Source organism: Leuciscus leuciscus (assembly GCF_965113295.1).
Source record: "Leuciscus leuciscus genome assembly, chromosome: 14".
Taxonomy (NCBI): domain Eukaryota; kingdom Metazoa; phylum Chordata; class Actinopteri; order Cypriniformes; family Leuciscidae; genus Leuciscus; species Leuciscus leuciscus.
Genome location: NC_138738.1, coordinates 34,499,659 through 34,557,845, shown reverse-complemented (window position 1 = coordinate 34,557,845; position 58,187 = coordinate 34,499,659). Strand labels below are relative to the sequence as shown.

Genomic DNA, 58,187 nt, shown 5'->3' with positions numbered 1-58,187 from the left:
ACATAAAGACATTAGGTGTGGCTTAAGTTTCCCAGTACTTTCAGGAGTAGTTTATCATGTTGTTTTGTCTTATATGTGCCATTTCCTTATGAACAGAACAAAAGAACTAAAGTTAATTCTTCTAAACAAAACACTTTCTGACAGAAATTGCTTTTCTGGAGCAAATTGCTTAAAGGAGCAGGGAGAGAAGCATTTGTTACGCTACCACCTCCATTCTGTGTCTTATGGCACGGTCTTAATATCAGTTGTAAAGTTGCACAATGGGCTGATGAAGGTTAGAAATCAGTGTGACATGGAAAGCAGCTGTTCGCTTCTCCTTTGGACCGCTGCAGTCTGCGGTGACAAAGTAGATTGATAACTGATTACACTCGACACGCTTAAATGATTTTCCCAGTTCAAACCAGATGAAGTTCTACTGACAGCATCTGGGATTTTCTGTCGTTTACCTCTGAAAATAGTTTCGACTCATCCCTCAAGATTGTAAAAACAAGCCTGAATTGCATTTACAGTAATGCTCTTACAATAGGATGTCAGTGGGGCAAGTTAAAATACAATACGTTGACCGTAAAGAACTGAACATATTGCGAGATTCATATGACATTCAGCTCGGCTCCTGTCATGATGGCAGCTTTTTCATGAACGCATTAAAATACACAAACACAGGAATTATGTCAGCAATGTGCAAGTTTACTCTCCTAAAGCTTTTAAAAATACAATTCAGAAAAAACTCTTAACATGCATTTTTTACGTAAGAATTAATATTAGCGCTTGAAAAATGAAACCCTTCCATTGTGTGTGTGTGTATTAATGTTGAACATAACTTAGAAATGAGAATTTTCTATTAAAAAGAAGCTATACATCATACATTCAGTATAGAGAGATTGTGATTTATCAGTAATGACAAGTTAGATTTATTTAGGAAAATATGGAAATCACTTGGGAATATGATCACCTTATGTTATGTTTTTTTTACTCTTCACTATACCCCTCTAGTATTTTACCAATCAAGGATATTCATCTTTTACATCTTTGCATTATACATTATTTTGTTTCCACTTTATTCATTTAAATATTCCATGCTGTTGTTTCCCTTTTTAGACCTCACGTTTGTTAAAGTGCCTTATCAGAAAACTAAATTCTTTATTTTCTCTGACAACTAAAAAGTGTTGTTATGTATATTTAAGAGCTTGAATTATGTAATTACAAAGCAAATTATAAAAGAGTTTGTCATCAATTGTATAAACTTAACCTCCAAATTTTTATTTTTTTTCAAGGTTTCATAGTCCCATTAACAAAGAACTTCAACAACAACTCAAGCCGTTCTCATGCACGTGATGGTCGAGCATGTCTGATGACTTTTTGAGAGAATAAACGTTGGCTTTTCTCTCCAATCCTCTCCATTCATCCCGTGTTTTCTTTGGACCCAAATCCCTGTCTTAAAGTCCGGCTGTCATGGTGATAGATGAGGATTCTTCCCCTTTCTGTCCTTTTGTTCACGGGCCCGAACTCTCAGCAGTTTCTGTTTCGAACAAAACCTTCAAATGACTCTGAGTGAATGTGATTAGGTTGAAGGACCTCAGACAAATTGAGTGGACAAAAACACTGGTCATTGTCCTGCCATTTGCTTCCATTGTTAGCATTCTCCACAGTGAAACCCTTCAGAACATTAGCCACACAGTGTGACCATCCTTCACTCTCACTGGAGCTGTCCTTTTATCTCCTTTCACATTCACTGGATTCATTACGGCCTACAAAGGACAGCCAACAAAACAGCTTGTGATGTCAGCTGGATTCTGGGTTCGTCATGGGAGGGCTGTGTGCTCGACGCTGGAGCGGGTGAAAAGACTCAGGACCCCTGTAATGGCGGGCCGAAAGCACGTCAAGCACTGGGTGGCCGTACGTCGTGGTGGATACTGCATGTCGTAGGACACTGTATGTTCTAGACATTTCATGCACGGTGTGACTCGATACTTTTTTAAGGTTTCATGATTGGTTATTGAACCCGGCGGTTGTGTGCCATTCAGAATTGAGAATTTCAATTCCATTCCTGACAGGACGCAGAGTTGCAATATGAATTTGAATATAAGCAGTGTTAGGGAAAGTAACAAGTTACTTTTAAAAGTAATGAGTTACAATATCGTGTTATTTCCTATAAAAGTAACTAATTGCATTACTTTGTTACTTTTTATGGAAAATAATGTGTTATGTTGCTTTTGTGTTACATTTTCTCATCTGGGCTCGGCTTGCTTTGTTTTTAAATAACAAAAAAAAAAATATTTTTTGGCAAATGTAAAGGCCCTTTCACACTGTTTGAGCTTTCCTGTAGCTCAAACAGTAGAGTGTTGGTGATTGCAATGCCAAGGTTATGGGTTCGATTCCCAGGGAAAGCAAGAACTGATAAGAATGTAAAATGTGTACCCTGAAATACAATGTATATCGCTTTGGATAAAAGTGTCTGCCAAATGCATACATGTAAATGATGCCAGTTAAAAGTGAAATGATTAAGCCTCAGGGTGAAGCCTCAGCAAATTCACACCTGTACCTTCGAGGGTGCCGCTCAAACCTTTCAGCTGTGCTGGATTGCAGAAGAATAGGACGCAAGAGAAGAAAGTTCAACACTCTTTAGCAATAAAAACAAAAAAATGAAACAAATATGGGGCCCTATTTTAACGATCTGAAACGCAAGTAACTTTGTGGGTGGGTCTTGTTGCTATTATACCGGCGGGATAAATGACTCTTGCGCCCGACGCAAATCTAAAATGGGTTGGTCTGAAGTAGCTTCATTATTCATAGGTGTGGTTTGGGCGTGACGTGAAATAAACCAATCAGAGCGACATCTCACATTCCCTTTAAGAGCAGGCGCGCTTGTTCCATGGCGGCTTGCTATTATAACGGCAGATTTGCCAGGCGCGCGCCAGGAGCGGTTCACAGCCGAGGAGACAGACGTTCTCGTCAGGGCCGTAAAAGACAGAGAAGTGACATTGGGGATGGAGAAACCCACCCAAATTAGCTTCGGTTAAACAGGCGTATAATAATTTGGGTAAATGTGTAAGCTAGATTTATGCCTATTTTTTCACATCTTCATGGACACCACAATGATTTCCCTCGTGTGGAATATTTTTCCTTGTAATTATGTATGGTTTGCAAAAATATCAACTGCTGCGTCTGTGTAGATGAGAGAAGCAAAGTGTATAAGCGTTGTGCACATAACGTGCACGCTACATTATGGCCAAGCATGCGCCCTGAATAATGCGCCACTGACTTTCCTGGTCTGTGGCGGAATTGTTTTCTGGAACTGCAAAATAGCACCAGGGAACGTTTGCGCTGGAACACGCCTCCTCTTTTCGCTGAACCGCCCCGGTGTGGAATCCACGTGTACAAAGATGTGGGCCAGATCTGGGCTGACACTATGTTGCTGTCTGGGAACTTTCATTACTCATTTAAAAAAGTAACTCAGATATTTTGTTGTTAATTGAAAAGTAATGCATTACTTTATTCATTACTTTAAAAAAGTAATCAGATTAAGTAACTCACGTTACCCCCAACACTGAATATAAGGAAGAATCACAATGAATTAAACTGAAATTCAAAGTTTAATTAGAAGAGCAAAGAATAGCAAACACATTTTGAATACTGGCTTCACAAAACCTTGTTTGAACCTTCTTGTAAAGCCAATAGCCTCGTGGGCAGCTCACCGACATATAGCAGACCCGAGTTTGACGATCAAGTTCCCCTCTCTCCACCCATGCTTTCATATCTGATCCAATAAAGCCATTATATGGTCAAAATATAACTTAAAAAAGGCCTTATGGACTGAAAGAATGATACATTTTCCCATGAATGCATTGAATTTCTTCGAAATACTATTCAGCAAATTCCTATTCCTGTCATAAAATTTCAAATTCCAATTCAGTTTCCTGTGGGTTGTTGCCAATTCATTTGAAATTTACACTTTTTTTTTTTTTTTTTGTAAACCTGAGCACCACATGCATTTTCTTCAGGAAATGTGTCACTATTGTCATTTCTTCAGTCTGGTTAAACGTCTTCTGCACAGTTATATAAGTGATTTTTTCATGTTCTTTAGAACACAAATGTTTAGAGTCCTATGGTGGTTCTGTCAAAGTACTGTGGAGATGAAGAACTGAAGGCAGGGCAAAGCTGGATATACAATGGTTCTTCTTCTAGCTGAAAATTAAAGGATTTCTCCTTTTAACGCATTGTTCTTTTCTTCCGCTCTCTCCAAAGGACCTTCTTTTCCTTTCTGCTAAATAAGCTTCTCTTTGAGAGATAACCGAGAGCACTCATGCAGTTCCAAGATGCGTTCCGAGATGTTTTCAGGAGAATAAAAGGAGGCTAAACACAGAGCCGGTTTTAAGAGTCATTTGTTCCTTTAATTACCCCGGAGCATATTGTTCTGGTGTGGTCCTGACTCATGACAGACACCTCCTAGTTCTCAGGGTATGATCGCTCCAATTACAAAAGGATCTTATCACTTCCTGTTGATGAAAACATGGTTTGATTTCTTGTTCATTTGTGTATGCAATAATGAAATACAATGAAAACACATTGACTTGTGTCAATGTTTATTGCGCTTAAGTGAAAAAAGAGATTGCAGGGCTATGTTTGTAGATAGTTTATGGAATACATACATGCACAATAAACATTTTCAACAGTAGTATTCTACATTGTCACATGACCTCATCACGTTGCATGTAAATGCCATCCAGTTATTATTTAATATACTTTTTTAAGAGGCACAATTAAGCTGTTATGCTTTATTGCTGCCAATTGTAATTTGGGCTTGAGTAGTTTATATTACAAGGATGTGAGGTGGATAAATTGTCTGCAAATAGTACATCCATGGTTACAAGAAGATTATGAAGATTTAAGCGTATACAAAGAGACATCATTAAGAGAAATGACGACAGTGTCGAATTTCCACGCTTGACTTAATAATAAGCACTTCCCTTCTCTAATATTGAAAGCCATTCAACAAAATGCATCATAATCACATAGTGATGGAAAAACGCATATGCCCTGCAGTTATGGACACAATGTTAACTGAACTTCAATGGGTGTCTTTTAATGACACTGTATCTGTGATGAAATAGCAGCCTATTGGTTAAGCACTGAGTTGCCAAAACAAAGATGACAACTGAGTATTTATGTATTCATTAATTTAGCCTTGGAGAGCGTATTTATATATTCGTATATTAAATATGTCAAAAAATAAGACCCAGGAAATGAACTGAAAAAATGCACTACTTGAATGCGATGCAAGAAAATAATTGTAAATGTGTATTTTTACTTTGTTAAACAACATTAAAAGATGTAACATAATATATTGAGTTTCTGTTGATTAAACTTATATCCTTCATTGAATTATATTGTAACTCAATATTTTAAATTTCAATTAACTTAACTTTGAAGAAGCAACCAGGTTAGGCCTACTTACTCTTTTAAGTTAAACCAACAATGTTTTGTTTTTGTTTTTTTATGTGTAAAAAATTTACAACAGTGTAGTTTTGATTTCTATAACATCTTTGCAAACACTACATAATTTCTACAATACTACAATTTACATTATTTGAGTTTTGATGACAAAACTAACAACCGTTCAATATTTCACATTTTGAATAAACATTGAACTAATTATCTGTTAAAGATTTAATAATGTAATATTGTCATCGGAGTGCTACCAGTGGAAGTAAACTGCCCCCCCACACACACAGTGCTCCTAGATTTCACAGGACACACACGCAGTGACGTCATTTATCTCAGGACGAAGTGACACGCCCACTTCATTCAAAACTCAGCGCAGGAGGTACAAATCTAAGCAGTGTGTGATGCTCTTTCAAACCCAGGTCACTTAAGAAACTCACCGTGCGTCCATGGATAACACAGCTACAACTATTGCCACTTGTTTGAAGAGATAAATAGCCCTATCTGATGGTATTTTTGTAAGTCAATGATACTTGGCAAATAGTAAAACTTATTTCAAGGCGGAGACTCAGATTTTGGTGCCATGTTACAAAAGGTAACATAGGCAGGTCTGACTGAACTGTGCGTGAAAGGAACTTTGGGCTGCTTTCCGCTGGACTGAATTGAAAAAGGAGCACCATTTCAGAAATGGCAAAGCCTATGGACCATGTTAAGCGTCCTATGAACGCTTTTATGGTGTGGTCGAGAGCTCAGAGACGCAAGATGGCACTGGACAACCCGAAGATGCACAACTCCGAGATCAGCAAACGCCTCGGAGGCGAATGGAAGCTCTTGTCAGACTCTGAAAAAAGACCTTTTATCGACGAGGCCAAACGCCTGAGAGCCGTTCACATGAAAGAACACCCGGATTACAAATACAGACCGCGGCGAAAGCCCAAAACCTTGGTCAAAAAAGATAGGTATCATTTTAATGTGACGTATAATCTGGGTGACAGTGACCCGTTGAAAAGTGCGCGGTTACCCGGTGACGCGCTCGCGGACTCGCTGAGCGCGGAAAAGACGTCTGCCGCTGCTGGTACTCGAGTGTTTTTCAGTCACCACCACCTGTCCGCCAACCCCTATCAGTTTCTTGACCTGAATTCCAAAATTACGGAATTACACCCTGCTCCTTTCCCACATTACTCTTTGCTCGGGTATCCCGGTGGAGTCTCCGCGTTCCCCGGTATGGGGGTTCTGGCCGGTGCGCCACACGCTCACCCGTCTCCGGGGAACCCGGGCCACATGATGCCCTATAACTGCCTGGGCTGGCCGGGTTCTGGACCTGCTGTTCCTTCTTCTTACGTGCTTTTACCAGGAATGACCAAAGCTCAGCACGAACATTACCTGACATACGCCGCGACGATGTGATTGGATGTTCTTGTGGTATATGGTCACGTGCACTTGTTTAAAGTTTTGCATTTGTAAAAAGAAATAAATTTGTAAAATATTATTTGTGCAAAGGAGTTCGCTTTTAATCTTTTTTTTCGGAAACGCTTTATTTTACAGTGTCTTTGTTACATGTTACATGCACTCACTGTAGTAATAACATAATGCATAATTAACATGCAATTAAACCAAACTAACCATAGCCCTGTTTATATAGTAAAATTTTGTTAATTAATATGACTCAGTACTTAAATGTGTATAGTTACACTGTAACAAGCACCTTAAAATAAAGTGTAATCTTTTTTTCGTATTTTATGAAATTTACGATTTAAAAAAATTGCAGCTGATATGGTTGCCAGAACTTTGCTAATGTAAAAAAAAAAATATATATATATATATATATATTATGTTACCAGCATTATGGGCATGTTGTTGGCTATATTTTTTGTTGGCTGTATATGTCATTAAAAACATAATGTTAATACAACAGCCAAATATAGAGCTATTACAATCTGTTACTGTAAAATGTGCTGATAATAACAAAGACCTAAAGTTTTACACACACAAACACACTGCATGATTAAATAATGCTATCAACATTAACTAATCGACATAAAACACTCAAATAACTGAAAACAATAATTACAAATAAATGTTAAATAGGCTACTTACAATAAATGGTTCACAGAATGAATTTTGGGAATACCTATTGGCAAAAATTGTGAGACTATTCATACTTTAAACTTTCATACATAAAAAAAAAATATATTTTTTAACTATATTGTAGTTTGGCAGTAGGCTATGCATATATGTGTGTAGTTTTCTTCATATATTTTAAAGTACATCATACTTTTGCAATATATTGTCTTGTAAAATGTTATTTTATACCATGTATGATTTAGTAACGTAGTTAACCAATTAAAAGTTTTTTAGTGTAGCATTTACATTCTTCTGTTAAAATTACTTTGTAAGAAATGACAAAACAGTGGAGAAAATTTACAGAAGGAATCATCTTCCGATCACATTATAACATCTGTTTGTCATTGTCAAAATAATGTTGTTAAAAAAAACAAAAAAAACTTGTTTATAGACCTGATAATTCTACAATATGCTGAGAAAACCAGACGACAAGTGACATAATGGCAAACGAACGGGGAAACAATCTGTTGAGAGGAAAGCCATCAAATGCAGAGTCAGTGATGTAACAGCAACTAGCTTATAAAATCAGCTGCTTCTAAAGCCTAAACAGATGAAAGAAAGAACAGACTCTGAGCAGTGATGACGAGAAACAACAAGAGTCTCCAGGAAGCTCTTAAGAGGGAAGTGAAGGAAAAGGCCAGAAAATACATTACAAAGGAACTCAGACACAACTAGCTCCTCTTTTCACCAGCTCATGTGATCAGTTAACTTGCACTTCTCATCCTTCTGTTGGCTAAACTCAAGACAAAGAAGAAAGGAATAAGTGTATTGATGAATAAATCAAATGAATTATTTGAGTTTATACAGAATTTTTCAGAACAATTAATCATTTAAGCACATACCATCAGTGACAGAGTAATAAATACCTTTAACATGTGCATCCTGATATTATTTACTTCTTTAGGTCAAGCAATACAAATGAAACATGTTTTGCATGTCAGTCAACTCAAAACACCCTATAAAACCAGTGGTAGGCCTATAGCCTATTGTATATAATCAGCCATGAAAACTGTTTACAAAGATCATGAGTAATTATCTGCAGCTTGTGTTTTATATAAATCATTAATAGCAGAATGATTACGCTGCAGCTGTTCTATTATGTTTATAAAACATTATCATAGGACCAAAATACTAGGGTGAAACAGGTTGATTGGGACACTTTTTCCCAGTCATCTCAATGGCAAAAAGTGTCCAATCAACCTGAATTCACCCCTGCAACAAAATTACAAGTGTCATCGTGTATCAATTAAATAAAAATAAATAAAAACACCCCCATAACAAAGTTTAAAGAAAACCTTTTACTGCTAAAAACATCTCTCGAATAAGACAACATGTTAATAGGCTATACTGAATTAGAGCATTTCCAACCTAATTTGCGTTTGTTGTGCTCATAGGGTTGTGCTGCTGCAGCTCATCTTTTTATTTCCGAATAAGAACACACGCATATTTAAAGGCATAGCTCCCTCTGCTGCTAACAACTGGTATCTCACACACACACACACACACACACACACACACACACACACACACACAAATAAATGCAATAATTCTATTGTATGGCAAGCCGTTTTAACATTTAATCATTTAAACCGACTAGTCTCTATTTTCATGCTACTAGTACTTATTTTTTAGATACTAGTATCTATTCCATTAAGTACTAGTACTTATTCATTAGCTACTAGTGTTTATTCTTTAGGTACTAGTGCCTATTCTTTAGATACTAGTGCTTATTCTTTAGGTACTAGTACTTATTCAATAGATACTAGTACTTATTCATTAGATACTAGTACTTATTCATTAGATACTAGTACTTATTCATTAGATACTAGTACTTATTCATTAGATACTAGTACTTATTCATTAGATACTAGTGCCTATTAATTAGATACTAGTAGCCTACTTATAAATTAGCTACTAGTACTTATTCAATAGATACTAGTAACTATTTATTAGATACTAGTATTTATTCCAAATGTTACTAGTAAGATTTTTTATTTTACTAGTAAGATTTTTAATTGAACTATCCAGTGGCCGTTCTGACTAGTCATAACATAAGATGAGTAAAAAAGCAGTTGTGACTAGTAAAATAAAAAATCTTACTAGTAACATTTGGAATAAATACTAGTATCTAATAAATAGTTACTAGTATCTATTGAATAAGTACTAGTAGCTAATTTATAAGTACTAGTATCTATTGAATAAGTACTAGTATCTAATGAATAAGTACTAGTATCTATTTAATAGGTACTAGTATCTATTTAATAGGTACTAGTATCTAATGACTTAGTACTAGTGTTTATTGAATACATACTAGTATCTAGTAATAGTTACTAGTATCTAAAAAATAAGTACTAGTACCTAATAAATAACTACTAGTATCTAATATATATGTACTAGTCACAATTGGAATACATACTAGTCAGAACTGAATAGTTGATATCTGAATGACTGATCCCCATAGAAGTCAATGGCAAAAAAATTTTTATTTGTTACTAGTAACAAAAGAATAGTTACTAGTCACTTTTGGAATAAGTACTAGTATCTAATGAATAAGTACTAATATCTATTTAATAGGTACTAGTATCTAATGAATAAGTACTAGTATCTAATAATAAGTACTAGTAACTAATGAATAAGTACTAGTATCTAATAAATAAGAACTAGTATCTAATGAATAAGTACTAGTATCTAATGAATAAGTACTAGTATCTATTTAATAGGTACTAGTATCTAATGAAAAAGTACTAGTATCTAATGAATAAGTACTAGTATCTAATGAATAAGTACTAGTATCTATTGAATAAGTACTAGTATCTATTGAATAAGTACTAGTACCTAAAGAATAAGCACTAGTAGCCTATCTAAAGAATAGGCACTAGTACCTAAAGAATAAACACTAGTAGCTAATGAATAAGTACTAGTACTTAATGGAATAGATACTAGTATCTAAAAAATAAGTACTAGTAGCATGAAAATAGAGACTAGTCGGTTTAAATGATTAAATGTTAAAACGGCTTGCCATAATATGTACTATGATACCGTGCGCACTGCTGGAGATATGTGGCAGTGCAGTCGCCTTTATTGGTGGTTGCTAGGAAACGGTCAACAGAAATCTGGACATCACACGGTAAGACGATGGGAAATAATGCTAGTATCCATAATAAAATATAATTATTTTTACCATCCACAATTGTAAATATAAAAAATGGACACGTTTTGTGTATCTTTTTCTATTTCTACTGCTTAACGTTACTTGACGGAAAAAGTTTAACGAAGGTCTTCACGGCTATCTATCTATCTATCTATCTGTATGTCTGTTTGTCTTTCTGTCTATCTTTCTCCCTGTTTGACAAGCCAGTTCTGGTTTTGTGTAATAAAATACATCTTCTTTTTTGAGTACTTTTGAATCTGTGATCCACAGACATTCAGCAAACATGTCTAAAAAAGCAGGGAAGAAAGGAGGTGGAAAACTTGCCGGGATGACAGAGGAGGAGAGACTGCTGTACACGCAGCAAAAGACTCAAGCTGAGGAGGATATTGCCAAGAGAAAAGAGGACATGCTCACCCAATTCCTCAAGGTGTGACAATTGTGTTTGAGCGATTGACATATATATATATATATATATATATATATATATATATATATATATATATATATACACTCAAAAAAAAAATTTTGTCTAAAAATAAGATTTATGTATTTGAATTGCATAACAAATTTCCATGCATTTGGATTACATAGTTTTAACATAAACCAATCAATAATCTGAATGTGATTCATATTTTTAAGTCATATCTAAATGAAACAGATAAGATTTATGTAATTGTATTAAAAAACTGAATGTGATTTATATTTGTCAGTCGTATGTAAATGAAACAGGTAAGATTTATGTAATAGTACACAGAAAAACGCCCATGTTAAATTAACACTGCTCAGTGTTCATATGTGTGCACACTACAGAGGTAAAGCAGTCTTGAAGTTAATGAGATAATTAACTGATGATTGAGCATTAATTATGAACACCTGCTGTTAACAAGCAGAATCACTGAAGGAAAGAGAAACACAAGAACTGACTTCAGCCACAGCCTTAGATTGACATCAACTGAAGAGAAAAGAAGACATTAAATCTGTGAAGATCTCAGCAGAGGAGGATTAAACAACTCCACAAACAGCATTACCAGCTTCACTTATTACTAACCAGACTGACTTTATTTCATTTCCGTTTGAATGAAAACAATAGGTGTATTTTTAAGTCACCATGATGGTGGTTAGCGTTTGCTTAAGTTGGACTCTTGACCCTTGACTCTTTAACCTAAAAATTCTCTGGCTGCTATAATTATGTGTTTATAAAGCACGTTTGATGCAGCAAAAAAGCCAAGAGAAAAAGAGATCAGGTGATGTTGGCTGTTTTTTGATGATCATCATGTAATTGCCTGATTTGCTGATCTTGTTCAGTGTCTAATGCTTTGATTATATAGGACTTGTGTTTTTTTATTTTGTTTTATCCATAACAGGAGCCATTTGATTTTACAGCATGAAATCTATCAAACCATATACTTTTTTTTTTATATAGTTAGTGCACAAAAACCTTTCATCTATGGCAAATCTTAAACTCACACAGACATCAAGAAACAGCATATGAATCTCAACAATGGTGACAAAAGCTACAAAAATCCTGATGCATAATTTATTAATGCCGCAATGCATGCTGGGAGATATGGGTGAGTTTTGATTGGTTGTACCCAGCATGCACTGCAGCATGAAGCATTTCATTGATTGTCACCATTGTTGAGAGTCATACACTGATTCTTGATGTCCAAGTAATAATGTTGAAAGTTTAATGCACTAAATGTTTTTAAAATTCTTTATATTAGTTGATTAACTGTTGGATCTAATGCTGTCAGGTCACACAGCTACTATAACAATTAAAACAAAATCACATAACCCCAATAATCAAAGCATTAGACACTGAAAAAGATAAATGATTCAGGCCACAATATGATGATTACACCTTCATCAATAAACAGCCAACATCAACTGATCTCATGTTCTCTTGGCTTTTTCGCTGCAACAAATGTGTTTTATAGACACATAATTATAGCAACCAGGAAAAAATTACATTACAGAGTCAAGGGTCAAGAGTCAAACTAAAGCAAACGCTAACCACCATCATGGTGACTTAAAAATACACCTATTGTTTTCATTCAAACGGAAATGAAATAAAGTCAGTCTGATTAGTAATAAGTGAAGCTGGTAATGCTGTTTGTGGAGTTGTTTAATCCTCCTCTGCTGAGATCTTCACAGATTTAATGTCTTCCTTTAGCTGTGGCTGAAGTCAGTTGTAGTTCTTGTGTTTCTCTTTCCTTCAGTGATTCTGCTTGTTAACAGCAGGTGTTCATAATTAATGCTCAATCATCAGTTAATTATCTCATTAACTTCAAGACTGCTTTACCTCTGTAGTGTGCACACATATTACACACACACTGAGCAGTGTTAATTTAACATGGGCGTTTTTCTGTGTACTATTACATAAATCTTACCTGTTTCATTTACATACGACTGACAAATATAAATCACATTCAGTTTATTAATACAATTACATAAATCTTTATCTGTTTCATTTAGATATGACTTAAAAATATGAATCACATTCAGATTATTGATTGGTTTATGTTAAAACTATGTAATCCAAATGCATGGAAATTTGTTATGCAATTCAAATACATAAATCTTATTTTTAGACAAAACATTTTTTTTGAGTGTATATATATATATATGAGCTGAAGTAAATATTTAAGATTTAGAAATCGTGGAGTCATGTCTTTTAGTTGTATAGTGCTTTTCAACAACACATCGTTTCAAGGCAGTTTGTTTATGTGACAAGGTCAATGTTTACATTTAAGTTAGTCTCTTTTGTCTAGAATAACGTTAGATGGTGATGAAACTGAAGGACTAACACTTGTGTAGGTGTTCAGCTAACGTTAACATTATCTAATTGTTCTGATAGTATTTCATTTGTTAGATTCTGAATATATTTCAATATGGCATTACTGTAGAAATATAGCAAAATACTGTCTTATCCATTTTTGTATTATGTTTTGAAAAGTTTTGAAAAGAGTATATAAACATGCAAATTAAAAGATGTAATCATCGAACGCATTTTGTGTCAAAGCAATGATAAATGATCCAAAGTTTGGCCCACATAAACTGCTGTTGTGCTCACTGCACTGTGTGAAGAGTTTTGAAAAAGTGAGCTAAGTATTGAGAGAGTGGTCCTGGCTATTGTAAAAAAAAAAAAAAAAAACTCAGGCAATGGCGTTCTGTACCGGAAATTATTTGTTTTTTAGGATAAACTGCAGAAAGAGGAGAGGAACACCAATCTGAATCAACACAAGCTGCGGCAGCAGTGGCGTGCTGTTTTAACACAGACCAAGACAGCAGAGCTACGCAATGACATCTCAGTCCTCAGCCAGAGCTTTGAGAGAGTCCTCGACCACAAAGACAACACCATTAAGGTGACTATATAAAATATATAGACTTGCCTCTCAGTTTTAAATTCTATAGCTTTCATTACAGAGTCTGGGAGTAACAAACGTGTGTGTGTGTGTGTGTGTGTGTGTGTGTGTGTGTGTGTGTGTGTGTGTGTGTGTGTGTGTGTGTGTGTGTGTGTGTGTGTGTGTGTGTGTTTTACAGAGTTTGGTGGCTGATCTGTCTGAGAGGGAGCAGCAGTCAGAGATGGCGCGCAGTTCTCATCTGCAGAACGTGGACTGTCTGTTAGGGCTTCATAGGGGTTGGCTGGCAGAACTAGAGTTCAACTTCAACACCAGACTCCAAGAACTTAGCTCAGAGTATAATACTGAGAGGTAAACACAAACAATAACACAAAAGTTAGTGTTTTGTTTTCAAGGGTGTGAATTTGGCCAGTTTGCCAGTTCTTGACAATTTAAATCGGGTCATTCCTTTTAGGATATACCTTTTAACTTTAGAAAATGACAATGCTTTGGTTGTATACCAGAATTTCAGAAATAAACTCAGGTCAAGCTTGGGCACTTAAACTTTTTAATTATATCTTTATTATTTATGCAATGACAAGAAGGTTAGGTAACACTTTATTTCGATAGTCCGCTTTGGACATTCTACTTACTATAAATGTAAGTATCTTTGCAACGACATGTCAACCAGCAGTCATATGGCAAGCTGTTTTAGCTTAAATTGTACCCAGCGTTACTCGTAATTGCATTGTTACTAGTAATAATTCAATTGTAGAGCTCTCTAATTGGAATTGTTACTAATAATAATTCAATTGTAGAGCTCCGTAATTAAAAATGAATGGAAGTCAATGGAGACATATGACGAGTAAAAATTCATTTGTAGAGCTCTCTAATTGGAATTGCTACTAGTAAGAATTGAATTGTAGAGCTCTCTAATTGAATTCTTACTAGAAAAATGCAATTACCACGAGTAACGCTGGGTACAATTTAAGCTAAAAAGGCTTGCCATACAGTCATTAAGAGTAGACTTCACAGATATACATAAATGCCTCATTAGCGGCCATTTCAGTGGGCCACTATACGTAAGCCGTCCGCCATATTGGAATGGTCAAAACCAGTCTGTCAGTGTTCAACATTCGAGAGCAAGTTGACTGTTCAACCATAGTTAGACGCAGTTAGAATAACTTTAGAGTAACTTTGCAAGTACATGTTAACATATTGCACTAACCCTAATAGTCTACTTATACTCTAATGAGAGTTAGTTGACATGTAGTTGCAAATTAATTAGAGATAGTAGAATGTCTAAAGTGGATTATCGTAATAAACTTTAACCACAAGTTTAACAACAGGATTGAACCTAGCTCTAAAAAAGAAGTAAACTCGAGGGTGTCAGCTTGAAGTTCATTTAAATTTTGTTGTTGAATTTGAATATTTTCTGATTATCTATTGAAATATTGATATTATCATAAGCATTTATGTCATTTAATGCAAGAAACTCCAACTAATACCATAAAACACTGCTAAATTCACAAGAGTATTACTAACAACGATGTTTACACTGTTTTCCCACCAAAAGTGATGTCATGAGCAGGATTTCTCACAAAAAATGGTATAATATTCTATACAAAAAGATCTATATGGGGACATGAAAATGCACTGCAAAGGATTGAGCCAATGCAGCATCATCTGTATGTTATTTCTTTTAAATTCCAGGGAGCAGATTCTTTCACAGCACCAGCAGGAGAGTGTGAATTTGGAGAATGTAATGTTATCCATGGAAAAGAACTACGCTGATATTGACAGTGAGGCGAGACGTGACTACGAGAGCAATTGCAATCAAATTAAAAAACAGGTACTGATTTTATTATGTTCATATTTACATTTGGCAGATGCTGTTATCCAAAATGACTTACAAATGAAGAACATCACCAGCAATTTGTCATAGTGCCATATTCATAGGTTTAGTAAAAACTAGATTAGTCAACAAGCTAGAGCAAAGGTAAAATTATTATTCTTTTTTTAAAATATAATAAGAGTTAGAGTCTTGGTTTACAAAATCATAATTATTGCATTACCCTAAAATATGCAGTGCAATTCAAATATAAATAGATGTGCTCATGGATTACAAAAATACAGATTACACAAATATACAAATTTATGTAGGAGTTAAAGGAGTTACCCTGTTAACCCTCACCAGTGCGTCGGCGCACTGAAGCGTTTTTTTATTTATTTAGTTCAAAGTTACTATCAGATTAAATGTTATACTTTGACAAACTATACATCATTAAAAAGATATAAGACTCAAGTTTCAGTATTTGACCACTATTGTATTCTGAGAAACGTATAGTGACAGTTAATGTCTTAATTTGTGTCAGGAGTTATGAAATGAAAAAATGCATCGATCCCTTTAATATGAATTATGAGCGTCAGCTGGTCCATTCAGAAAAAAAAACTCCGTGCTGTTGTCATGACAGTGCTATACAAAACAACGTTCCTCAGGACTTTTAGCTCAAAAATGTGCAGACTTGGAGAAATATTGATATATTCTCATAGATTCACATCATATTTCTATAGACAGGAATAATATTTATTGAATTTATACCCAAATGCGTCGATGTAATCATTATGAGCGCTTCTTACTGAGATGTGCTGTGTTTTCAATTCATACCAATAGCCTGAGGGCGCTATATGCACAAAAATACTCCATATATGGAACATGAAGAAGAGCCATAATCATGTGACCTTCAAGGACGTCACTGATAGCAGCAGCTACACACAAAGCTAACACAGAGATCGCTGTAATATGCAGATACAGACGTTTTGAAAACAATAAACATAATTGCAATGATATGTGATTTGCCTGTGTTCTTCAAGCAATGCCAGGTATTTTTATAATATATTATATTTATAATGTATTGCTAATCGATATAGACTTTATCATTGTACATAATTCTATAAATATATTTTCTGTCTGATTTTTTTTTTAATCTGAAGCCAAATTAGATCACAGAAGATTATTTAAAACACTCCACTTGCGTTATAAAGTACGTTTGTAGCACAAACATGGTTTTAATCTCATAAATGGTCGTGTATTGATGGTGTGCTAAGCTAACATGCTAGCTAGGCCCAAAATAAAGTAATTTGACATGATCTTGAAAAACATTTAACTAAATACAGAGTTTTAGACTTATCATTTTCAGATTTTAAATATAACATGGTCACACATATGGCTTTAGCTGCAGTGCATTTCTAGATTGCTCCAGGGCCCACTTCAATTTTATTTTCATGAATATGTTTAATAAAAACAAATTTCTAATAACTTTACAAAACTTTGAAGCTATTTAAAAAATGTTTTTTCATTATGACAATAATTAATTCTACATTTACAATAAACTACCAGGTGTCAGCTTTCAAATGAGATCATACTTGTGCTTTTAGTGCAAAGGGTTCATGAACTGTATCTGTTTCAGTTTGGGTATGTCATTTCTGGGGATTTTTCAAAAGTGGCGTTGCAGCTTAACAGGTTAAAGGTGCTCTAAGTCATGTCACGCGTTTTTTAGGCCAAAACATTTTTTGTCACATACAGCAAACATCTCCTCACTATCCGCTAGCTGCCTGTCCCCTGAACACACTGTAAAAAAACGCGGTCTCTCTAGACACCACAGGCTCCACAAACGGCAACAAAAACAAACTGGGCTCACCCGCACCACGAAACACAACAAACAGTGCTCCAGCCAATCACCGACAAGAAGTATTTGAGGGGTGTGGTTTGGGGGTTAGTTCGCGTACACATGAAGGGGGTGTGTCGGTACACGATCCGCTCCACCTGCACGATCCGTTTCACGCATGCGCGTAATTACGTAGTAGAAAACGTCACGGTTTTCCTACACTATCGGAACCACGCATGCGATGGCACAACTTGCGGCATATTTGTGTAACGTTAGTTGTATTGTGTTTAACATTTCACAGCGGGTCTATTTTGATGCTTTTAAATGTAGCTTACGCTATGCATTACGATGTGTTTATGTGTTTACGTGGTTGCCAATCCAAAAATAATAAAGGAGTTGTGAGTTGTTACATTAACATACATGATCAGTTTCCTCCATAGGCTACTCTCCTTTGCGATTCACTGCTGTATGGTATTAGGCTTAACTTGCCGTGTTTTCGTCTGAGGTCAGTATTGTCAAAGACGGTTTGTGTCGTTTTTTTATTATTAAAAGCTGCTAATATTAGTTAACTTTTAAGTTGAGTAATTTTGTATTAGTATGGTATGGGTGGGTCTATATCAGGGGTGGGCAAACTTTTTGGCTCAAGGGCCACACTGGGTTTTAAAATTTGACAGAGGGCCGGCCCAGTAGCAGATTATGAAACATTATCTCATGAAAGTGCGTATCTATACCACAAATTTTATTTCTCGTGCCATTTATACGCCAAAAATGTTTTTGCATGCACATGCTACGCACTGTAAACCCCTTGGTTAGGATTAGGGGTGCGGAGTGCGTGCCTATTACACGCCATAAAGTGCGTATATATGCACGCGAAAACGGCGTATCATAAGTAGGCTACTACAAGTACAATTCGAGAAACAGAAACGCTATAGACCATTTATTCTATAGCTGTTCACATAGCTCTTCTCTGTGGAATGATATACAGTGTTTGGCTCAAACATACACTTATCTCATTTTGACGTCTTCTTTTACTTTTCTGACTCAAACTCCTTTGTCATGGGCGTCAGTTTGGTTTGAAATGTGCTGGGGACAGAGACGCATTCGGAAGTGCATTTTCAGAAGTGCTGGGTACAATGATGCATTAATTTTTTTCTCTCTTTCGCGCAGGTTATGTTTTGAAAGACGATGTCCTGTTGTATCTCAGGCACGGCCCCACTTTTCAACAGGCCCATCCAAAACGCCAATAAGCTCATAATTTGTGCTAAAATAGTGTTTAGTTTTAAAAACCATTTTAAAAAGCTGGTTATATTTTGATGTTTCAATTCTGCGCAAGTTCAGCAGACAGTGAGGTTCGGGTTTGTTCCGATCAGAGCTCGTGAGTAGAGAGCGCATTTCTGAATATTCCGCAGGGTCGCTCGCTCAACCCAGATGTCCTGTTGCCTGGTTCGAAAATATGTGGTATAAGGGCTGCTTCCGACTAAAAGTTTTTTTTCTTTTCTAGTCGACTAGTAGGCTAGTTGTTCATTTAAGTCATTCGTGGACAAATCTCCCCTTTATATTAATTGAATTACTTATAGCCAACAGGATAATGAGCGTTTACGTAATATAGCCGCACTCAAGCGCACAATCATTACTTTTACCGGTTCTTTGTGGCAATCTTTTTGCGTGCGGTAAAAGTAATGATTATGAATGCGTCTAAATGTGTCCAAATACGCTGTGAATGTGAATGTGCATTATACGCTGAGTTTCGGTTCATTTATGAGACGAACTCCAGTTCACTCGCCGGCGCCTCCATGTCGTGATTCTGCTATATTTAGGCCTACTTCTTATTAAACCCAGGCAATTGTTTCATGAAACATTGATTAAAATTAAGATATAATTAATACAAAACGAAATTCAATTTAAAGAAAGGCAGCTGTTCTGTTTGAGGTCTCTGTGAAAGTTTTAAAGCAGCCTTTTAGTGCCGAGAACTGACACGTTGTTTTTTTCCCTCATAAATGCGAACACGAAAAATAAAATAAAATTAATATTATATCATAATTGTAGTATGTAGTATGTTTTGTAGTATGTAGTATGTTTCTAGTATGCATTGAAAGACCTTGATTAGCTGGTTCAGGTGTGTTTCATTTTGAGCTGAACTGTCAAATGCAGTAAATGCTGCGTTAAATGTAATGCTTTAAGCGTCCTTGTATGGGAGCTAACGTTATAGTTATAACCTCAGGTGGCGAAACGATTTTAAGATAATGTTTCTCTTTTTCTGTATTCTGTTCTGCAATATATAAAAGCATTTATCTAACTTGGTGACATTACACATTGAATGAAGTATCAGTAAAACTTAACTTTGTAGTGACTATTTTGACTTTCCTTTATGCCGGAGGGGAGGGGGGAGGAGACGGGATGAGGAGGAGGGAGGGTCTAGCTAGCCTCCGTTTTGTTTGACAACAATTCGAATGTCAACAAGAAGTAACGTCTCCCGACATCGCTTAGAGAACCTTTAATGATAGTTAGTCTTTAATGATCACCAATGGAGCAGAGGTAAGGGAGCACACTGACCAAGGCGGCCATACAGAGTTTAGAGTTTTGTGAAAATGACTTTAGACATTTTGAAAATGTGACTACAGATTGGACAAAAGAATGTTAGCAGTTGGGGAAAAAACATGATATAATAATATGTTGTTGGTTTTATTTCTGCAGAACAAAGAGGAAAATCAAACAGTGAAAGAACAGATGGAAGGGGTTATGGAAAAACTGTGGCAAGACATGAAGGAGGTTTCACACGAATTTAACGAGTCCACCAAAGACCAAATCATCGCATTTAACTCTTTGAATGTCAAGAATAAACAGAGTGTTAAAGAGATCGACGCACATCAAAAGCACATTCAGAAGCTGCAGGTCAGACAAAAATCCAGTGTGGGATCTGTTTTTTCTGTCTACTTTGTACAAGCATTTTTCTTCCAATTGTGATATTTCATCATTTTGATGATTTTATTGCAGTTTAAACTGTACAAAACTTTTGCAGGAGACCATCTCAGCTCTGCGCTGTCAGCTGAGCTCCAGTCAAAGTGGAGGAACAGTTCAGCAGCTTCGTTTAGACCGTGATGAGCTCCGCCAGGAAGTTCAACATCTCAGAGTCCAGTTCCGTGCGGCTCAAACCATTCGGAGAAAGCAGCTCACTAAACTTACCGTTCAAAGCAACAATGCTGTTAAAAAACTACAGGAGACAGTAGCTTTGGTAAATTTATTACACCCACATTTTAACAAATGTTTTAACATTTTCCAAACAACTGCTTTATGCCTTCAAGTAATAGATATATTTTGTTAATCCTGCAACAAGATCTGGGCCGACACTTTGTTGCTGTCTGGGCTAGAAACCCCTACCATTGTTATAACATTAACTGTAAACCTAGCCCTTGAATCTGATTGGTTGATTGGAAAGTTGTTCCAGGATCAACAAGGATGTTGGAACTTGGTGAGATGCAATTTTGGATTGCTTAATAGAGTATTTTCACCCTCTGGCCAATAACTTTGATGACCAACATTTAAAATCTATTATATTTAATGTTTTACATGCTTAAAATGAGAATCGTGGACATACCAAAAACATCATAATTTCATGCTACATGCAAAACCATATCAGAACACAGAATGTCTTTTAATGATACATTAACATTTAAGCATTTTATGCCTTACTTTATTTAGTTTAGATATTTCCTTATTAGTTAATATCTCAGTCAAGCTGAAACAGGAGAAACTGTCTCTTGTATCATTAGTAGACCAGAAATATATATATTTTTCTTGCAACAGGGATGCATTTTGTATATTTATTGGAAGTAGAGATTATGTAATTCTGGAACTAAATGAATTAATATTAGCAATACTCTCAACATCCAATCAGTCACCCATTCTGTCTCTTCCATAGGGGGAAAGGTTGATGCGTCTCTCTGAGGTGTGCAGTAAGATGGAGACGGAGCATGAGAAGGTTCTGCCCTTCTACAAATCATCATTGAGTGAAGAAGAGCTGAGTCAGGAGAAAGCCAATGCCATGAAGTCGGCGGATGAGAAACTCACTCAGGTTTATTAAAATCACACTCCCACAATCCACTGTAAACTTGCTTTCAAATCTGCCATCGTTTTGACATGGAGTGGCCGGTTTTTATCATTCAATTAATTGCAGATAGAAAAATGAAAATAATTTTTTTCTCAATGGACATCCTTTTTCACTCAGATATATGTCGCTTTTGGGGAAGTCATTTCAGATATTTCATGCAGTTTAATTACTTTGATGTGTAGTAGCATTTCTTTTGCATTATTCTAGTCATCTGTTAAATTCAGTATGTCTTTTGTGTTGTCTTTTGACTTTTCTCCCCTTGTCCTATCCTCTGTCCACAGCTAGTACCGGACTATTCTTCTCTTGGGAAGTTTTGGCAACGTTACAACAAGGTTCAGCTTGACCGTATGTGTCTGAAGCGAGAGAAAGTGCTTCAGTTACAGGAGAATGAACGACTGAAGACCTATCTGAAGCAGTACCTGGATGAAGTTTCGGTCTCTGATGAGAGTTTTCAGCAACAAAAGCTTCTGGTGGTGTCTTCTTCAACTCTACAGACCCCTGCTACCACTGAGAGACGTGGTCAAAAGCGCTATGTGGTCCAAGAAGCAGCGAATATTGTGCAGAAACAGCTTTAAGGAATAAATGTGAAACGTGTAATGTAGTGTGTTTCTGGAAGCCATTAAAATGTTTAATTGTAAAATTAAAAAGTCGGTGAGTCTGTTTATTGCAATGATCTCAGTATATTTTATATTAAATTTTGGATTTTAGGACACTTATTCAGATCCCACAGACTTTTCTTACAACTTTATATCAACTCGTGAATTATGTAAATGTGTTGACCGATGCTGTTTCATTACCTCAAGATGTCGCCAAATCATTGAAGATTGTCCTTTTTACATCTGGAAAACAGATCGATGCATTGAAGTTGAAAATAGACTACGTTTTTGAATTATTTGAAGGCATTTTGCATCTCGTCTATAAATATATATATATATTATGTTACAAGCATTATGGGCATGTTGTTGGCTATATTTTTTGTTGGCTGTATATGTCATTAAAAACATAATGTTAATACAACAGTACGGTGGCCGAGAGAGCTCAACGCGCTGCAACTGAAGAAAACACATGCAAATAGAAAAACACCTGCAAATTAAGAAAACATCTTCATCAGTTTCACAACACATGTGTGCTCCAAATACTCACAACACAACCAAATACAGAAACGCGCTGGGCCGCGCAGCGCCACGTCTTTTAAATTCGAACACACTATTCTCTATGAGAGTACACACACCGGCGGCGCCTTTCGGCGTCTGTCCGCGGCGGCTCAGGACCGTGTTCAAAATCCTGCCGCGCCACAGAGCGCCATTTACATAGTTTTATATAAAATGTACATGTGTGTGTCTCAAATCGTAGTTAATGTATATACGGACTTCACCCTGTGCTGCAATATACATTTAGTTTTATATTTATTTACAGAAATCAGAAAATTGCTGATGTTATCGGATTTTCAGGTGACAGTTGTCCTAGACGTGGCGCGGCGCGGCGCTGAGCTGCGCGTCCGGTGTGCGGCCGCCTTTAGAAATGTTAGAATGCAGCTAGGGTCCAAATATGAGACCGCAAGTTTTAGTTGAGACACTCACACACAGATATAAAGCATATTTTTTTGTTGTATAAAATGTATATTTATTTGCAACAGTTATGTTAACAGCAATAATACTATATTTCTGGTAAGAACAGCTATTCAGCTGATGGACACGCGCTGCGTTGTCATGGGAACATCCCAGGTGAAAATAATGAGGAAAATATTACGTTGTCTTTCGTTGCTCCCTTCATCAACATAATGGCACACAAGTGCCCCGCTCCAAAGTGCCCAATACAAGGGCTCTGTCGTCTGCCCTTTTAAGAGAGTAGGGCATAGGTAAAGCTCACGAGCAATAAGCACGTCCCAGCCGTCCGTCCGTCACTTATTGGGTTCCCCGGAAACATTTCCGTTGTGTTCTGTCCTATTTGCAGCGCGTTTCTGTATTTGTTTGTGTTGCGAACTTTTGCAGCGCGTTTCTGTATTTGGTTGTGTTGTGAACTTTTGCAGAGCGTTTCTGTATTTGGTTGTGTTGTGAGTATTTGGAGCACACATGTGTTGTAAAACTGATGAAGATGTTTTCTTAATTTGCGGGTGTTTTTTCTATTTGCATGTGTTTTCTTCAGTTGCAGCGCGTTGAGCTCTCTCGGCCACCGTACAACAGCCAAATATAGAGCTATTACAATCTGTTACTGTAAAATGTGCTGATAATAACAAAGACCTAAAGTTTTACACACACAAACACACTGCATGATTAAATAATGCAATCAGCATTAACTCATCGACATAAAACACTCAAATAACTGAAAACAATAATTACAAATAAATGTTAAATAGGCTACTTACAATAAATGGTTCACAGAATGAATTTTGGGAAAACATATTGGCAAAAATTGTGAGACTATTCATACTTTAAACTTTCATACATAAAAAAAGATTCTTTTTTAACTATATTGTAGTTTGGCAGTAGGCTATGCATATATGTGTGTAGTTTTCTTCATATATTTCATCCTACTTTTGCAATATATATTGTCTTGCAAAAATGTTATTTTATACCATGTATGATTTAGTAACGTAGTTAACCAATTAAACGTTTTTTAGTGTAGCATTTACATTCTTCTGTTAAAATTACTTTGTAAGAAATGACAAAACAGTGGAGAAAATTTACAGAAGGAATCATCTTCCGATCACATTATAACATCTGTTTGTCATTGTCAAAATAATGTTGTTTCTATAAATAATAATAAAAAAAACCTTGTTTGAAGACTATAGACCTGTTAATTCTGCAATATGATGAGAAAACCAGACGACAAGTGACATAATGGCAAACGAACGGGGAAACAATCTGTTGAGAGGAAAGCCATCAAATGCAGAGTCAGTGATGTAACAGCAACTAGCTTATAAAATCAGCTGCTTCTAAAGCCTAAACAGATGAAAGAAAGAACAGACTCTGAGCAGTGATGACGAGAAACAACAAGAGTCTCCAGGAAGCTCTTAAGAGGGAAGTGAAGGAAAAGGACAGAAAATACATTACAAAGGAACTCAGACACAACTAGCTCCTCTTTTCACCAGCTCATGTGATCAGTTAACTTGCACTTCTCATCCTTCTGTTGGCTGTTGCGGAAAAAATTCATTATTACTTATATTCATCGTTTCCAAACTGTTAATTTCATTTAGTCATGTGTTTCTGTGAGGGGTTCACTCAGACTGATGGGATTAGCACACGAATGATTCACTGAGAATCTCACCTTTTGTCAGGGCCGGAGTGGGGCCACTTTTCAGCCCGGGAGTTTCAGGCCCAAGACCGGCCCTCTTTTTCCATGGTGGAATTCCAAATTAGCACTTTTTCCAAATTGGATAAATGAAGCAACAGTTCAGCTCTTACTATTGTGTAGTTTTTATTAATAACATGGTTCAACAAATAATGTAAAGGTTAAATAATAATTCACTTAAGCTGAGAAAGTTAACAAAAAATGTTCCACTCTTCCACAAGGATATTGATAAATTAACAAAAGCAGAAAGAAAGAAAGAAAGAAAGAAAGAAAGAAAGAAAGAAAGAAAGAAAGAAAGAAAGAAAGAAAGAAAGAAAGAAAGAAAGAAAGAAAGAAAGAAAGAAAGAAAGCATTTGAAATGTATCCCACTCTTCCACAAAGAGGCATATTGAACTAATGTTTACAGATTTATTTGTATTAAAAAATATTCAAAAATAATGCTTTTTTAATAAAAAAACGTGATACCTAATGACATTTGAGGTTATTAAAACAGTAAGTCCCGCCCATCGACTGCCAAAAATAAAAGTGTTCGAGCGAGCAAAAGCAGGAGATCAAGCGCGAGAGCGTGGGGAATGATCATGCGCGCGTGCGAGGGCTTGTATTGCGTGCAGAGGAGATGTCATTCGCGTGCGCAGGGTTTGAATGAGCTCGCGAGTTCCCGATTCCTCGCCTGTATATCTGTTATCCTCATGGTACAACCCATGCAGAGGCTGCGCGCTGCGTCCTAATGTAACTAACGTGACAAATGTAAAATAAAAATAAAAAATTAAAATAAAATAAAAAATCCTCGACCGGACCAAAAGTGAAGCGGCCCACCGGGAATTCTCCCGATTCTCCCGATTACCCACCCCGGGCCTGCCTTTTGTTCTGCAAAAGGCTTTCGGACCCAAATGTTTTTTGGAGCCTTATGCTGATTGAATTAGGATTGGCCAGACCCTCACAGTCTAGGGTGTTACCTTAACCTGTATATAATAGGGTCCCAGGCCCCCTCCTGAGGGAAGCAAGAGGTCATTCCCAGCGCGGGGGGGGGGGAGTGGCCCCCGGGGACCAAACGAAATTTTTCCGTAAAAGTCTAGTAGACCAACATACCATAAAAATTTCTTCATCCTCGGTGCCACGGTTCAGGTAGTTATTTAGGAAAAACTGCATTTTTTTGGTTTTGGGGGGGCCCAGCGCGGGGGGGGAGTGGCCCCCGGGGACCAAACGAAATTTTTCCTTAGAAGTGTAGTGGGGCTACATGCCCACCAAATTTCATGTTCCCCGGTGCTTCGGTGTCCCTGGTATCGTTGACGAAAAATGTACGGGGGCCCCAGCGCGGGGGGGGAAGTGGCCCCCGGGGACCAAACGAAATTTTTCCGTAAAAGTCTAGTAGACCAACATACCATAAAAATGTCTTCATCCTCGGTGCCACGGTTCAGGTAGTTATTTAGGAAAAACTGCATTTTTTTGGTTTTGGGGGGGCCCAGCGCGGGGGGGGAGTGGCCCCCGGGGACCAAACAAAATTTTTCCGTAGAAGTCTAGTGGGGCTACATGCCCACCAAATTTCATGTTCCCCGGTGCTTCGGTGTCCCTGGTATCGTTGACGAAAAATTTACGGGGGCCCCAGCGCGGGGGGGGAAGTGGCCTCCGGGGACCAAACGAAATTTTTCCGTAAAAGTCTAGTAGACCAACATACCATAAAAAGTCTTCATCCTCGGTGCCACGGTTCAGGTAGTTATTTAGGAAAAACTGCATTTTTTTGGTTTTGGGGGGGCCCAGCGCGGGGGGGGAGTGGCCCCCGGGGACCAAACAAAATTTTTCCGTAGAAGTCTAGTGGGGCTACATGCCCACCAAATTTCATGTTCCCCGGTGCTTCGGTGTCCCTGGTATCGTTGACGAAAAATTTACGGGGGCCCCAGCGCGGGGGGGGGAAGTGGCCTCCGGGGACCAAACGAAATTTTTCCGTAAAAGTCTAGAATACCAACATACCATAAAAATGTCTTCATCCTCGGTGCCACGGTTCAGGTAGTTATTTAGGAAAAACTGCATTTTTTGGGGTTTGGGGGGGCCCAGCGCGGGGGGGGAGTGGCCCCCGGGGACCAAACGAAATTTTTCCTTAGAAGTCTAGTGGGGCTACATGCCCACCAAATTTCATGTTCCCCGGTGTTTCGGTGTCCCTGGTATCGTTGACGAAAAATTTAAGGGGGCCCCAGCGCGGGGGGGGAAGTGGCCCCCGGGGACCAAACGAAATTTTTCCGTAAAAGTCTAGTAGACCAACATACCACAAAAATTTCTTCATCCTCGGTGCCACGGTTCAGGTAGTTATTTAGGAAAAACTGCATTTTTTGGGGTTTGGGGGGGCCCAGCGCGGGGGGGGAGTGGCCCCCGGGGACCAAACGAAATTTTTCCTTAGAAGTCTAGTGGGGCTACATGCCCACCAAATTTCATGTTCCCCGGTGCTTCGGTGTCCCTGGTATCGTTGACGAAAAATTCAGTAAGGTGACAAAAAAAAACAAAAAAAAAACTTTGACAATCCCTATATGACCGCTTTCGCTAGCTACGCTAGCGGCGGTCATAATAAAAATATTATTGAACAAAAATAGGCCTATATGACATTAATTTTGCCGGGGAAAAAATTCATTTGGAATTTTTCACTTTTATGTCCTCACACGCTCGTTTTTTGGGGTCGACAGCTTATGAAAACTTATTTCTGGGTTTCTTAGCTTGTTTGCTGTACACCTTGTCACACAGCAGCTTTTAGGCATTATTCTGTCTTTTGTTAGAAGCAAGAAATGACAAGGAGGCAGCCTCTCGCAATGCAAAGTCAATGGAGACAGTTGGAGCCGGTAGATCTACGCCCCAAGCAGTTTTACGCCCCTGGCAGTTTTACGCCCCTGCTGTTCCTGATGCGTCCAGTAGGGGGAGGCTGTACATTGACACGAATTGATTGAGGTATAATAAATAATCCGCTAAAGTTATTGTTGTTTAGCAATGATGCAACATTTATTATTTATAAACGAATAGCTTGATAGAGCTAGGTAGATATCAATTCATTTCTTTATGTCAATGGATAGGTCTATCATTTATTTCGAGAGACAAAAAGTTCTGGACGGTCAGGTTGATGTTCTGTCTGGCTTAAATTTATAAGTTAAAGCTTACCACGTGTAAATTTAGCTGCCCCTAGTCTTCTCTACTCACTTTCAAAATTAATTTTCTTTTGAATTTTCTTTTGTTGCCCGTCTTTATCTTGCCTCTTCTGGTAAGACTCCTTTACTCCTTTCTGGTTTGAGTTGTTTCTTATAAAATGAGATGATCTAACTATCTCATTTATATCTAAATATAAATTTTTCTTAAAATAGCGTACTGATCTGGATTAAAATGTAGGCTGTGTGCACTTAAAGTGGGATTTATCATACTCTGTCTTTGCCAAGTAACTTGCATGATGCATCCCATAAAGGTGTGTGTTTGCTTTAGCTATGGAAATCTCTCTCTCTCTCTCTCTCTCTCTCTCTCTCTCTTTCTCTCTTTCTCTCTCTCTCTCTCTCTCTCTCTCTCTCTCTCTCTCTCTCTCTCTCTCTCTCTCTCTCTCTCTTCTCTCGAAACTTTTATAAACTATAAACACCCATCTATTTTTTAACTGCATTCCAAACCAATAGCTTCTCTAGTAAATAAATGACTTACAGAGACATACAAGGACATGTTTTTAATGTCATTTTTTTAATTTTCTCTGCACAGTCCATCATCAGTGGCCAAAAGAAATCAAAGTGTCTTGACACTTTTTCCAAAAGTGTTCCACCAACAAGTACCTGTGCCATTGTACTTTGAAGATCAGGAGCAAATTGATGCAATCCACACTCATCTGACATAAATTCTGGGCAACACACACACACACACACACACACACACACACACACACTGTGACTAGATCAAATTCACCATGGATGTCCTTTTTATATTGTTTTAAAGTTTAGCTTTTTTTTTATGAAATACACACATGAATGCAAATTAAAAAGGCAGTTTGTGTTCTCGTAACACTTTCTTTTATGTGGTCTGTGACTCATGGGGTCAGTGATTCTGCAGGGTATCCAATAAGTATTATAGTTTATCTCAGTTGCTTTGGTGCATTTCTCAGATCACACCTGAAATCACATCATCTTTCACTTGTGCACATCATAAAAGCAATTTCTCATTTTATACAAATTGCAAATGCTTTGGTACATTCATGCAATTCATAATGTACAACTGTCTGCTGTTTCCTACATTATCAACTCTTTATGTCACGATGATCAAAATATAGACCTATTATGCTATTTCTCTGTTGAATTGTCATACTCAAAACATCTAGGCATTAGTTCCTTGCATAAGTCATTAAATGCAAAATGGTTGACTAGTTGTCATAAACTGTTAAGCATGTTTTCAATACATTTCTATTACACTTTATTTTGTAAATGTGTCCTGAATTGATGAATTGCGGAGGTGTATTTAGAATTTCACTAATGAAGGAAAAAATGAATTGATAAAATGAATAATGATGAAATGTACAAAAGCAACTGTGATAAAAAATTAAGGATTCAGGAATTTTATACAAAATTTAACAGTGAGTCCTGCTGCTTTTGAATTTGACAAAATCAAATTCACCATGGATGTCCTTTTTACATTTGTTTGTTTAATTTTATTTTTTATCAGTGAGCAGAAGCACTTTGACAGGAGGATAGAAAAACAGTTAAAGCAGAGTGGCAAGCCATAGGGGAGTCATCATAATTCATAAATGGTGTTGATAAATAATGTTTTTGTGAACAAAAATATTGTCTCTTTCTTATAAATGGCCCTTGGAATTTTAGAAAAGGGATAAATTGTGTTTGTCTTCATAAAATGCTATGTAGGACACTGTTTTGTAGCTGTATGATGACTAAGTGAATAGTACAGCAGATATTTAATTGAGAATCCACATGATTACACGGTGCTGTATGTCTAATGGGCTAAATATGTTTAATATCTAATTGTAACTTTATATAAATTCACAACAACATATTTCACTCAGTCTCCTGTATAAAAACATACAGTGAATATTCTATTATTATTAATTAGTATTATTATTATTACTATTTATTCAATATTAATGTATTCAATATTCAATTAACTATTCTATAGTAGGTCATATATCATTACTTGTCATCTGATCCAACTATGTGTGTTATTTTTTAATTCATGAAAACAAATAGTCTTCTGTATAGGCTGAGTGAAGCCCAACCTAATATCTAGAGATATTTTAATCCATAGTGCAGTGCAGATTTATACTAAAACGTTTAATATTTAAATTAACAAAAACCACAAATTCGGGCAAAATCTATGAACTGGACGGTTATTATTGTGTAAGTTTTGAGCATCGATTTAATGGTGTTATTTCGCAGCATATCCCTTTACTGGACGCATCAGGAACAGCAGGGGCGTAAAACTGCCAGGGGCGTAAAACTGCTAGGGGCGTAGATCTACCGGCTCCAGGTCTTCCCCCTTGGTGGGCGTGGTCTTCAGATTATGACGCATTGCGCTCTGTCTCTATGTGGCAGTGCAGTCGCCTTTATTGGTGACAGAAATCTGGACATCACACGGTAAGACGATGGGAAATAATGCTAGTATCCATAATAAAATATAATTATTTTTACCATCCACAATTGTAAATATAAAAAATGGACACGTTTTGTGTATCTTTTTCTATTTCTACTGCTTAACGTTAAGTTACTTGACGGAAAAAGTTTAACGAAGGTCTTCACGGCTATCTATCTATCTATCTATCTGTATGTCTGTTTGTCTTTCTGTCTATCTTTCTCTCTGTTTGACAAGCCAGTTCTGGTTTTGTGTAATAAAATACATCTTCTTTTTTGAGTACTTTTGAATCTGTGATCCACAGACATTCAGCAAACATGTCTAAAAAAGCAGGGAAGAAAGGAGGTGGAAAACATGACGGGATGACAGAGGAGACAGAGGAGAGACTGCTGTACACGCAGCCAAAGACTCAAGCTGAGGAGGATATGGCCAAGAGAAAAGAGGACATGCTCACCCAATTCCTCAAGGTGTGACAATTGTGTTTGAGCGACTGACATATATATATATATATATATATATATATATATATATATATATATATATATGAGCTGAAGTAAATATTTAAGATTTAGAAATCGTTGAGTCAGGTCTTTTAGTTGTATAGTGCTTTTCAACAACACATCGTTTCAAGGCAGTTTGTTTATGTGACAAGGTCAATGTTTACATTTAAGTTAGTCTCTTTTGTCTAGAATAACGTTAGATGGTGATGAAACTGAAAGACTAACACTTGTGTAGGTGTTCAGCTAACGTTAACGTTACATCTAATTGTTCTGATAGTATTTCATTTGTTAGATTCTGAATATATTTCAATATGGCATTACTGTAGAAATATAGCAAAATACTGTCTTATTCATTTTTGTATTATGTTTTGAAAAGTTTTGAAAAGAGTACATAAACATGCAAATTAAAAGATGTAACGTTAATCATCGAACGCATTTTGTGTCAAAGCAATGATAAATGATCCAAAGTTTGGCCCACATAAACTGCTGTTGTGCTCACTGCACTGTGTGAAGAGTTTTGAAAAAGTGAGCTAAGTATTGAGAGAGTGGTCCTGGCTATTGTAAAAAAAAAAAAACAAAAAAACACTCAGGCAATGGCGTTCTGCACCGGAAATGATTTGTTTTTTAGGATAAACTGCAGAAAGAGGAGAGGAACACCAATCTGAATCAACACAAGCTGCGGCAGCAGTGGCGTGCTGTTTTAACACAGACCAAGACAGCAGAGCTACGCAATGACATCTCAGTCCTCAGCCAGAGCTTTGAGAGAGTCCTCGACCACAAAGACAACATCATTAAGGTGACTATATAAAATATATAGACTTGCCTCTCAGTTTTAAATTCTATAGCTTTCATTACAGAGTCTGGGAGTAACAAACGTGTGTGTGTGTGTGTGTGTGTTTTACAGAGTTTGGTGGCTGATCTGTCTGAGAGGGAGCAGCAGTCAGAGATGGCGCGCAGTTCTCATCTGCAGAACGTGGACTGTCTGTTAGGGCTTCATAGGGGTTGGCTGGCAGAACTAGAGTTCAACTTCAACACCAGACTCCAAGAACTTAGCTCAGAGTATAATACTGAGAGGTAAACACAAACAATAACACAAAAGTTAGTGTTTTGTTTTCAAGGGTGTGAATTTGGCCAGTTTGCCAGTTCTTGACAATTTAAATCGGGTCATTCCTTTTAGGATATACCTTTTAACTTTAGAAAATGACAATGCTTTGGTTGTATACCAGAATTTCAGAAATAAACTCAGGTCAAGCTCGGGCACTTAAACTTTTTAATTATCTTTATTATTTATGCAATGACAAGAAGGTTAGGTAACACTTTATTTCGATAGTCCGCTTTGGACATTCTACTTACTATAAATGTAAGTATCTTTGCAACGACATGTCAACCAGCAGTCATATGGCAAGCTGTTTTAGCTTAAATTGTACCCAGCGTTACTCGTAATTGCATTGTTACTAGTAATAATTCAATTGTAGAGCTCTCTAATTGGAATTGTTACTAATAATAATTCAATTGTAGAGCTCCGTAATTAAAAATGAATGGAAGTCAATGGAGACATATGACGAGTAAAAATTCATTTGTAGAGCTCTCTAATTGGAATTGCTACTAGTAAGAATTGAATTGTAGAGCTCTCTAATTGAATTCTTACTAGAAAAATGCAATTACCACGAGTAACGCTGGGTACAATTTAAGCTAAAAAGGCTTGCCATACAGTCATTAAGAGTAGACTTCACAGATATACATAAATGCCTCATTAGCGGCCATTTCAGTGGGCCACTATACGTAAGCCGTCCGCCATATTGGAATGGTCAAAACCAGTCTGTCAGTGTTCAACATTCGAGAGCAAGTTGACTGTTCAACCATAGTTAGACGCAGTTAGAATAACTTTAGAGTAACTTTGCAAGTACATGTTAACATATTGCACTAACCCATAATAGTCTACTTATACTCTAATGAGAGTTAGTTGACATGTAGTTGCAAATTAATTAGTAGAATGTCTAAAGTGGATTATCGTAATAAACTTTAACCACAAGTTTAACAACAGGATTGAACCTAGCTCTAAAAAAGAAGTAAACTCGAGGGTGTCAGCTTGAAGTTCATTTAAATTTTGTTGTTGAATTTGCATATTTTCTGATTATCTATTGAAATATTGATATTATCATAAGCATTTATGTCATTTAATGCAAGAAACTCCAACTAATACCATAAAACACTGCTAAATTCACAAGAGTATTACTAACAACGATGTTTACACTGTTTTCCCACCAAAAGTGATGTCATGAGCAGGATTTCTCACAAAAAATGGTATAATATTCTATACAAAAAGATCTATATGGGGACATGAAAATGCACTGCAAAGGATTGAGCCAATGCAGCATCATCTGTATGTTATTTCTTTTAAATTCCAGGGAGCAGATTCTTTCACAGCACCAGCAGGAGAGTGTGAATTTGGAGAATGTAATGTTATCCATGGAAAAGAACTACGCTGATATTGACAGTGAGGCGAGACGTGACTACGAGAGCAATTGCAATCAAATTAAAAATCAGGTACTGATTTTATTATGTTCATATTTATTCATTTGGCAGATGCTGTTATCCAAAATGACTTACAAATGAGGAACATCACCAGCAATTTGTCATAGTGCCATATTCATAGGTTTAGTAAAAACTAGATTAGTCAACAAGCTAGAGCAAAGGTCAAATTATTATTCTTTTTAAAAATATAATAAGAGTTAGAGTCTTGATTTACAAAATCATAATTATTGCATTAACCTAAAATATGCAGTGCAATTCAAATATAAATAGATGTTCTCATGGATTACAAAAATACAGATTACACAAATATACAAATTTATGTAGGAGTTAATGATAGTTAGTCTTTAATGATCACCAATGGAGCAGAGGTAAGGGAGCACACTGACCAAGGCGGCCATACAGAGTTTAGAGTTTTGTGAAAATGACTTTAGACATTTTGAAAATGTGACTACAGATTGGACAAAAGAATGTTAGCAGTTGGGGAAAAAAACATGATATAATAATATGTTGTTGGTTTTATTTCTGCAGAACAAAGAGGAAAATCAAACAGTGAAAGAACAGAGCAAAGGGGTTATGGAAAAACTGTGGCAAGACATGAAGGAGGTTTCACACGAATTTAACGAGTCCACCAAAGACCAAATCATCGCATTTAACTCTTTGAATGTCAAGAATAAACAGAGTGTTAAAGAGATCGACGTACATCAAAAGCACATTCAGAAGCTGCAGGTCAGACAAAAATCCAGTGTGGGATCTGTTTTTTCTGTCTACCTTGTACAAGCATTTTTCTTCCAATTGTGATATTTCATCATTTTGATGATTTTATTGCAGTTTAAACTGTACAAAACTTTTGCAGGAGACCATCTCAGCTCTGCGCTGTCAGCTGAGCTCCAGTCAAAGTGGAGGAACAGTTCAGCAGCTTCGTTTAGACCGTGATGAGCTCCGCCAGGAAGTTCAACATCTCAGAGTCCAGTTCCGTGCGGCTCAAACCATTCGGAGAAAGCAGCTCACTAAAACTTACCGTTCAAAGCAACAATGCTGTTAAAAAACTACAGGAGACAGTAGCTTTGGTAAATTTATTACACCCACATTCAAACTTATTTTTTAAACATTTTCCAAACAACTGCTTTATGCCTTCAAGTAATAGTTATATTTTGTTAATCCTGCAACAAGATCTGGGCCGACACTTTGTTGCTGTCTGGGCTAGAAACCCCTACCATTGTTATAACATTAACTGTAAACCTAGCCCTTGAATCTGATTGGTTGATTGGAAAGTTGTTCCAGGATCAACAAGGATGTTGGAACTTGGTGAGATGCAATTTTGGATTGCTTAATAGAGTATTTTCACCCTCTGGCCAATAACTTTGATGACCAACATTTAAAATCTATTATATTTAATGTTTTACATGCTTAAAATGAGAATCGTGGACATACCAAAAACATCATAATTTCATGCTACATGCAAAACCATATCAGAACACAGAATGTCTTTTAATGATACATTAACATTTAAGCATTTTATGCCTTACTTTATTTAGTTTAGATACATCCTTATTAGTTAATATCTCAGTCAAGCTGAAACAGGAGAAACTGTCTCTTGTATCATTAGTAGACCAGAAATATATATTTTTTCTTGCAACAGGGATGCATTTTGTATATTTATTGGAAGTAGAGATTATGTAATTCTGGAACTAAATGAATTAATATTAGCAATACTCTCAACATCCAATCAGTCACCCATTCTGTCTCTTCCATAGGGGGAAAGGTTGATGCGTCTCTCTGAGGTGTGCAGTAAGATGGAGACGGAGCATGAGAAGGTTCTGCCCTTCTACAAATCATCATTGAGTGAAGAAGAGCTGAGTCAGGAGAAAGCCAATGCCATGAAGTCGGCGGATGAGAAACTCACTCAGGTTTATTAAAATCACACTCCCACAATCCACTGTAAACTTGCTTTCAAATCTGCCATCGTTTTGACATGGAGTGGCCGGTTTTTACCATCCAATTAATTCCAGATAGAAAAATGAAAATCATTATTTTCTCAATGGACATCCTTTTTCACTCAGATATATGTCGCTTTTGGGGAAGTCATTTCAGATATTTCATGCAGTTTCATTTCTTTGATGTGTAGTAGCATTTCTTTTGCATTATTCTAGTCATCTGTTAAATTCAGTATGTCTTTTGTGTTGTCTTTTGACTTTTCTCCCCTTGTCCTATCCTCTGTCCACAGCTAGTACCGGACTATTCTTCTCTTGGGAAGTTTTGGCAACGTTACAACAAGGTTCAGCTTGACCGTATGTGTCTGAAGCGAGAGAAAGTGCTTCAGTTACAGGAGAATGAACGACTGAAGACCTATCTGAAGCAGTACCTGGATGAAGTTTCGGTCTCTGATGAGAGTTTTCAGCAACAAAAGCTTCTGGTGGTGTCTTCTTCAACTCTACAGACCCCTGCTACCACTGAGAGACGTGGTCAAAAGCGCTATGTGGTCCAAGAAGCAGCGAATATTGTGCAGAAACAGCTTTAAAGAGATCGACGCACATCAAAAGCACATTCAGAAGCTGCAGGTCAGACAAAAATCCAGTGTGGGATCTGTTTTTTCTGTCTACTTTGTACAAGCATTTTTCTTCCAATTGTGATATATCATCATTTTGATGATTTTATTGCAGTTTAAACTGTACAAAACTTTTGCAGGAGACCATCTCAGCTTTGCACTGTCAGCTGAGCTCTAGTCAAAGTGGAGGAACAGTTCAGCAGCTTCGTTCAGACAGTGATGAGCTCGGCCAGGAAGTTCAACATCTCAGCTCCGAGTCCAGTGACTCACTTTCCTCAGCTGGCGACTCACTCTCCTCACACAGCGAGCGACTCACTTTCCTCAGCTGGCGACTCACTCTCCTCACACAGCGAGCGACTCACTCTCCTCACAAGCGAGCGACTCACTTTCCTCAGCTGGCGACTCACTCTCCTCACACATTGAGCGACTCACTCTCCTCACACAGCGAGCGACTCACTTTCCTCAGCTGGCGACTCACTCTCCTCACACAGCGAGCGACTCACTCTCCTCACAAGCGAGCGACTCACTTTCCTCAGCTGGCGACTCACTCTCCTCACACATTGAGCGACTCACTCTCCTCACACAGCGAGCGACTCACTCTCCTCAGCTGGCGACTCACTCTCCTCACACAGCGAGCGACTCACTCTCCTCAGCTGGCGACTCACTCTCCTCACACAGCGAGCGACTCACTCTCCTCAGCTGGCGACTCACTCTCCTCACACAGCGAGCGACTCACTCTCCTCAGCTGGCGACTCACTCTCCTCACACAGCGAGCGACTCACTTTCCTCAGCTGGCGACTCACTCTCCTCACACAGCGAGCGACTCACTCTCCTCACAAGCGAGCGACTCACTTTCCTCAGCTGGCGACTCACTCTCCTCACACATTGAGCGACTCACTCTCCTCACACAGCGAGCGACTCACTCTCCTCAGCTGGCGACTCACTCTCCTCACACAGCGAGCGACTCACTCTCCTCAGCTGGCGACTCACTCTCCTCACACAGCGAGCGACTCACTCTCCTCAGCTGGCGACTCACTCTCCTCACACAGCGAGCGACTCACTCTCCTCAGCTGGCGACTCACTCTCCTCACACAGCGAGCGACTCACTCTCCTCAGCTGGCGACTCACTCTCCTCACACAGCGAGCGACTCACTCTCCTCAGCTGGCGACTCACTCTCCTCACACAGCGAGCGACTCACTTTCCTCAGCTGGCGACTCACTCTCCTCACTCAGCTGGCGACTCACTCTCCTCACACAGCGAGCGACTCACTTTCCTCAGCTGGCGACTCACTCTCCTCACACAGCGAGCGACTCACTCTCCTCACACAGCGAGCGACTCACTCTCCTCACACAGCGAGCGACTCACTCTCCTCACACAGCGAGCGACTCACTCTCCTCACACAGCGAGCGACTCACTCTCCTCACACAGCGAGCGACTCACTCTCCTCACACAGCGAGCGACTCACTCTCCTCACACAGCGAGCGACTCACTCTCCTCACACAGCGAGCGACTCACTCTCCTCAGCTGGTGACTCACTCTCCTCACACAGCGAGCGACTCACTCTCCTCACAAGCGAGCGACTCACTCTCCTCACAAGCGAGCGACTCACTTTCCTCAGCTGGCGACTCACTCTCCTCACACAGCGAGCGACTCACTTTCCTCAGCTGGCGACTCACTCTCCTCACACAGCGAGCGACTCACTTTCCTCAGCTGGTGACTGACTCTCCTCACACAGCGAGCGACTCACTCTCCTCACAAGCGAGCGACTCACACTCCTCACACAGCGACCAACTCACTTTCCTCAGCTGGTGACTCACTCTCCTCACACAGCGAGCGACTCACTTTCCTCAGCTGGCGACTCCTCTCCTCACACAGCGAGCGACTCACTTTCCTCAGCTGGCGACTGACTCTCCTCACACAGCGAGCGACTCACTTTCCTCAGCTGGCGACTGACTCTCCTCACACAGCGAGCGACTCACTTTCCTCAGCTGGCGACTCACTCTCCTCACACAGCGAGCGACTCACTTTCCTCAGCTGGCGACTCACTCTCCTCACACAGCGAGCGACTCACTTTCCTCAGCAGGCGACTCACTCTCCTCACACAGCGAGCGACTCACTTTCCTCAGCTGGCGACTCACTCTCCTCACACAGCGAGCGACTCACTTTCCTCAGCTGGCGACTCACTCTCCTCACACAGCGAGCGACTCACTCTCCTCACAAGCAAGCGACTCACTTTCCTCAGCTGGCGACTCACTCTCCTCACACAGCGAGCGACTCACTCTCCTCACACAGCGAGCGACTCACTTTCCTCAGCTGGCGACTCACTCTCCTCACACAGCGAGCGACTCTCTTTCCTCAGCTGGCGACTCACTCTCCTCACACAGCGAGCGACTCACTTTCCTCAGCTGGCGACTCACTCTCCTCACACAGCGAGCGACTCACTTTCCTCAGCTGGCGACTCACTCTCCTCACACAGCGAGCGACTCACTCTCCTCACACAGCGAGCGACTCACTTTCCTCAGCTGGCGACTCCTCTCCTCACACAGCGAGCGACTCACTTTCCTCAGCTGGCGACTGACTCTCCTCACACAGCGAGCGACTCACTTTCCTCAGCTGGCGACTGACTCTCCTCACACAGCGAGCGACTCACTTTCCTCAGCTGGCGACTCACTCTCCTCACACAGCGAGCGACTCACTTTCCTCAGCTGGCGACTCACTCTCCTCACACAGCGAGCGACTCACTTTCCTCAGCAGGCGACTCACTCTCCTCACACAGCGAGCGACTCACTTTCCTCAGCGGGCGACTCACTCTCCTCACACAGCTAGCGACTCACTTTCCTCAGCTGGCGACTCACTCTCCTCACACAGCGAGCGACTCACTTTCCTCAGCGGGCGACTCACTCTCCTCACACAGCGAGCGACTCACTTTCCTCAGCCAGCGACTCATTGTCCTCACACAGCGAGCGACTCACTTTCCTCAGCCAGCGACTCATTGTCCTCACGCAGCGAGCGACTCACTTCCTCAGCTGGCGACTCACTCTCCTCACACAGCGAGCGACTCACTCTCAGTCTCCTCACACAGCGAGCGACTCACTTTCCTCAGCTGGCGACTCACTTTCCTCACACAGCGAGCGACTCACTTTCCTCACACAGCGAGCGACTCACTCTCAGTCTCCTCACACAGCGAGCGGCTACCTTTCCTCAGCTGGCGACTCACTTTCCTCACACAGCGAGTGACTCACTTTCCTCACACAGCGAGCGACTCACTTTCCTCACACAGCGAGCGACTCACTTTCCTCACACAGCGAGCGACTCACTCTCCTCACACAGCGAGCGACTCACTCTCCTCACACAGCGAGCGACTCACTCTCCTCAGCTGGTGACTCACTCTTCTCAATTTCACTTAAATGACAATTAATAGGTCATTTTCATTGCCATTTAAGTGAAATTACTGAACTTAAATATACAAGCTTGATAAAAATGATCATTCTAGAAGAAAATTTCAGATGGCACTTAGAGGCTTTTGCATCTGAACTCTTCAAATGTAAAAAAAAAAAAAATTTGCAATGAGAATCAATTTAAGATTATTGGTTCAGAATAAATGACTTTTACAACACAAAAATGTAAAACTTTACTGAAGTAGTTAGTTATTGCACCAATACAGTACTTGAAAAGGGTAGAGATTTTATTATAATATTTGGCCAATGTAGGCTACATGACTGAGTTAAATTTGTGTTGTAAAAGTCATTTATTCTGAACCAATAATCTTAAATTGATTCTCATTGCAAATTTTTTTTTTTTTTACATTTGAAGAGTTCAGATGCAAAAGCCTCTAAGTGCCATCTGAAATTTTCTTCTAGAATGATCATTTTTATCAAGCTTGTATATTTAAGTTCAGTAATTTCACTTAAATGGCAATGAAAATGACCTATTAATTGTCATTTAAGTGAAATTGAGAAGAGTGAGTCGCCAGCTGAGGAAAGTGAGTCGCTCGCTGTGTGAGGAGAGTGAGTCGCCAGCTGAGGAAAGTGAGTCGCTCGCTGTGTGAGGAAAGTGAGTCACTCGCTGTGTGAGGAGAGTGAGTCGCCAGCAGAGGAAAGGGAGCCGCTCGCTGTGTGAGGAGACTGAGAGTGAGTCGCTCGCTGTGTGAGGAAAGTGAGTCGCTCGCTGTGTGAGGAAAGTGAGTCGCCAGCTGAGGAAAGTGAGTCGCTCGCTGTGTGAGGAGACTGAGAGTGAGTCGCTCGCTGCGTGAGGACAATGAGTCGCTCGCTGAGGAAAGTGAGTCGCTCGCTGTGTGAGGAGAGTGAGTCGCCCGCTGAGGAAAGTGAGTCGCTAGCTGTGTGAGGAGAGTGAGTCGCCCGCTGAGGAAAGTGAGTCGCTCGCTGTGTGAGGAGAGTGAGTCGCCAGCTGAGGAAAGAGAGTCGCTCGCTGTGTGAGGAGAGCGAGTCGCCAGCTGAGGAAAGTGAGTCGCTCGCTGTGTGAGGAGAGTGAGTCGCTAACTGAGGAAAGTGAGTCGCTCGCTGTGTGAGGAGAGTGAGTCGCCAGCTGAGGAAAGTGAGTCGCTCGCTGTGTGAGGAGAGTGAGTCGCCAGCTGAGGAAAGTGAGTCGCCAGCTGAGGAAAGTGAGTCGCTCGCTGTGTGAGGACAGTGAGTCGCCAGCTGAGGAAAGTGAGTCGCTCGCTGTGTGAGGAAAGTGAGTCGCTCGCTGTGTGAGGAAAGTGAGTCGCTCGCTGTGTGAGGAGACTGAGAGTGAGTCGCTCGCTGTGTGAGGAGACTGAGAGTGAGTCGCTCGCTGTGTGAGGAGAGTGAGTCGCTCAATGTGTGAGGAGAGTGAGTCGCCAGCTGAGGAAAGTGAGTCGCTCGCTGTGTGAGGAGAGTGAGTCGCCAGCTGAAGAAAGTGAGTCGCTCGCTGTGCGAGGAGAGTGAGTCGCCAGCTGAGAAAAGTGAGTCGCTCGCTGTGTGAGGAGAGTGAGTCGCCAGCTGAGGAAAGTGAGTCGCTCGCTGTGTGAGGAGAGTGAGTCGCTCGCTGTGTGAGGAGAGTGAGTCGCCAGCTGAGGAAAGTGAGTCGCTCGCTGTGTGAGGAGAGTGAGTCGCCAGCTGAGGAAAGTGAGTCGCTCGCTGTGTGAGGAAAGTGAGTCGTTCGCTGTGTGAGGAAAGTGAGTCGCTCGCTGTGTGAGGAGAGTGAGTCGCTCGCTGTGTGAGGAGAGTGAGTCGCTCAATGTGTGAGGAGAGTGAGTCGCCAGCTGAAGAAAGTGAGTCGCTCGCTGTGCGAGGAGAGTGAGTCGTTCACTGTGTGAGGAAAGTGAGTCGCTCGCTGTGTGAGGAGAGTGAGTCGCTCGCTGTGTGAGGAGACTGAGAGTGAGTCGCTCGCTGTGTGAGGAGAGGGAGTCGCCAGCTGAGGAGAGGGAGTCGCTCGCTTGTGAGGAGAGTGAGTCGCCAGCTGAGGAACGTGAGTCGCTCGCTGTGTGAGGAGAGTGAGTCGCTCAATGTGTGAGGAGAGTGAGTCGCCAGCTGAGGAAAGTGAGTCGCTCGCTTGTGAGGAGAGTGAGTCGCTCAATGTGTGAGGAGAGTGAGTCGCCAGCTGAGGAAAGTGAGTCGCTCGCTTGTGAGGAGAGTGAGTCGCTCAATGTGTGAGGAGAGTGAGTCGCTCGCTGTGTGAGGAGAGTGAGTCGCTCGCTGTGTGAGGAGAGTGAGTCGCTCGCTGTGTGAGGAGAGTGAGTCGCTCGCTGTGTGAGGAGAGTGAGTCGCTCGCTGTGTGAGGAGAGTGAGTCGCCAGCTGAGGAAAGTGAGTCGCTCGCTGTGTGAGGAGAGTGAGTCGCCAGCTGAGGAAAGTGAGTCGCTCGCTGTGTGAGGAGAGTGAGTCGCCAGCTGAGGAAAGTGAGTCGCTCGCTGTGTGAGGAGAGTGAGTCGCCAGCTGAGGAAAGTGAGTCGCTCGCTTGTGAGGAGAGTGAGTCGCTCGCTGTGTGAGGAGAGTGAGTCGCCAGCTGAGGAAAGTGAGTCGCTCGCTGTGTGAGGAGAGTGAGTCGCCAGCTGAGGAAAGTGAGTCGCTCGCTGTGTGAGGAGAGTGAGTCGCCAGCTGAGGAAAGTGAGTCGCTCGCTGTGTGAGGAGAGTGAGTCGCCAGCTGAGGAAAGTGAGTCGCTCGCTTGTGAGGAGAGTGAGTCGCTCGCTGTGTGAGGAGAGTGAGTCGCCAGCTGAGGAAAGTGAGTCGCTCGCTGTGTGAGGAGAGTGAGTCGCCAGCTGAGGAAAGTGAGTCGCTCGCTGTGTGAGGAGAGTGAGTCGCCAGCTGAGGAAAGTGAGTCGCTCGCTGTGTGAGGAGAGTGAGTCGCCAGCTGAGGAAAGTGAGTCGCTCGCTTGTGAGGAGAGTGAGTCGCTCGCTGTGTGAGGAGAGTGAGTCGCCAGCTGAGGAAAGTGAGTCGCTCGCTGTGTGAGGAGAGTGAGTCGCCAGCTGAGGAAAGTGAGTCGCTCGCTGTGTGAGGAGAGTGAGTCGCCAGCTGAGGAAAGTGAGTCGCTCGCTGTGTGAGGAGAGTGAGTCGCCAGCTGAGGAAAGTGAGTCGCTCGCTGTGTGAGGAGAGTGAGTCGCCAGCTGAGGAAAGTGAGTCGCTCGCTGTGTGAGGAGAGTGATTCGCCAGCTGAGGAAAGTGAGTCGCTCGCTGTGTGAGGAGAGTGAGTCGCCAGCTGAGGAAAGTGAGTCGCTCGCTCGTGAGGAGAGTGAGTCGCTCGCTGTGTGAGGAGAGTGAGTCGCCAGCTGAGGAAAGTGAGTCGCTCGCTGTGTGAGGAGAGTGAGTCGCCAGCTGAGGAAAGTGAGTCGCTCGCTGTGTGAGGAAAGTGAGTCGCTCAATGTGTGAGGAGAGTGAGTCGCCAGCTGAAGAAAGTGAGTCGCTCGCTGTGCGAGGAGAGTGAGTCGCCAGCTGAGGAAAGGGAGTCGCTCGCTGTGTGAGGAGAGTGAGTCGCCAGCTGAGGAAAGTGAGTCGCTCGCTGTGTGAGGAGAGCGAGTCGCCAGCTGAGGAAAGTGAGTCGCTCGCTGTGTGAGGAGAGTGAGTCGCTCAATGTGTGAGGAGAGTGAGTCGCCAGCTGAAGAAAGTGAGTCGCTCGCTGTGTGAGGAAAGTGAGTCGCTCGCTGTGTGAGGAGAGTGAGTCGCCAGCTGAGGAAAGTGAGTCGCTCGCTGTGTGAGGAGAGTGAGTCTCCAGCTGAGGAAAGTGAGTCGCTCGCTGTGTGAGGAGAGTGAGTCGCCAGCTGAGGAAAGTGAGTCGCTCGCTGTGTGAGGAGAGTGAGTCGCCAGCTGAAGAAAGTGAGTCGCTCGCTGTGTGAGGAGAGTGAGTCTCCAGCTGAGGAAAGTGAGTCGCTCGCTGTGTGAGGAGAGTGAGTCGCCAGCTGAGGAAAGTGAGTCGCTCGCTGTGTGAGGAGAGTGAGTCTCCAGCTGAGGAAAGTGAGTCGCTCGCTGTGTGAGGAGAGTGAGTCGCCAGCTGAGGAAAGTGAGTCGCTCGCTGTGTGAGGAGAGTGAGTCTCCAGCTGAGGAAAGTGAGTCGCTCGCTGTGTGAGGAGAGTGAGTCGCCAGCTGAGGAAAGTGAGTCGCTCGCTGTGTGAGGAGAGTGAGTCGCCAGCTGAAGAAAGTGAGTCGCTCGCTGTGTGAGGAGAGTGAGTCGCCAGCTGAGGAAAGTGAGTCGCTCGCTGTGCGAGGAAAGTGAGTCGTTCGCTGTGTGAGGAAAGTGAGTCGCTCGCTGTGTGAGGAAAGTGAGTCGCTCCGTGCGGCCCAAACCATTCGGAGAAAGCAGCTCCCTAAACTTACCGTTCAAAGCAACAATGCTGCTAAAAAACTACAGATAAATATTCATAGGTTTAGTAAAAACTAGATTAGTCAACAAGCAAGAGCAAAGGTAAACCTACCAACATCCATTGCCATGATTTTTTGAAAGACTTATCGCGAGAGGAAAAAATTACGTTTTAGTCGCATAACATCGGTTAATGGAAACGCCGTCATTTCGCAATAGTTTATCGATATTTAGAAAAACAAATCGCAAAAGATTTGTGCAAATCTGTAATGGAAACGCGCCTAGTCACTGATATAGGGAGTGTAATCAAGATGTGCAGGTGATCAGAACTCAGGTGACTGTGATCTGGTGGGTGGAGTGCAGTGATCAGGTGCTGTGGGTCAGTGATGCGCGGGTTGATCCGAAATGAGCGGGTGCCTGCGGTCACCCGCGGTTACCCGCGGTTACGAGTCATCCAAACATATTTTTAATGATATTCGGGTCGCGGTCGGTCGGGTCGTTTGAAATAAAAATGCCAATTAAACCTTTGTAATTTATATAGTAGTATAGAGAGCATAAGCGGAGTGGAGCGGTGAGAATCTTCGCTCATCGCTCACGGAACTGTCCACCCCTCCGCTCCCCCGCTCAAAGCTACATCAGGCCGCTCCGCTCATTATCGCTCGATCAGCGCTCAACGCAGTTTGATCCGCGCTCCACACAAATCGCCCCCCGCTCGCTCCAAAAAGGGGAAAAAAAATCTACATCTAGCCTATTCATGGGTTTCATCCGGTCCCTTTCCACAGGTGTATAAAATCAAGCACCTAGATTATGAATGCAGACTGCATTGTGCTTGATTAATACACCTGTGGAAAGGGACCGGATGAAATCCATGAATATCTGTAGCCGCGTTTCCATTACAGATTTGCGCAAATGTTTTGCGCTATTATCTAAATATCGATAAAAAACTATTGCGAAATGACGGCGTTTCCATTAACCGATGTTATGCGACTAAAACGTCTTTTTTTCTCTCGCGATAAGTCATTCCAAAAATCACGGCAACGGACGTTGGTTATAATATCACAGCCACCGCATTAGACATTATTATTATTATTATTAATGGAAGGAGACGTGGCGTGTTATCCAAGCATTAATGGCAGGGAAAGACCCCCGAACGACACATATAAGGAGTTTCTGGGTGTTTCGCCCTCATTTCTGCTCCGATTGTGGCATTTCTTTGAGATTTAGAATCCAGTATTCCTATAGGCTAATTATTGTTTCTTTTATGAATTTAATAAATAATTCTGTCTCGTGTTCTGTCCAAATGATCCATGTAGGCAACTTTTGTGTCTATTTGTTTTTCCTTTTTTAACCCCTAATTGAAAAACGAAAAATGAACGGTTGTTGTCTTCTTAAAACAAGTTGAACACCAAAATTTTAATTTGAACTGCATGGCTACACACAACTGCTGTGCTTTATTTATGACTTTTTGCCCCTTTATTAAACATTTAAAATATTCACAAATTAATATGGAAAACATGTCGATTTTACTGGTTTTCTAAGGCCAAATTAGAAACTGGAATTGATGTATTTCCTGCAGTGCTGAATGAGAAGAGCCATTAATATAATTAATAAACTATTGTTTTCTAAGTGTCGGCTAAAATCACATCTCCATCTCCGCTGTTATCAGATGCGCTTTTAGAGAGAAATGCAACTTTCATACGGATTAGCCTACATAATCAGAAGGTATTAGCTTTCGATTCGAATTTGTTCGTTTTAAAGTGGACATTTCAAGCTTTAGCCTACACAGGCTATATTTTGTTTCAGTTCTCGCGCCCCAGTTTACGGAGATCATGTGCGTCTGATTGTTTCTTTTATTTTACAAAAGCACAGCATTTTCTTGTTATTGTGAGTTTACACAAATAAAAGTGGTTGAGAATAATGTATTATTATTTTCTGTCTGACCAGAAATGATAGAGTATAAGTTGTTTCCACTGTTGATAGGAAAATGCAAGTGTTTGCGGCCGCGCCTCCGTGCCATGCAGTGCGCGCTCCACGCTCAGCTTTGTTCCTTTTTTGCATAAAAGCCTCTTCTAAATATAGCCTTAAATGTTATAATAAAATAATATAAAATTATTATTATTTGCGTAGCTATACATGGACTTCAAACACACTGCGTCTTCTAAGTCAGGTGACTGTAAATGCGCAAAAACTGTTTCCATTGCAGTTTTGCGAAATATTCATTTTTCGAATTGCCTGAAAAACCACCTCATGAGAGCGTAAAAACTTTTTTGCGATAAATGGGAGTTTTTGCGAAATTGACGTGTTTCCATTAAGCGTATTTTCAATTCGCAATTTCAATTTGCGCAATTTGAAGGGTAATGGAAACGCGGCTACTGTAGCTTAGACCACAGCCTTACCTCCTAAAGAACTAATGAGCAACAACAACATTTTTCAAATAGAAATGTTTTATTTCAAATGACAAATTAGGCCTATGTAAGAATTAAGGAATATAGCCTACACAAAGTCCTGTAAAATTAAACGAATAAATGGGCCTAATAATATGAATAACAATTATATAAACAAAAATATAGCCTACATACATTTTTTTTAAAGTAAATTTACTATTAGGCCAGAATTTTGATAAGTTAACTTTTGTGCAACGCGCACGATTAAAATTTAAATGGGCTTACACTGTAAAAAATTATTTTATGTCAAAGTAAATAAAACAGGAACAATCATGTATCTTTTGCTAAGAATAATTTTGTAAAAATGAAAACTTTAGTATATTAAAGGGACAATGTGTAGCTTTTTAGGTATTTTATTATCTAAAATCTATATTTTTATTCATAAATATGCCCTCAATGGTGTACAAATACCTATGCCAATGTTCAGACTAATCCTCGTAAACGAAGAATTTATTATCTTTATATACATGGGACGGGTAAGTCCACGGAGGCTTCCATGTAGTTCCGCCATCTTGAAAAACTATAATAGCAGAGAGGGACAAAAAGTACTAGGCCAACGCGTTTCCACAACGCGTTTCGTTCAGAACCAGCGTCACGTGACTGAAGCCAGCAGAAGCGGTGGAGCAGAGCAGTGAGAGGCGCTTGTCACTGCCGCGGCAAGTTTAAAAGGCTGCACTGCACGGTTATTTATACACCGTTCATTCATACATACATATGAGTCACAGGATAAGGAGTCCTCGTCGTCGAAAAAGTCCAAAATAGATCGTAAAAGGAAACGTGACCGGAGATTACAAAAACAAGGGTTACTGTCAGGATAGCTAATGCAGGAGAAAGCTTTCAAAAGAGACCCTGAAGTTGCCTGCTTTCTTCTCGACAGGTAAGTCAATGTTACAGTCTTAATTACAAGCTTTTTTTTCATTGCTTGGTTGTGTACTTTATTATAGACAGTCGAACATTTATAGTTAAAAGTTAAACAGGCTCTTTGATGAATAGCAGCTATTGAGTAAAGTAATGTTAGAGAAGGCTCTGATGATGATGATATCTAACAATGCACATACTTCAAAAAATATAACGAGTAAAGAAGGCATTACTACTAATTACCATAGTTAATGTTTTTGACAGTCAGTAGTTCACACTGTAACATTCTTTTTTTCGTTGTTTCAAGTTTCAGTTTGTTTTAAATAACAAACATGTTCACCCGAAGAAAAACTCGAAGTGCTATTATAAGACATCCTGTCATAGCTTTTAGGTACATAACGGCTACCGTAGATGCAACGCGCATTTGAAAAAGTGAGGCGCTGGAGAGCATTATTCGTTTGAATGCAAAATACAATTTCACCACTAGATGGGAGAAATTCCTACACAATGTCCCTTTAAGTAAATCCTAATTATATACTCATTTTTTACTTGTAAATATTAGACATCCAACAGACAAGTGAAATTGACTTCTGACTCTCTGGCATATTTACATGCATTAATTAAGTACTTGAAGCAAATAAAAAAAAATCAAGTAAAATTTAGTCCTTGAAGAAAGGAATCTGCGCATGCGCAGAAAGAAGAACACACGCGATGATTGAGGGATTTCGAATCTCCACTCCAACGGCTCTCGACAGGTAAGCAACAGTAAAAAACTGCATTATATTACGGATTTATAATGATTTTTTGATTAATTCAACGATTGTCTTGTCATCACTTCATGCTATACATTTGAAAAGTTTAGTGTTCGTAAGTTTAGAGACGTGCTCCAGAAAAAAGTTCAGGGAGACGCAGAGGCAGAAAGCACCCTGTTTATTTTCTTTCTTTTACAAAAGCACAATGTTTTATTTCGATTGAAAGTGGAAAAAGTAGACATTTAACAGTTTATTTTTTCATATTTCTTAAGTCTGTAACTTAATCTTTATGACCAAAAATGACGGAGTATAAGTCTAATTTGCTGCTATGTGAAAAATAATCGAGCAAAACGCGCGGGCGCTTTTGCCGACTCAAGAGGGTTAATGACGAGTTAGCTTTGTAGACGTTAGCCACATTTTTTTCTCAGTTTTAAACTTTACGTTTTACACGATTTATCAGTAATTACGCCTAAAAACCATGAATATGTCACTTAAATCATGATCTTTTTGTTTAATATTTGTTATTTTGTGTGCAATTTTCTTTATAGATGAAAAACATTGGCCACGAATTAACAATAGGCCAGTGAGAAGGTTCTCGTTCCCTCATCGTGCACAATATAATTCATTTCCTCATTCATTTGCTAAATCGTGCATACGGTCCCTGCTTTTACTAAATCGTGACCACGTTGTAAATGACAATAATTCGTACTCCCAAATTCCTAATTCATAGCCTTGATATCTGCTGTGTGTCACATGTTAGCATTAATGTGTGTAAATGACTATGAGAGTAAGGTCATGCAGGATGTTTTTAATGATTTGGTATAAATTAAATGAATAATGTGAATGCAAATTAATTAACTTTTAATTTAAAAGTATTTGCTGTTTACTGATTATTGTTTTTCTCTCTCTCTCTTTCCTTAATTTCAGGATATTTCTCAAATGCATTCAGTCCTTTGTGCCTCCGTTGCTGTAAACCCGTTGAGAGGGACAAAGAGAGAGACCGAACACACTGAATTGTTATTATTGTCATTATAGGTTTCTGTAGATGCTTATTTCTTAATAAATTACTCTTAACTGCACATTGTCACAGTATTATTTTGTCACATTATAAGAGTAACATTTAATTTAATTTAAAATAATTACCAGCACTGCATAAAACAAGTAAAATGTATTTAAAATGTCAAGTGGTTTTACTTAATTATATTAATTATATCAGATTTGTAAGTAAAAATTACTCAATATAATTTAACAGGCCAAGTTATATGTACTTATTCACTTTGTGAATTTTACTCGGCCTAGCTAAGTAGATTTACTTAATTTCCATCAATGTGAAATTTACTTGAAAAAAATTCGTGCAAAAACTTGCCTTATAAGTAAATATTTTTGAGTAAATTGAGTAAAAAAATTGAGTAAAAAAAAATTGAGTAAATTCTACTTATTGTTTTTCTCAGTGTATATCCATTGTACACACAAACTGCTGTAAAATAAAACGAATAAATGGGCCTAATAATATAAATAAAATTTATATAAACAAAAATATAAAATAAATATACATAAACGTTTTAAAAGTAGGCCTAGGCTAAATTAACTATTAGGACAACATTCTTATAACTGAACTTGTGCGCAGCGCGCAGGATTAAAATTTAAATGGGCTTGTATCAATTGTTTGCATTTTACGCTGTATTTAATTTAGGCTACACTTTAAGTTACCGTATTCAATTTGCTAACCTTTTGCTTTCTTCCCAGCGTGTTCACATATCACACTGCATGTTTTCGAGAGATGTGTCTTTTTAGATTCCAAAATTAATCTTTAGGCCTACTGACTGAAACGATGTCGTTTTCTTCTACCACATAATAGTTAGTTTTACACCTGTATGACTTCTTATTTTCCTTTTTGAAGTAGCCTACTTTTTGAACTCCATTATTGAGCCGAGTTTTGACTGAAAATAGAATCCATCTTGCAGTCATCAACAGTAGACTGAGTCAGGCTTGACTGAGCATGCTTCAGAATCTTGGTGTGCGCGGAGCGAAATTGGAGCGGGAAATAGGGCGACGCTCCATCCTTTTAAAAATGCCGCTCTGCGTTCTGTCCAAGATCCGCCCGCTTGCTCCCGCTCCACTCCGCTCACATGCAATTTTCTATGAAATACATAGGCCCACACTTTATTGGCTGAATAACTGGCGCGAAGATGACGCACGAGCTCAGTCTGCAGGTAGAGATGGAGGCGGCAAGAGAAAAGGTGAAGACTGGGGAGTGGAAGCTCCGCAAATACACAAACAGAAAGAGCAAAGTTGCCGAAATAATGAAAGATAATGACCAAAGTGCTGGCTTTGTCATGTGTATTTCTTGCTATGCATTTACTAGCCTACTTTTAAAAAATGCGGGTCGGGTACAATATTTTCTTTCTTTTTTTTTGCGGTCCGAGTTGCGGGCGGGTTAGTTGAAAACGTCGGTCGGGTCCGGGTTGTTTATACATTGACCCGCGCATCACTGGTACTTATTCACTTTGTGAATTTTACTCGGCCTAGCTAAGTAGATTTACTTAATTTCCATCAATGTGAAATTTACTTGAAAAAAATTCGTGCAAAAACTTGCCTTATAAGTAAATATTTTTGAGTAAATTGAGTAAAAAAATTGAGTAAAAAAAAATTGAGTAAATTCTACTTATTGTTTTTCTCAGTGTATATCCATTGTACACACAAACTGCTGTAAAATAAAACGAATAAATGGGCCTAATAATATAAATAAAATTTATATAAACAAAAATATAAAATAAATATACATAAACGTTTTAAAAGTAGGCCTAGGCTAAATTAACTATTAGGACAACATTCTTATAACTGAACTTGTGCGCAGCGCGCAGGATTAAAATTTAAATGGGCTTGTATCAATTGTTTGCATTTTACGCTGTATTTAATTTAGGCTACACTTTAAGTTACCGTATTCAATTTGCTAACCTTTTGCTTTCTTCCCAGCGTGTTCACATATCACACTGCATGTTTTCGAGAGATGTGTCTTTTTAGATTCCAAAATTAATCTTTAGGCCTACTGACTGAAACGATGTCGTTTTCTTCTACCACATAATAGTTAGTTTTACACCTGTATGACTTCTTATTTTCCTTTTTGAAGTAGCCTACTTTTTGAACTCCATTATTGAGCCGAGTTTTGACTGAAAATAGAATCCATCTTGCAGTCATCAACAGTAGACTGAGTCAGGCTTGACTGAGCATGCTTCAGAATCTTGGTGTGCGCGGAGCGAAATTGGAGCGGGAAATAGGGCGACGCTCCATCCTTTTAAAAATGCCGCTCTGCGTTCTGTCCAAGATCCGCCCGCTTGCTCCCGCTCCACTCCGCTCACATGCAATTTTCTATGAAATACATAGGCCCACACTTTATTGGCTGAATAACTGGCGCGAAGATGACGCACGAGCTCAGTCTGCAGGTAGAGATGGAGGCGGCAAGAGAAAAGGTGAAGACTGGGGAGTGGAAGCTCCGCAAATACACAAACAGAAAGAGCAAAGTTGCCGAAATAATGAAAGATAATGACCAAAGTGCTGGCTTTGTCATGTGTATTTCTTGCTATGCATTTACTAGCCTACTTTTAAAAAATGCGGGTCAGGAAGCGGGTCGGGTACAATATTTTCTTTCTTTTTTTTTGCGGTCCGAGTTGCGGGCGGGTTAGTTGAAAACGTCGGTCGGGTCCGGGTTGTTTATACATTGACCCGCGCATCACTGCTGTGGGTGTAAGTGATGGTTCTGTTGACTCCGTGACAGAAGTGGAGCCTGATGTTGGTGTAGCTGTCTGCATTGTACTTAATGAGAAGGAAAATATGATTGTTGTATGGTTCTATGTTGAACATGTGTGCCTCAAGTTCCTTAAATGCAGAGCCCCCATGGAGTTCCAGAACCTGTGTGGATAGCCTGGTTTTAAATTTGCTGTCCAATTCTGAGATGTGCCTTGTGAGTAAGTGCTGTTGAATACACCTCTCAGCTGTTTTGCAGATTTTTAGGACACTGTCTGATGGTCTGATAAGTCCCCACCTCGGGACTTCATGTTGATGAGGGTGTGTCCAAACTCATCTTGGAAAGAGCTCTCTACACTGAGTCCTGATAAACAGGTAAGGCAGTGAATCTTCTTTGTAACTGTTGTGACTACGAAGCCAGCTATGTATTCAACCACAGCCTCTTTAAACATGGACAGACTGGGAAGGCTTGTGGTGATATTTGTTTCCGTGTTCTCTTCTGTTTCAGGTTGCATGTCACTTTGCCGAAACGAAAACATATCAGGCGTGGAGGTCGAACGGGACAGTTGGAGATTATGTGTCCTTCTCCCCCACAGTACAGACATAGATGATTTAACCACCTCCTTTGACGCTCCGCCAGTCAAGTCAAGTCATCTTCATTTATATAGCGCTTTTAACAATGTAGATTGTTCCAAGGCGGCTTCACAGAGATACAAGGCTAGTTTAAAGTAACATAGATTTTTTTGGCTTTATAGTATGGCGGGCTGGAAGGTCCAAAAATAGGACTAATGATTTGTCGTGGGAAGTCACTATCCTATAGTCCCTAGCTACTCACTTTCCCACTGATATGCCAGCGGTGGATCTGTATACGTACTCACTCTCCTCACACAGCGAGCGACTCACTTTCCTCAGCTGGCGACTCACTCTCCTCACACATTGAGCGACTCACTCTCCTCACACATTGAGCGACTCACTCTCCTCACACAGCGAGCGACTCACTCTCCTCAGCTGGCGACTCACTCTCCTCACACAGCGAGCGACTCACTCTCCTCAGCTGGCGACTCACTCTCCTCACACATTGAGCGACTCACTCTCCTCACACAGCGAGAGACTCACTTTCCTCAGCTGGTGACTCACTCTCCTCACACAGCGAGCGACTCACTCTCCTCACACAGCGAGCGACTCACTTTCCTCAGCTGGTGACTCCCTCTCCTCACACAGCGAGCGACTCATTCTCCTCACACAGCGAGCGACTCACTTTCCTCAGCTGGCGACTCACTCTCCTCACACAGCGAGCGACTCACTTTCCTCAGCTGGCGACTCACTCTCCTCACACAGCGAGCGACTCACTTTCCTCAGCTGGCGACTGACTCTCCCCACACAGCGAGCGACTCACTTTCCTCACCTGGCGACTCACTCTCCTCACACAGCGAGCGACTCACTTTCCTCAGCTGGCGACTCACTCTCCTCACACAGCGAGCGACTCACTCTCCTCACAAGCAAGCGACTCACTTTCCTCAGCTGGCGACTCACTCTCCTCACAAGCGAGCGACTCACTTTCCTCAGCTGGCGACTCACTCTCCTCACACAGCGAGCGACTCACTCTCCTCACAAGCAAGCGACTCACTTTCCTCAGCTGGCGACTCACTCTCCTCACACAGCGAGCGACTCTCTTTCCTCAGCTGGCGACTCACTCTCCTCACACAGCGAGCGACTCTCTTTCCTCAGCTGGCGACTCACTCTCCTCACACAGCGGGCGACTCACTCTCCTCACACAGCTAGCTACTCACTTTCCTCAGCTGGCGACTCACTCTCCTCACACAGCGAGCGACTCACTTTCCTCAGCGGGTGACTCACTCTCCTCACACAGCGAGCGACTCACTTTCCTCAGCGAGCGACTCATTGTCCTCACGCAGCGAGCGACTCACTTCCTCAGCTGGCGACTCACTCTCCTCACACAGCGAGCGACTCACTCTCAGCCTCCTCACACAGCGAGCGACTCACTTTCCTCAGCTGGCGACTCACTTTCCTCACACAGCGAGCGACTCACTTTCCTCACACAGCGAGCGACTCACTCTCAGTCTCCTCACACAGCGAGCGACTCACTTTCCTCAGCTGGCGACTCACTCTCCTCACACAGCGAGCGACTCACTTTCCTCAGCTGGCGACTCACTCTCCTCACACAGCGAGCGACTCACTTTCCTCAGCTGGCGACTGACTCTACCCACACAGCGAGCGACTCACTTTCCTCAGCTGGCGACTCACTCTCCTCACACAGCGAGCGACTCACTTTCCTCAGCTGGCGACTCACTCTCCTCACACAGCGAGCGACTCACTCTCCTCACAAGCAAGCGACTCACTTTCCTCAGCTGGCGACTCACTCTCCTCACAAGCGAGCGACTCACTTTCCTCAGCTGGCAACTCACTCTCCTCACACAGCGAGCGACTCACTCTCCTCACAAGCAAGCGACTCACTTTCCTCAGCTGGCGACTCACTCTCCTCACACAGCGAGCGACTCTCTTTCCTCAGCTGGCGACTCACTCTCCTCACACAGCGAACGACTCTCTTTCCTCAGCTGGCGACTCACTCTCCTCACACAGCGGGCGACTCACTCTCCTCACACAGCTAGCTACTCACTTTCCTCAGCTGGCGACTCACTCTCCTCACACAGCGAGCGACTCACTTTCCTCAGCGGGCGACTCACTCTCCTCACACAGCGAGCGACTCACTTTCCTCAGCGAGCGACTCATTGTCCTCACGCAGCGAGCGACTCACTTCCTCAGCTGGCGACTCACTCTCCTCACACAGCGAGCGACTCACTCTCAGCCTCCTCACACAGCGAGCGACTCACTTTCCTCAGCTGGCGACTCACTTTCCTCACACAGCGAGCGACTCACTTTCCTCACACAGCGAGCGACTCACTCTCAGTCTCCTCACACAGCGAGCGGCTACCTTTCCTCAGCTGGCGACTCACTTTCCTCACACAGCGAGTGACTCACTTTCCTCACACAGCGAGCGACTCACTTTCCTCAGCTGGCAACTCACTCTCCTCACACAGCGAGCGACTAACTTTCCTCAGCTGGCGACTCACTCTTCTTAATTTCACTTAAATGACAATTAATAGGTCATTTTCATTGCCATTTAAGTGAAATTACTGAACTTAAATATACAAGCTTGATAAAAATGATCATTCTAGAAGAAAATTTCAGATGGCACTTAGAGGCTTTTGCATCTGAACTCTTCAAATGTAAAAAAAAAAAAATTTGCAATGAGAATCAATTTAAGATTATTGGTTCAGAATAAATGACTTTTACAACACAAAAATTTAACACTTTACTGAAGTAGTTAGTTATTGCACCAATACAGTACTTGAAAAGGGTAGAGATTTTATTATAATATTTGGCCAATGTAGGCTACATGACTGAGTTAAATTTTGGTGTTGTAAAAGTCATTTATTCTGAACCAATAATCTTAAATTGATTCTCATTGCAAATTTTTTTTTTTTTACATTTGAAGAGTTCAGATGCAAAAGCCTCTAAGTGCCAAGTGAGTCGCTCGCTGTGTGAGGAGAGTGAGTCGCTCAATGTGTGAGGAGAGTGAGTCGCCAGCTGAGGAAAGTGAGTCGCTCGCTGTGTGAGGAGAGTGAGTCGCCAGCTGAGGAAAGTGAGTCGCTCGCTGTGTGAGGAGAGTGAGTCGCTCAATGTGTGAGGAGAGTGAGTCGCCAGGTGAGGAAAGTGAGTCGCTCGCTTGTGAGGAGAGTGAGTCGCTCGCTGTGTGAGGAGAGTGAGTCGCCAGCTGAGGAAAGTGAGTCGCTCGCTGTGTGAGGAAAGTGAGTCGCTCAATGTGTGAGGAGAGTGAGTCGCCAGCTGAGGAAAGTGAGTCGCTCGCTGTGTGAGGAAAGTGAGTCGCTCAATGTGTGAGGAGAGTGAGTCGCCAGCTGAAGAAAGTGAGTCGCTCGCTGTGCGAGGAGAGTGAGTCGCCAGCTGAGGAAAGTGAGTCGCTCGCTGTGTGAGGAGAGTGAGTCGCCAGCTGAGGAAAGTGAGTCGCTCGCTGTGTGAGGAGAGTGAGTCGCTCAATGTGTGAGGAGAGTGAGTCGCCAGCTGAAGAAAGTGAGTCGCTCGCTGTGTGAGGAGAGTGAGTCTCCAGCTGAGGAAAGTGAGTCGCTCGCTGTGTGAGGAGAGTGAGTCGCCAGCTGAGGAAAGTGAGTCGCTCGCTGTGTGAGGAAAGTGAGTCGTTCGCTGTGTGAGGAAAGTGAGTCGCTCGCTGTGTGAGGAGACTGAGAGTGAGTCGCTCGCTGTGTGAGGAGAGGGAGTCGCCAGCTGAGGAGAGGGAGTCGCCAGCTGAAGAAAGTGAGTCGCTCGCTGTGCGAGGAGAGTGAGTCGCCAGCTGAGGAAAGTGAGTCACTTGCTGCTTAGGAGACTGAGAGTGAGTCGCTCGCTGTGTGAGGAAAGTGAGTCGCTCGCTGTGTGAGGAAAGTGAGGAGAGTGAGTCGCCAGCTGAGGAAAGTGAGTCGCTCGCTGTGTGAGGAGAGTGAGTTGCCAGCTGAGGAAAGTGAGTCGCCCGCTGTGTGAGGAGAGTACGTATACAGATCCACCGCTGGCATATCAGTGGGAAAGTGAGTAGCTAGGGGCTATAGTATAGTGACTTCCCACGTCAAATCATTAGTCCTATTTTTGGACCTTCCGGCCCACCATATTATAGCAGTTGAATGAAGTTATTTGATTGATTCACTTCCGTCGCAACGATCATTAGTTATTAACTTAGGGGCCGCTAACACGACACTGTTAACAGTAAACTCTGCACAGACTTTAAACGCGAAACCTCTGAGTATGCACGTTTGAATATGTGCACAGGTTTGTAATCCACTACAAACCAAGCCTTAAAAAACTACTTGTCTGGTTTTAACATTTTGATACAGAATTTGATCCCTTCAAGGTAGATACGCAAACCGAATTTTCCCGACAATGCTTTATCTGTAGAGTGGTAAAGGTTTCTCCATAAGGAGAAACTAGTTGGCACTTTAGCACCCCGCTATGACATCGGGTCCAGGCACAGGTCCTTCATCAGATCTGGATACAGCCTGGATCCAGCAGGCTACGGGAAAACCTCGGGATAAACAAAAACACTCAAATTAGCGTAGATGCCATTCTTCTTATGATGTAACGAGTACATCAGGATTTATGGGAAGTGTTCCCGGTTCCGGCTGATCTGATCTATGCAGCCTAACATTGAATTATATACAGTAAGTTGTAACAATAACGACTCGGGGTAAATGTGAATTAGCTCAAGAATATAGGGAATATTAATATTTATGACTCATGGTCATAATTCATAAGTCGCATGTACATTTATTTTATCAATTATCGAGATTACCTTGTTCTGTACTGTCTGATCATGACAGTTAAGAAGGGAGTATCCCTTTTCAAACTCCAAGAAAGTTTTGTCTTCTGGCCACGAATATCAAACTTTCTGAGTTTATGAATTAAAACTACTCAAGGTAGTCAATATCGAGCTTGTAGCTTAGATCTTTAATTTCATTGACTTTATAAGGTGGGTTTTCAAACACAGAGACAATTAAAAGTATAAATGGGTTTATTAATAAAATGGCACACACTAGAGATTATATAAACTACAAACATAAACGTACGTAAAAATGCAAACAAACCAATAAACATTTAACCGAACAAAAACATAAAACATAGCGTGATCAGAATGAAATGAAATGAAAGGAAGAAAGATATAGAGAGAAGGGAAAAGCTAGTAATTATTACATACAGAAACCTACGTTACGAGACACCTGGAACAGCTTTTATAGGAATCAATATACTTGCGAGTGCTCTTTCTGGTCAGGCTGAAGCTGATGCAAGAAGCGAGGATGGTGTCCTGTTTCTGCTGCGTCTTCCGGTGTCGCGGGAAGCTTGAAAGGCTCACTGAATGTAATGTTACCGAGAAAGTTCAGATTCGTCTCCCGGGATGGGAGAGGCTGGAAATCTTAGTTGCAAAGACCGGCAGCTACGACTCGAACATGGGTTCATTCGATGGAGAAGGCCAGGGCCTCCTTCAGATGTTCCTTGGAGAAGCGCTGCGCCGGGGAGAGGATCAAGAGAAGTTGGATGAGTTGAGAGAGGGATGAGAGATTTAAGAGAGAGCGAGGAAACTGACGGTTTGGACTTTTATCAGTGTCCCATGTGCCGTCCCCTCCTTCGTGTAGGACGAATCAGCTGTCGAGATTTTTCGAGCGGGAAGATTCCTTTGTCCGGTTAGACACGCCCACTCGAATGAGTCATGAGTGACTTTAACTTGAGAGGATTTTCTCCAGACATATGAAC

The 58,187-nt window shown here is 40.6% G+C and overlaps 3 protein-coding genes across 4 annotated transcripts; all 3 read left to right on the top strand.

Annotated features, from left to right (window-relative positions):
• Window positions 1-5,809: 5,809 nt before the first annotated feature.
• Window positions 5,810-6,931, top strand: sox21a (SRY-box transcription factor 21a). The gene has a single exon (XM_082137328.1). It carries the CDS (start codon window positions 6,130-6,132, stop codon window positions 6,847-6,849), a length of 720 nt encoding a protein of 239 aa, XP_081993454.1. The 5' UTR covers window positions 5,810-6,129; the 3' UTR covers window positions 6,850-6,931.
• A 3,692-nt stretch (window positions 6,932-10,623) lies between these two features.
• Window positions 10,624-22,814, top strand: drc2 (dynein regulatory complex subunit 2). The gene is made up of 9 exons (XM_082189936.1): window positions 10,624-10,693; window positions 10,988-11,144; window positions 13,915-14,082; window positions 14,261-14,430; window positions 15,772-15,910; window positions 20,421-20,618; window positions 20,746-20,958; window positions 21,646-21,798; window positions 22,116-22,814. Exons 2-9 carry the CDS (start codon window positions 11,001-11,003, stop codon window positions 22,407-22,409), a joined length of 1,479 nt encoding a protein of 492 aa, XP_082046062.1. The 5' UTR covers window positions 10,624-10,693; window positions 10,988-11,000; the 3' UTR covers window positions 22,410-22,814.
• A 7,883-nt stretch (window positions 22,815-30,697) lies between these two features.
• Window positions 30,698-52,722, top strand: LOC309513870 (dynein regulatory complex subunit 2-like). 2 transcript variants are annotated; one of them, XM_082189957.1, is made up of 8 exons: window positions 30,698-30,713; window positions 31,013-31,175; window positions 31,837-32,004; window positions 32,113-32,282; window positions 33,617-33,755; window positions 34,272-34,469; window positions 34,597-34,810; window positions 52,366-52,722. In XM_082189957.1, the coding sequence occupies exons 2-7, from the start codon at window positions 31,026-31,028 to the stop codon at window positions 34,783-34,785; spliced, it is 1,014 nt and encodes a 337-aa protein (XP_082046083.1). In that variant the 5' UTR covers window positions 30,698-30,713; window positions 31,013-31,025; the 3' UTR covers window positions 34,786-34,810; window positions 52,366-52,722. The 2 variants fall into 2 exon arrangements, with proteins under 2 accessions (XP_082046083.1, XP_082046082.1); XM_082189956.1 differs by lacking the exon at window positions 52,366-52,722 and adding an exon at window positions 35,498-35,636.
• Window positions 52,723-58,187: the final 5,465 nt, after the last annotated feature.

Bases quoted from the DNA above. Each gene is read 5' to 3' on its own strand.
- drc2 (XM_082189936.1), top strand. From the start codon at position 11,001: ATGTCTAAAAAAGCAGGGAAGAAAGGAGGTGGAAAACTTGCCGGGATG. The intron at 14,083-14,260 runs GTGACTATATAA...TGTGTTTTACAG, and splicing joins ACAAAGACAACACCATTAAG to AGTTTGGTGGCTGATCTGTC. The intron at 20,619-20,745 runs GTCAGACAAAAA...AAACTTTTGCAG, and splicing joins AGCACATTCAGAAGCTGCAG to GAGACCATCTCAGCTCTGCG.
- LOC309513870 (XM_082189957.1), top strand. From the start codon at position 31,026: ATGTCTAAAAAAGCAGGGAAGAAAGGAGGTGGAAAACATGACGGGATG. The intron at 31,176-31,836 runs GTGTGACAATTG...TTTGTTTTTTAG, and splicing joins TGCTCACCCAATTCCTCAAG to GATAAACTGCAGAAAGAGGA. The intron at 34,470-34,596 runs GTCAGACAAAAA...AAACTTTTGCAG, and splicing joins AGCACATTCAGAAGCTGCAG to GAGACCATCTCAGCTCTGCG.
- sox21a (XM_082137328.1), top strand. From the start codon at position 6,130: ATGGCAAAGCCTATGGACCATGTTAAGCGTCCTATGAACGCTTTTATG.